At 42.6% G+C, this 72089-nt stretch overlaps 1 protein-coding gene and 1 non-coding gene across 2 annotated transcripts; one reads left to right on the top strand and one right to left on the bottom strand.

The window, feature by feature from the left end:
* The first annotated feature begins 12087 nt into the window (after nt 1–12087).
* On the top strand, nt 12088–66475 carry LOC139406650 (pyruvate dehydrogenase complex component X). The gene is made up of 11 exons (XM_071149496.1): nt 12088–12330; nt 20732–20815; nt 25268–25368; nt 31427–31605; nt 34101–34199; nt 43941–44112; nt 46665–46812; nt 54211–54269; nt 58521–58679; nt 62116–62180; nt 65441–66475. Exons 1-11 carry the CDS (start codon nt 12195–12197, stop codon nt 65694–65696), a joined length of 1458 nt encoding a protein of 485 aa, XP_071005597.1. The 5' UTR covers nt 12088–12194; the 3' UTR covers nt 65697–66475.
* Nucleotides 66476–70306: 3831 nt separating this feature from the next.
* On the bottom strand, nt 70307–70389 carry trnaa-ugc (transfer RNA alanine (anticodon UGC)). The gene has a single exon. It is a non-coding gene; the product is annotated as a tRNA-Ala (tRNA).
* Between the last annotated feature and the right edge of the window lie 1700 nt (nt 70390–72089).

Below are 72089 nucleotides of genomic sequence, written 5' to 3'. Positions count from 1 at the left end.
TTAGTTGAATTCCATTGCATTTCTACAGACAAAGGAATTCTCTGGTTGAAACATTATTGAAGATTTATGATAAAAACATCCTAAAGCTTGATTCTATACTTCGTTTGACATGTTTCTACGAACTGTAATATGAACTTCCACTGGACTTGCCCGCGCCTCGTGAGTTTGGATTGTGTACTAAACGCGCAAACAAAAAGGAGGTATTTGGACATAAATGATGGACATTATCGAACAAATCAAACATTTATTGTGGAACTGGGATTCCTGGGAGTGCATTCTGATGAAGATAAGTGAATATTTATAATGCTATTTCTTCTGCTATGACTTCTGTTGACTCCACAACATGGCGGATATCTGTATGGCTTGTTTTGTTGTCTGAGTGCTGTACTCAGATTATTGCATGGTGTGCTTTTTCGGTAAAGCTTTTTTGAAATCTGATACAGCGGTTGCATTAAGGAGATGTTTATCTAAAGTTCCATGCATAACACTTGTATTTTCACCAACATTTATGATGAGTATTTCTGTAAATTGATGTGGCTCTGCAAAATCACTGGATGTTTTGGAAGCAAAACATTACTGAACGTAACGCGCCAATGTAAACTGAGATTTTTGGATATAAATATGAACTTTATCGAACAAAACACACATGTATTGTGTAACATGAAGTCCTACGAGTGTCATCTGATGAAGATCATCAAAGGTTAGCGATTAAATTTCTGCTTTTTGTGACTCCTCTCTTTGGCTGGAAAAATGGCTGGGTTTTTCTGTGACTAGGTGCAGACCTAACATAATCGTTTGTTGTGCTTTCGTCGTAAAGCCTTTTTGAAATCGGACACAGTGGTGGGATTAACAACAAGTTTATCTTTAAAATGGTGGAAAATACTTGTATGTTTGAGTCATTTTAATTATGAGATTTGTTGTTTTGAATTTGGCGCCCTGCACTTTCACTGGATTTTGTCATATCGATCCCGTTAGCGCGATCTAAGCCATAAGAAGTTTAACAATTTTGTTTGTATTTACAGTTATTCTTATTTCCGTATTTACAAGTTTGTTACTCACACTTACTTCCGGTATAGGTACCAACAACAGGAGACAGCCTACAGGGAGGTGAGGGCACTCGGAGTGTGGTGTCAAGAAAAAAAACTCACTCAACGTCAACAAAACTAGGAAGATGATCGTAGACTTCAGGAAACAGCAGAGGGAGCACCCTCTCATCCACATTGAAGGGACAGCAGTGGAGAAGGTGGAAAGTTTTAAATTCCTCGGCATAGACATCACAGACAAACTGAAATGGTCCACCCACACAGACAGTGTGGTGAAGAAGGCGCAACAGCGCAACGCATCACCGGGGGCAAACTACCTGCCCTCCACAACACCTACAGCACCCGATGTCACAGGAAGGCCAAAAAGATCATCAAGGACATCAACCCCCCGAGCCACTGCCTATTCACACCGCTACCATCCAGAAGGCGAGGTCAGTACAGGTGCATCAAAGCTGGAACCGAGAGACTAACTGAAGGCTTTCAGACTGCTAAACAGCAATCACTAACTCAGAGAGGCTGCTGCCTATATTGAGACACAATCACTGGCCACTTTAATAAATGGATCACTAGTCATTTAAACAATGCGTTAAATTATACCACTTTAATAATGTTTACATATCTTACATTACTCATGTCACATGTATATACTGTATTTTATATCATCTATTGCACCTTGCCTATGCCACTCGGCCATCACTCATATACTGTACTTACATGTACATATTCTCATTTACCCCTTTCGATGTGTATTAGGTAGTTGGGGAATTGTTAGATATTACTGCACTGTCGGAACTAGAAGTACAAGCATTTCGCTACTCTCGCATTAACATCTGCTAATCATGTGTATGTGACAATTAACATTTGACTTGATTAGGAGTTTTTGGTTATATGGGCCGGGCGGCTGCTGCACCAGCATCCTCCTCCTGAATCCTCCTCACGATGGCTGCAGAGGCTGGGATCCTTGGGATATGTTGCCTCCTCTGCATTTGAGGTCTTACCAATGCCTTTCCCAGCTCCTCATGAAAGAGCCTTCTCCTCTGGAGCTTCCCTCTGTTCCCATCTTTGTTCAATACCATCCAGATGACAAAAGTGTTGTACGCCGAGATGTCCAAGATGTTGAAGAATATCACGTGGCCAGCAAAGGCTTCTTCTTTTGCAGCTGTAGCCTGTCACCAGTTTGTCTGAATTGTCCACCCCTCCCATTTTGTTTCATTGTGATTTCTGTTTTTTGATGTTCCTGGCCACAGATTCTCCCATCCCTATGCAGTGTAGCACATTTTTGCCTTTCTTTGGCATGTAGGACACTAGGGATGTGTCGGCCGTGAACACAAAATTAGAAATAATAGGCCTCTTCCATGTATTCAACAGCTGAGGTGGGAGCTCTGGCTTGTTTTTCCATACTGTTCCTACCATCGTCAACTTCCTCTTAAGGAGCTCCTGTTCCAGCTTGTGTGACGTAAAAAGTAATTGCTTGTGATGCTGTGGTCACAGAGTCCCTGTGTCATGTCCAGGACAAATCACATCCCTTGATTCTTCTCAGGGGCTCCTCCATCTGGCTTCCCCTTATACACTTGCAAAATCCACGCATATGATGGAAAACAGCATCACAGGCAGCCCAGATCTTGATTCAACTTTTTGCGGGTATAGACGGTACGTACTGTCTGAAGTGGCAGCGGCCCCTAAATGGCATAAGCTGCTAATCAACAGAAATCTTGGGCCCAGGGTTAGAAAACAGGGGGACGTGGTCCACCCACTTGTCCCACACTGACCTGATTGCAGCCAACTTGTCTCTCTGCCACCGAGCTGGTCTGGTGTCACGGTTAATGAAGGGGATAATCCTGGAAATAATGTGACAGTTTTCCAGAGACATTGTTACACAGAAAAGTTCTGACAGTTTCTGCATCCCACAGGGATGGACTGGATTCCCCATTTGATCTGAAAACACCAGCAAGGACAAGAACCCCAAAGTATACATGTAAATATGTTTGGTCCATCTCCTTCCATCTCTCTACAAAAACAAGCCTTCCCTCCTAATTAGTGCAGTCCACAATTATTTTCTGGATGTTGTCTGGGATGAACAGTTCAAAATAATACTTTATGTCCTGCTTATGAGTAACCGCAATCCGTGTCGGCCCTGGTTGCATCCTTATCACATTGGACGCCATGCTGGGTGGCTCATTCCTTGGGCAAGAAGACCATTCAATTTCATTTTTTTTTTTACATCTATATCTCTTCCTGCAGGCTGCTGATGAGCTGGTTGCTGACGGGCTGGTCCTGGGGCTGGCTGCTGACGGGCTGGTCCTGGGGCTGGCTGCTGACGGGCTGGTCCTGGGGCTGGCTGAGGGTCAATCTCATTCTCTTCTTCCAACTCACTGTCAGACTCGAAATTGACAGAGGCATGATCCTCATATACGGAAAATTCTTCATTTCCAAAGTGGAAGACGCTCCTTCCACACAAGCTTCTCTCTCTGCAAATATGATTTGAGCAGAGATTATTTTTGCCATACTGATTGATTTTGGTAAGGAGCCCCACATACAAAGCTATTTATTTGTTTTGTTCCTCCTCCAATTTGCACCTGGCTGGGGTAGAGTTGGGGAAAATACTGAATTTTTAGCAACGCATCAAAATAATTTATCGAAATAATGTATTTAAATAACATTGTGCAGGTTCCCGCAAGACATTGTGTAGTTTCACACACTACAAAGGGTAAAGAGAGTACGAGAAAAGCAGGACACAGGCAGACAGGCAGGGAGACAGACAGGTTCTTGGTGCTATGTTGAAAAAGCAGACCCAGGGAGGAGGAAGACAGAGTGAAGGCATTCTGCATACCTTTGTTAAATCTTTACTTGTTTTCACTTACACACACACTCTTCCACACTTGTAATACCCTCGGGTTCAGTCAACCCGAACACCACATATTTAATACAAATTATGTGTAGGGGGGTGCATAGTGTGCACTCAATGAAAATGTGTTATTTTACATGTTCCTCACAGAAAATGAGCCAATGAGTCTCAGGTTGAAAAAATAATGTATTATATAATTTTTATTTTAGTAAACATTGAAAATGGGTCCCACAGATCTGAACACCACTCCACCATACCAAGGGTTAAACTGCCAGGCCACACTACCTGGAAGGTAGCCTAGTGGTTAGAGCGTTGGACTAGTAACTGAAATGTTGCAAGATTGAATCCACAAGCTGACAAGGTCAAAATCTGTTGTTCTGCACCTGAACAAGCAGTTAACCCAATGTTCCTAGGCTGTCATTGAAAATAAAAATATGTTTAACTGACTTGCCTAGTTAGATAAATAAAGGTAAATAATACCCCCCTTAATTTATGTTGCTGTAGGCAATCTGCTGCCGGGTGCACGTGTAGAGCGCAAAGGAACAATGCTTATTTGTGAAAATGTGATATTTTGAACTAAAGCTTAACTATTCAAAAATTAGATATTTGGCAAAGGTGGGTGTTTTGGAAACCTCACCTCTTTCTGATACAATATAGTAATGTTACGGTGTCAACACAGCTTGGGGTTCGAACCCAGGCTGTGTCACAACCGGCCATGACCGGGAGTCCCATAGGGCGGTGCACAGCCGGCCCAGCGTCGTCCGGGTTAGGCAGGGGGGGGCTTTACTTGGCTCATTGCGATCCAGCAACTCCTTGTGCCGGGCTGGGTGCCTGAAGGCTGACATCAGTCGTCAGTTGAATTGTGTTTCCTCCGACACATTTGTGCGGCTAGCTTCCGGGTTAAGTGAGCGGGTGTTAAGAAGCGTGGCTTGACGGGTCATGTTTCGTTTGATGCATGACTTGACCTTCGCCTCTCCAGAGCCCGTTGGGGAGTTGCAGCGGTGAGCCAAGATCGTAATTGGATATCAAGAAAAAGTGGGTAAAATATATTTTTTAAATTCTAAATGTCTTACCTGCATGTGACTGTAGGAGTACTTGAAAAAGTCACTTTTTGGCACTCCAGGGATTTGGTCCTCTTAAAACGACTTTTAACACAAATTCTGTTTGTGACAATGAAATTCTAACATCGTGCGTGTGTCAAACTGACTTCCTCTGCACTTCTACCGTTAAGTAGTAATTCAAACCATTTTTAGCAAGACCCATGTGTTATTCAGAAAGTGTCTGGTTTCTGCTAGTTTGTGTACTTAAAGTGATAATTTTCACTGTCTCATGAATGGTATGTTAAAACACCTTCTCATGTGATGGTGTTCAGGATCTGGAATTCAAACAAACACATTTGTATTGATGAAACTGTTACAGGGATACTTTGTTATAATTCAATGTTGAATAACTTTTAGCATATCTGGTTAGATTGACTAGATGGATACCCTATCCACGTTATTTCATTGGAGGCCAGGAATCTCTGACAAAAGGGTACAGTATGCATAACCCATGCAATCACTTATCTGGCTCCTCCTGGTATCCTTTGTCATATTGGAAAGATTAGATCCCAATTTGAATGAGCCGTGCTGGATATTTTTATTTCAAAGCGAAGACATTTATGCAATCAGATAGACTGTGGAGGAAGAATAAGGAAGTGATGACAGAACCACAGGCATAAAGACAAACCAGCAATCAGCAAACTGACACTTTTGTATAGTATATCCTTAGTGGATATATCATACTATCCCAAAAACGCACTGATAATAAGTAGCCTATGACTCCATCTGGAAAGGAGCAATGTGTGTTTGGAAACACTGTCTCCTCTACCGGAAGATACACTTTAACTTTTTGTTACCACAGAAACAAGTGAGAGGTTCCTTTGGATAGCCAGAGTGATAAAATATGTAAGCAACTTTTAACATGTCTAACTATCTTCCTAACACACCATCCAGAGAGGGAAAAACTAAATATAGCTAGCAAGCTTGACAACTTCAGCCAGTTAGCTTAGGTGTTTGACTGCCAGTGAGGGATTTGATTAATACACCGAGGGAATCATGTTAGTGTTGATTGCATTCATTTTGGAACCAGGCCGTCTCCCAGGTTTGGGCCAGGTGTCCTGTTTTGGCCGATGGAGAAGTCGGCTCAAAACAGAAGTGACGTAGGTTAAGCACGTGGCGTAATGAGTAGGATTCTTTCACATGCAAAAGTAATTGCTTTAAAAAGTATATCTATAAAAGGCTTTATCTGCCTTAAAATATATTGAAAAGAGATGTGTGTTTCCAAACGATGCATCTTGCTGCCTTGTGGACAACATGATCGAGCGGCACAGATTACTGTTTGATTTGAGAAAGGCTTCATCCTCATCGCTTTTGCCCATTCATGTTTACCTGTTCAGCCCAGTACACTTAATAACATTTTCTTATTGTGAGATCAGATAAGTTAGCTGGACAGCTGGTGTCCGCTCAGAGTGGTTTGAGAGATACTTTATAAGCTAACACCCCGTGTTAGTGGGCATTACTTGAAATCAAACCCCACCCAATCAAACCCCACCCAGATAACAACAAACATTCTCACAACTTTAGAGAACATTCACTTAAGAGTCTCATTTGGTAATTTCCTAACATTTTCTTAGGAATGTTCCAGTGACATGCCAGGTCTGTTTCCAAGATACCATTTCCTTAATGTCAAACGGAACATAGAAGATTATTCCGTCAACTTCCCACCAAACTTACACAGAACATGGTTGCCATGTTCTCAGAATATAAGATATTAATGTTCTAGACATATTTCATAGGAATGTTGCAAGAACATTCCTGTGTCCAGTTTTCTGAAGGTTAGGAGAATATTCCAGCCCACTGATCCCACTTACACAGAGCTACCTTACGCCTTGACCTCTTGCTCCCCTCTCTGTTCAGATGAAATCCTGCGACTAGCGATGTCCATCCGCCCAACAACCTGCCCACTTGAACCCATCCCCTCCTCCCTTATCTAGACCATCTCTGGAGACCTTCTCCCATTCCTCATCAACTCATCCCTGACCACTGGCTGACTTCAAGAGAACCCAAGCCTTTACTCCTATGATGTCAACTACAGACCGGTATCCTTTCTTTCTTTTCTTTTCAAAACACTTGAGCAGCTGTCTAACCAACTCTCTCAAAATGATCTTCTTGACCCTAACCAGTCAATATTCAAGGAGGCTCACTCAACTGACATTGCGCTCCTCTGTCACAGAGGCTCTCCGCTCTGCCAAAGCAGACTCTCTCTCTCTCTTCTGTCCTCATCCTCCTAGGTCTATCCACTGCCTTTAACAATGTGAACCATCAGATCCTCCTCTCCAACCTTTCAGGGTTGGGCAACTCAGTCTCTGCACACGTCTTGATTCCATCCAACCTAGCAGGTCGCTCCTGAATTGACTAATTGTAAGTTGCTTTGGATAAGAGTGTTTGCTAAATGACCAACATGTAAAAAAAAAAGTCAAGGTATTGGAGTGGCCATCACAAAGGCCTTACCTCAATCCAATAGAAAATGTGTGGGAAGAAATGAAAAAGCGTGTGCGAGCAAGGAGGCCTACACCATCTCTGTCAGAGGAATGGGCCAAAATGCATCCAACTTACAGTGGGAAGCTTGTGGAAGGCTACCTGAAACATTTGACCTAAGTTAAACAATTTAAAGGCAATGCTACCAAATACTAATTGAGTGTATGTAAACTTCTGACCCATTGGGAATGTGATGAAAGAATTAAAAGCTGAAATAAACACTTCTCTACTATTATTCAGACATGTCACATTCTTAAAATAAAGTGGTGATCCTAAATGACCTAAGACACGGAAATTTTACTCTGATTAAATGAAAAACTGAGTTTAAATGTATTTGGCTAAGGTGTATGTAAACTTACGAAATGTTTGCAAATGTATACAAAAATAAAATATCAAATTTACATAAGTTGTGACCCTTTCCTCAGTAATTTGTTGAAGCTCCTTTGGCTGTGATTACAGCCTCGAGAATTCTTGGGTATGACACTACAAGCTTGGCACACCTGTATTTGGGGAGTTTCTCCCATTCTTCTCTGCAGATCCTGTCAAGCTCTGTCAGGTTAGATGGGGAGCTTTGCTGCACAGCTATTTTCAGGTCTCTCGAGTACTGTTGGAAGGTGAACCTTAGCCCCAGTTTGAGGTCATGATCTCTCTGGAGCAGGTTTTCATCAAGGATCCCCCTGTACTTTGCTGCATTCATATTTTCCTTGATCTTGACTAGTCTCCCAGCCCCTGCCACTGAAAAACATCCCGACAGCATGATGCTGCCACCTTCATGCTTCACCGTAGGGATGGTGCCAGGTTTCCTCCAGACGTGACGCTTAGCATTCAGGCCAAAGACTTCAATCTTGATTTCATCAGACCAGAGAAACTTCTTTCTCATGGTCTGAGAGTCTTTAGGTGTATTTTGGCAAACTCCAAGCGGGCTGTCATGTGCCTTTTACTGAGGAGTGGCTTCCGTCTGGCCACTCTACCATGAAGGCCTAATTGGTGGGGTGCTGCAGAGATGTTTGTATGTCTGGAAGGTTCTGACATCTCCGCACAGGAACTCTAGAACTCTGTCAGAGTGACCATCAGGTTCTTTCTTGGTCTCCTCCCTGACCAAGGCCCTTCTTCCCCGATTGTTCAGTCTGTTCGACTAGCTGTAGGAAGAGTCTTGGTGGTTCAAAACTTCTTACATTTAAGAATGATGGAGGCCATTGTGTTGCAGAAATCTTTTACTACCCTTCCCCAGATCTGTGCCTCGACACAATCCTGTCTCGGAGCTCTACAGAAAATTCCTTTGAACTCATGTCTTGGTTTTAGCTATGACATGCACTGTCTACAATGGGCCTTTCCAAATCATGCCCAATCAATTGAATTTACCACAAATGGCCTCCAATCAAGTTGTAAACATTTCTCAAGAATTATTAATGGAAACAAGATGCATCAGAGCTCAGATCTGTCTCATACCAATGAGTCTGAAAACTTGATATTAAACATATATTTATATATTTTTTGTTTTAAATACATTTGCTAATTAAAACAAAAACTTTTCACTTCGCCATTATAGGATATTGTGTAGATTGATGTATGTATTTAATCAATTTTAGAAAAATGCTGTAATGTAACAACATGTAGAAAAATTCAAGTGGTCTGAATACTTTCCAAAGGCACGGTACCAGTCAAAGTTTGGACAACACCTACCTACTCATTCAAGTTAAAAAAAATAAAAATAATTCTACATTGTAATATGATAGCGAAGTCATCAAAACTATGAAATAACACATAATGAAAGATTAGTGGAATCTGTGTGGGTAGCTGGACAGGTAGGATGACTGACAGGGAAGGTGAACAGGTGGTCACGTGTCAGGTGACTGTGGAATGGATGAGACTGAGGCAGGAATTCCTTTAAACAAAAAGGTAGTCTGTGCTGCATCACAAAGGAAACAAATAACATGTATCCGATCAAATTCGTCATCCCAAAGATCATATAACAATCATTCATGATTAACATAATTAGGGAAGTCAACAATCCAGTTCATTAAGAAGTCAATAGTAATCATCCGTGAGTCATTTAGGCTCATAACTATTTATCATAAATCATGAAAGAATACAAACAGTGAATGGTTATTCAATCTATAATCCCCATAAGTTTGGTATCAAAGTCGATCAGTTAGCAAACAATGACGTTTCTCATTTCACCCTTTCAATTGTCTTCATGTGTACATATAATTACTTTCATTACATATTAACCATATCGATTGCATAATTGGCCTATGAGGATCCGTAGGGCCATGATCATTGACAATTTACATTACACAATATGTTTGAAGCGTGCGCTCCAAGCCGCGCTCCGCGGTAATAAGATAAGCAATAACTGATGGTCCACTCCCCCGATCGCCACAGATAGTTCAGATGAAAGGTAACATAGTCGGTGGACGTGGATTCATGGACGCACAGAACTTCTGGATCAGACGGAGTTAAGGAAGAGAAAGCAGTGAGCTCAGGCGTTGGCAATTTCCTTCTTTTATGGAGTTGAGATCTGTCTGACATTTCCATCTGACCTAATTAAAGCGCCCCTGGCCCAGCTGAGTAAGTGGCAATTATTCCACCAACTCCATGGGCCTTTTTTACACATATGGAATCATGTATCAACCAAAAACGTGGTAAACAAAGCTAAATATATTTGAGATTCTTCAAACCTTTTGCCTTGATGACAGCTTTGCACACTCTTGGCATTCCTTCAACTAGCTTCATGAGATAATCACCTGGAATGCATTTCAATTAACAGGTGTGCCTTGTTAAAAGTTAATTTGTGGAATTTCTTTCCTTCTGAATGCGTTAATGCTACAAGGTAGGGGTGTTATACCCTATTAGGAAAAAGACCAAGTCCATATTATGGCAAAAATAGTTCAAATAAGGAAAGAGAAACGACAGTCCGTCATTACTTTAAGACTTGAAGGTCAGTCAATTCAGAAATGCTCAAGAACAAAGTTTTTTCAAGTGCAGTCGCAAAAAACCATCAAGAGCTATGAAACTGGCTCTCATGAGGACCACCACAGGAAAGAAAGACCCAGAGTTACCTCTGCTTCAAAGGATAAGTTCATTGGAGTTACCAGCCTCAGAAATTGCAGCCCAAATAAATACTACACAGAGTTCAAGTAACAGACACATCTCAACATCAACTGTTCAGAGGAGACTGCGTGAATCAGGACTTCATGGTCCAACTGCTGCAAAGAAACAACTACTAAAGGACACAAAGAAGAGAAGAAGAGACAAGCAATGGACATTAGACCGGTGGAAATCTGTCCTTTGGTCTAATGAGTCCAAATTTGAGATTTTTGGTTCCAACCGCTGTGTCGATGAGATGCAGAATAGGTAAATGGAGGGTCTCTGCATGTGTGGTTCCCACTATGAAGCATGGAGGAGGAGGTGTGATGATGCTTTGCCGGTGACACTGTCAGTGATTTATTTAGAATTCAAGGCACACTTAAACAGCATGACTACCACAGCATTCTGCAGTGATACGCCATCCCATCTGGTTTGCACTTAGTGGGACTATCATTTGTTTTTCAACAGGACAATGACCCAACACACATCCAGGTGGGTAAGGGCTATTTGACCAAGAAGGACAGCTGACCTGGCCTCCACAATCACCCAATCTCAACCCAATTGAGGTTTGGGATGAGTTGGACCACAGAGTGAAGGAAAAGCAGTCAACAAGTGCTCAGAATTTGTGGGAACTCCTTCAAGACAGTTGGAAAAGCATTCCAGGTGAAGCTGGTTGAGAGAATGCCAAGCGTGTGCAAAGCTGACATCAAGGCAAAGGGTGGCGACTTTGAAGAATCTCAAATATAAAATATATATCTTGATTTATTTGGTTACTACATGATTCCATATATGTTATTTCATAGTCTGTACTATTATTCTACAATGTAGAAAATAGTAAAAAATATGAAAAACCCTTGAATGAGTAGGTGTGTCCAAACTTTTGACTGGTACTGTGTGTATATATATGAATATATATATCTTTCCAAAATGTGTATATATATGGCGGATTGGAAATGATGCAAAGAATTACATTGCAATATATTTGCAAAATTAAAGCTGATCTTTTTAAATCGAAGATGTGTTTTGTGCTGCATGAGACAAATGGTTGTCACGCCCCTACATTTTCTAGTATCCTGACCACCATATATGTGACCAACAGATACATATCTGTATTCCCAGTCATGTGAAATATGTAGATTAGGGTCAAATTATATTATTTAAAATGACAGATATTCTTATATAAACTGTAACTCAGAAAAATCTTTGAAATTGTTGCATGTTGCATTTATATTTTTGTTCAGTATATAATAAATACATCGTTAAATATAAAACAAGTTTAAAGAAAGAATATATATATTTCAATTGTGCTGTGCTAGCCCTTTAACTGTGAAAAAATACTTGAATTGACATGTTCATCAGGTTGCAGCTGAACTACAAGTTCATGACAGAGGAAGACTACAAAGAAGGACCTCAAAGATCCAAGAAGGACGTCTTTGGCATTTAGTTTTATAGGAGAGTTGCAGTCAAAAAGTAATCTTGATCAATGTATATCTATCTAGTCACATGGCTCATTATACATCGTATATAATATATTCCACGTAATGGCTTTGTGTTGTACCACTTTACGGTTTATTTTCTTTACTCTTATCACCTGTCAGGCATACATTTGGGCAGCTCTTACCGACTGAGGACGAAAACATGGCGGCCTCCTTGCGTTTGGGTCGTCAAGGAATTCTATTTGGCCTGAGATTTGCAAAGCTTAAAAAAAAATCCTGGACTTCATATTCGTTTCAGGACAATGTCAGGCAGTTCTTTCAATCGCCATATTTCTTTGGTAAGCGTTGACACTTCATTTATTGTACTAACGTTCGTTGCGGATGACGGCCGCTAGCAAACTTGCTAGCTAACCTCTTATTTATATTTTACATCCCCCACTTCTAAAAAAAATACGTTTCAGCCGAATGTCACTGCATCTATGGGTTTTATTGAAGTAATATGGGTTTAATGTTTCCTTGGCTTTGCTGGACATTATCAGACGCTCGCTATCCGTTAGCTCTTCTCGTAGATGTTACAGCCGAGCTGTCAAGGTTGCGCAGATTAGGTAGCTAGCCAGTTAGCTAACGCTAGTCATAACAAGTCTTGGTTTTTATTTTTCTAACTAGCCAGTTGGGTCATTCCTACGATTTGCCATAGTTTTGGACCTCAAACATTTATGAATGTTTGTATTATATATTGTTTTGTATTTTATCGGAAAAGGACGTTTGACTTTCAGGAAAACATTTGTTAACCTCAAGCACTTTCATTTTTTTTCTTCATGTTAGTTGCAGGTTGGAAATGTGGAGCCTAAATTAGTCATAGCTCTGTGAGTGAGCATAATTGAGCTAGCATAATGGTTAAGACTTGAACAGGATTTTATCTTCTCTATCAAACATATTTAACATTTTATAAATGTGCTTAATTTTCTCTAGAATTAACCTAATAGGGTAGACATTTATGGGTGGGACATAGACTAACAAGGTAAAATAGATTCAACTGATTGTTTGTTTATTTATTTAGCTTTGTTTCTCACCGAAGACATTACACTTCCTGAATTAGTTATTTTCTGAAATTGATAATTACAACAAACTAACAGGGTGGGTGGAATGTGATTTAATAAAATAGTTATTAAAAATACATTATTGATGAGAGATATTTTAACTAGGACCTGATTTGACCAACCTGAAAATCGTGTTGGTTTTTCTGTATGCTGCTCAGTGTCTCTCTACATAGCTCACTCAGTCTTCCTGCTAAAGCTGACAAAACATAGTAGCTATGTTGTAACTAAGTCAGTGCTACACTGATGTAAGGTTGATCACAGTTACTCTATTTGAACAAATTCACTCATTCTACCTGGACCTTGTGCTAGGTCAGTTGAGTCATGGACACGGGGCCAGCTTTTACAAATGTGGTGTAATTAGATTTGTGTTCAATTCTGCTCCCCACTTCAGATTGTGGCCCTCCTTGCTTTTTTTGTGAAACTTTTTTAAAAACAAAATATCTAGGCCTATGATATTGATATCAAATTATATTCTGCATTTAAAACATGTTAATAAGATAACATGTTATTTGTCACATACACATGTTTAGTAGATGTTATTACGGCTGTAGCGAAATTATTGTGCTTCTAGCACCAACAGTGCAGTACTATCTAACAATTCACAACAATATACACATAACCTAAAAGTAAAAGAATGGAATTAACAAATATAAATATTAGGATGAGCAATGTCAGAGTGACACAGACTAAAATACAGTAGAAAATAAAATATAGTAGAATAGAATACAGTATATACATATGAAATGAGTAAAGCAAAAATATGTAAACATTATTAGTGACTAGTGTTCCATTATTAAAATGGCCAGTGATTTCAAGTATATGGGGCAGCAGCCTTTAAGGTGTAGGGTTACGTAACCAGGTGGAAGCCGCCTGGTGATGGCTATTTAACAGTCTGATGGCCTTGAGATAAAATGTGTTTTTCAGTCTCTGTCCTCATGAGATCCCATGACAATTGAGGGAAATAGGCATACTGCTTTTCAGTTTACTTGAAGTGCACAGAAAACATGATCTATTGGGGGGCAGTATTCTAAGATTACACTTAAGATTCAATTTCTGAAAACTGGCCCCTGGTGATGCTGTCTTTTGCTGGATCATTGCCATCGCTTCTCATAAAAATGCCCCCTGGCCCAACGATTTGGCAATTCACAAAGATTTCCAGCAGAGGGCAGCATTGTACCATTTGTGTGTGTGTGTGTGTGTACAGTATCAGTCAAGTTCGGACACACATTCTCATTCCATGGTTTCTTTATTTTTATTATTTTCTACATTGTAGAATAAGAGTGATGACATCAACTATGAAGTAACAAATTTGGAATCATGTAGTGGGGCTCCCGAGTGGTGCAGCGGTCTAAGGAACTGCATCTCAGTGCTAGCGTTGTCACTACAGACCCTGGTTCAATTCCAAGCTGTATCACAACCAGCTGTGATTGGGAGTTCCATAGGGTGGCTCACAATTGGCCCAGCATCGTACAGGTTAGGTTTTGGTTGGGGTAGGCTGTCATTGTAAAACATAATTGGTTCTTAATTAAAATAGTAACCAACAAAGTGTAAAACAAATCAAAATATATTTGAGATTCTTCAAAGTAGCCACCCTTTGCCTTGATGACAGCTTTGCACACTCTTGACATTCTCTCAACCAGCTTCACCTGGAATGCTTTCCCAACAGTCTTCAAGGAGTTCCCACATATGCTGAGCACTTGTTGGCTGATTTTCCTTCACTCTGTGGTCCAACTCATCCCAAACCATTTCAGTTGGGTTGAGGTCGGGTGATTGTGGAAGCCAGGTCATCTGATGGAGTACTCCATCACTCTCCTTCTTGGCCAAATAGCCCTTACACCGCCTGAAGGTGTGTTGGGTTGTTGTCCTGTTGAAAAACGAATTATAGCCGATACACAAGGGATGTGTATCGCTGCAGAATGCTGTAGTAGCCATGCTGGTAAAGTGTGCCTTGAATAGTAAATAAATCAGTGTCATCAGCAAAGAAATGCTTCACAGTAGGGTTGGTGCCAGGTTTCCTCCAGACGTGACGCTTGGCATTCAGGCCAATGAGTTCAATCTTGTTTTCATCAGACCAGAGAATCTTGTTTCTCATCATCTGAGAGTCTTTAGGTGCCTTTTTGCAAATTCCATGCAGGCTCTCATGTGCCTTTTACTTCTGTCTGACCACTCTACTGTAAAGGCCTGATTGGTGGAGTGCTGCAGAGATCGTTGTCCTTCTGGAAGGTTATCCCATCTGTACAGACAAACTCTGGAGCTCTGTAAGAGTAGCCATCAGGTTCTTGGTCACCTCCCTGACCAAGGCCCTTCTCTCCTGATTACCAAAACATTTCTGCAGTGTTGAAGTGGCCTCCATCATTCTTAAATGTAAGAAGTTTGACCAAGATTCTTCCTAGATCTGGCCAAATTGCGCTATCTGGGGAGAAGGGCCTTGGTCAGGGAGGGGACCAAGAACCCGATGAGCTCTGTAAGAGTGACCCAGAGTTCCTCTGTAGAGATTGGGTAACATTCCAGAAGGACAACCATCTCATAAAAGGCACATGACATTGCGCTTGGAGTTTGCATTAAAGGTACATAAAGGACTCTGACCGTGAGAGACAAGATTCTCTGGTCTGATGAAACCAAAATGGAGCTCTTTGGCTTGAATGCTAAGTGTCTGGAGGAAACCTGGCACCATCCCTATGGTGAAGCATGGTTGTGGCAGCATCATGCTGTGGGGATTTTTCAGCGGCAGGGGCTGGGAGACTAGTCAGGATCTAGGGGAAAAATGAACAGAGCAATTGTACAGAGGTCCTTGATGAAAACCTGCTCCAGAGCTATCATGACCTCAGACTGTGGCAAAGGTTCACCTACCAACAGGACAATGACCCTAAGCACAGCCAAGACAATGCAGGTGTGGCTTCGGGACAAGTCTGAATGTCCGTGAGTGGCCCAGCCAAAGCGCTGGAGAGACCTGAAAATAGTTGTGCAGCGATACTCTGCATCCAACCTGACCGAGTTTGAGAGGATCTGCAGAGAAGAATGGGAGAAACTCCCAAAATAACAGGTTTGCCAAGCTTGAAGCATCATTCTCAAGAAGACTTGAGGCTGTAATCGCTGCCAAAGGTGCTTCAACAAAGTACTGAGTAAAGTGTCTGAATACTTATGAAAATGTAGTATTTCATTTTTTTTTTATACATTTGCTAAAATGTACAAACCTGTTTTTGCTTTGTCATTTTGTGGCATTGTGTATTGATTGAGGGGAAAAACTATACATTTTAGAATAAGGCTGTAACTACAAAATGTAGAAAAATTCAAGTGGTCTACTTTCTGAATGCACTTATATATGTATGTATATACTGTATGAGGAAATCAAGTCACTGTCAAGTTTTTTTTCATTTACTCAATCTTATCTCTACTCACCTCCTTTACAATGCGCATTGGATGAGAAGATCCATGTGATTCAATGCGTTTTGAGAACGAGAAAGTGAGGAATAGAATGAATAAAGAGCCATTGTTCCTGCCTTCCTGGGTGATTTGACCTGCTAAGATTGAATCAGTGTAGACCTATTTGCAGACCTTAATTGGAACTGCCTAATCAGCTGGTTTGTTTCCATGGTCAATTTGAAGTCACAGATACCATCATCTTTGCTCTCAGCTAATGAGTAGTTCAGTGATGTATTTCTATTTTGGGGCCTATTTCATCGTATTTTTTATGAAAATGAGACTTACATAGCCTACACCTAGCCCACTGAATGGGAAACATGGAGGCCTACTGGCTGCTAGGCTCTGCATGCCTCAGTTTTCTCAATGAATTAAGAGAGCAGACCGTTAGCAGTCCTCAGGTCAGTGGTGAGTCAGATGCATGACCCAAAGCATTCTGTAATGGTGAGCATGATGGGGCCTTGGGCTTCAGTCGTGCATGCTGCCCTGAAAATGCTTGACGTAAGAAAGTATTGCATGTAGTTCATTACCTCTCCTCCTCAGGTCTTTGACAGTTTAAATCGGGGTCAGAATACAGAGAGGATGACCAAAAAGGGTCTCGAGAAAGATGCCCTGGAAATGAGGATGATGTGACCTATGTGTCTTGATGGGCCCTTCTGGACATGCGTCCTCTGTCACCTCTGATCCAATACCCCCGCTAACATTACCCCGTCAAAGAAGAAAATCCCCCCCCAAATAAGAAACAAACAGCCTATGCCAGGGGACTCCATCCCTGTTCTTTGAGTGCTTACCCTCCTGTAGGTTGTCGCTCCAACCCAAGTTCTTCTATGATAAAATGGAGCTCTGCAAACAAATTAAAGGTGGATGCCGCCACCTGTGCTGGAGTGTGGTCAATCGCGGTTTACATTCAGTAATTCTGAGAAGAAAAAGAACCCTTCTAACTTCTAATATACCCTCCCCATCCCTCAAGTTCCTTCCCAACCCCCGTCTAACCTCAACGACCCTACACTGCAATATTTCCCTCTCTTCAACATGCTTACAACAATATAACACATTCTCCACCAGTTCATCCACCATACCCTCCAGACACAAACGATTCACATGCTTACCAACCAGATGTAGTGACAAGTAGTGCAATTGAGCAAACACCACTCTTCCTTCCTAATCTGATCTTTGAATCTTGGTCCACTGACCTTTTCTTTGGAGGGCATATAAATGTAGTCGCTGCCAAAGGGATCAGTCCCATCTCCTCTGCCACACATCTATCAAAATGGCTCTTCTCTTACATTTGGCCTCACCTGTACCCAGTGCAACAATAATATTTAAGTATATCTCGTTTTAAAGCTCTTTTGGCTCTGGTCTACAATTTCATTCCCTTCCACACCTCAATAGGCTGGGGTTATCTCACTACTATTCAGTCTCTCAATTCTCCATAGGAACATTTATGCCACCCATAGTAGATCACTCCCATTTAGATTTGCCAAATGGCAAACTATTCAATACAGACAGGGAATCTGAGTGTACTATAGTTCTGACAGGTTGAACAACCCCAGTTGTAATTTATTTTTATTTTTTATAAATTGAACCTTTATTTATCTAGGCAAGTCTGTTTTTAATAACAAATTCTTATTTACAATAACGGCCAAACACGGACGACGCTTGGCCAATTGTGCGCTGCCCTATGGGACTCCCAATCAAGGCCGGATGTGATACAGCCTGGAACGAACATGGTTCAGCTTATCAACCAGCTAATTATTAGAGTCAGGTGTGCTAGATAAGTGTTGGAGTGAACCTACAGGACGGTACAGGAACAAGGTTGGAGAGCCCTGGCCTAAGCCTAGCCAAAATGAAAAAAGAAGCCAGACAAATTGGCTTATAATTAAGGTTAATTTGAACTAGTGATCTTTCTGCTTTGGATCTGATTATGATAATAGGTTTTTTGTAGGGCTGGGATAAAAATCGAGCCTGTGATGAAAAATGATTTCAGTTGACGTTGACAGGCGTGGCAGAGCAATGTTTTACAGACAGGAATTGGTCTGCAAGCTCCTGTCATGGCGGTCACGGCCCTTACATTCTCTATCTCTCTGCCTCTCTCTCTCTCTCTGTGTGTCTCAACAAACGCGCACACTCAATTGCACATTGGCTTCCCCTGCCTGTTCGGATTAAGAGAGCGAGGGTTATGAATGGGAGGTTTCAGCGGGTGTGCTTTCAGGGCATTGTTGTGCAGATATGTGCTCATCCAGGCCTGAGTTCTTCACACATGACATGCAGAGCAGAAGGAGACCTTCGTACATGAACGTCAAAAACAATACATGAACAACAACACGAGCACCAGAACATGAGATTCCCTCTGTTCACACACAGCCATGGCTCATCACCATGTATCATTCGGGCCTTGCAAGCCCTTTTTAATCCGCAGGTTCTATCTAAAGGTCTGTATTCTAGCATTTGTCATTCTAAGGCAGCAAAACATTGTAATACTCAGTATTACAAGGAGGTGACTTAGTTGGGCATTAGCATGGCCAGCCCAATGCCTACATGACCCTGAGCCAGCTGAACTGTTGTCTTCTGAGTGGCTCTAGCTGCTGTGGATGGCTAGGTCCCAGGCTGTGGTGGCCCAGTGGGTGACAGGGCTACCAGCCCGAGGCAAGTATGTCAGCCGCCATCGCAGCCTACTGTTGATCTGCCTGCACTGCTCTCTCTTCTGTCGCCAGTGTGCTGTCCACTTCCTGTGGCCTGGTGGCTTTCATATCTCCCTGTCAGTGGATGAGTGCTGAGGCACGAGCCCCACAGCTCTCACCCCCTCTCCTATTGCCTCTTACTGTACCACTTCTGTCTTCTTCGTAAGCGCCTATGCATTTCCTTGCTCCTAACTTTCTGCTCCTCTTCCATCTCAAAAGACTGACTGAATATAGCCTAGCTTGCCTTTTTAATGGACTTATTTGATGTCACACAGACCCAATCAGAATAGGATATACACTACGTGACCAACAGTATGTGGACACCTGCTCTTAGAACCCCCCCCCACCCTCCCTTTTGCTGTTACAACAGCCTCCACTCCTTTCCACTAGATGTTGGAACATTGCTGCAGGGACTTGCTTCCATTCAGCGACGAGCAATAGTGAGGTTGGGCACTGATGTTGGGCGAATAGGCCTGGCTCACAGTCGGCATTCCAATTAATCTCATGGGGTTGAGGTCAGGGCTCCATGCAGGCCAGTCAAGTTCTTCCACTCCGATCTTGACAAACAATCTCCGCATGGACCTTGCTTTGTGCACAGGGTATTGTCATGCTGAAACTCATTGTATGCTGTTGCGTTAAGATTTCTCTTCACTGGAACTAAGGGCCCTAGCCCGAACCATGAAAAACAGCCCCAGACCATTATTCCTCCTCCACCAAACTTTACAGTTGGCACTATGCATTGGGCCAGATAGTGTTCTCCTGGCATCCGCCAAATCCAGATTTGTCTGTCGGACTGCCAGATGATGTAGCATGATTCTTCACTCCAGAGAACGTGTTTCCAGTGCTCCAGAGTTCAATGGCGGCGAGCTTTACACCACTCCAACCGAGACTTGGCATTGTTCATGGTGAGATTAGGCTTGTGTGTGGCTGCTCGGCCATGGAAACCCATTTCATGAAGCTCACGATGAACAGTTCTTGTGCTGATGTTTCCAGAGGCAGTTTGGAACTCTGTATTGTGTGTGTTGCGACCGAGGACAAACTATTTTATTACTCGGGGGTCCCGTTCTGTGAGCTTGTGTGGCCCTGCCACTTCGCAGCTGAGCCGTTGTTGCTCCTAGACATTTCCACTTCACAATAACAGCACTTACAGTTGACAGGAGAAGCTCTAGCAGGTCCGAAATTTGACGTACTGACTTGTTGGGAAGGTGGCATCCCTTGACGGTGCCTCGTTGACAGTCACTAAGCTCTTCAGTAAGGCCATTCTACTGCAAATGTTTGTCTTTGGAGATTGCATGGCTGTTTGCTTGATTTTTTTATATATCTGTCAGCAATGGGTGTGGCTGAAATAGCCAAATCCACTAATTTGAAGGGGTGTCCACATACTTTTGTGTATATATGGTGTTGCATAGGCCTATTAATGCATTTATGTTCAATAGACTTCTAGTTATGTAGACTAGGGTGAAAATGTTCCTCCTGTTTATAGATGAGCATGTATTGCTACTTCTGACTGGTGTTGATGTGTTCTCTCTTTCCTCTAGGTGCTGCACCAGTCAAAGTGGAGATGCCTGCTCTCTCTCCCACCATGGAGGAGGGAAACATCGTCAAATGGTTGAAGAAAGAAGGTAAGAGAGCCGTGCCTCCATTTGCCAATGTTCACAACATACTCAGCTTTTCTGTTGCATGCAGACTACAATGCTACATAATATAATCGAGCCTACGAAACAAATCCAATATGGTTGATTTTAATTTTATCTCCATCCATATACCTTCATAAAGACACACATCACCCTACACACACTCTACATTTTGAGATGTTAATAATGACTGGATATTCCATGGTGCAGTTTAGTGTTTGTCAGATTAGCCAGCTCTCCTAATTTATTAAGGAGGAGAAAAGCAGTGGCCGGTTTCTCCCTTTCTCCACCCCGGAGTGATAGGGGGCCATTGTTAATGTTTGACCATGTGACATCACATCCTTCTACACAGCAGTCAGAGCCCAGGCATGCTGAGAAAGTAAGGCACCTGAGGACTGCTGCCAGTTAATTGGCCCAGAGAAAGTTGGCGCTGTCTATGTCACCAGGTTGCAACGCTGTTCCCCCCCTTGCCGCCATAGCCACATAGCCTTGGGTCTTTGGCCTGGTTTGCTATCTAACTTTTTGAGTGCAGTGTATAAAGCAACTGCCTGTCACCACAGGCCATTCCGATTAATCAGTCGACCTCTACCGTGAACCTTACATGGTACAGACAACATCTTGGTGTCATTATACTACATTATGTTCTAAAATATGGAGTACCTCTATATCGGTATCGGCGTTGAAAAATCATAATCGGTCGACCTCTAGTTCACGGATCAAAGGGTCTTACAGGAATAATGTCTAGGTCTAAAAAAGGGCGTAAAAGGGCCACTTTCCTCATGATTTTCCCAAACAAATGTGTCATACAAATGTAAAAAAGCATGTTAAATGTCCTTCCTCGCAATAAATTTGTGAGTTGCAGAACAATATGTGATACCAAAAGTTTTGGGAATCGCCCACTTGGCTTTGTCAATGGATATCCAGCTTTTCCTCTGACCCCATCCCATCCCCATTGGTGTAGTGCTATATTTTTTTAGTTGAGGGAGCACCATTTTTGTTTTTTTTGTGACGTCATATATTCTTAAAGTTTGTACAGAGTACCGACAGATGTAGCCTATTGAATATCATTGTAGGATAGGTCTATGCATAAACTACATCCTTCAATTGCCACATCTGCCTATGTCCACCCATATTGTTTTAAGGCATACCTCATTTCAAAATAGGCCATAATCGCTGTCAATCGTGAATGATAATTTTTTACATGTTACGGGTGAATGTCCAAACTGCATGTCATGGGAATATGCATTAAGATCTTGAATTAGTGCTTTGTGAGTGAATTAAAGCAGATGGTGTTAACAAACTGGCCTTTCTTGTCGACCTATTTTGTTTTAATCAAAGCATACAGTGTGTTCCTTGATTTTTTTCCACATTTTGTTACATTAAAGCTTTATTCTAAAATTGATTAAATAAATAAAAATCCTCATCAATCTACATGCAATACCCCATAATGACAAAGCAGAACGTTTAAAAAAAATATTTAGCAAATTTATACAAATAGTAAATTGAACTATTACATTTACATAAGTATTCAGACCATTTACTCAGTACTTTGTTGAAGCACCTTTTGGCAATTACAGCCTCATCGTCTTGGGTATGGCACTACAACCTTGGCACACCTGTATTTGGAGTTTCTAACATTTTTCTCTGCAGATCCTCAAGTGTCAAAGCCCCTCCTGCTTTGTCTTTTTCTGTGTGCTATGGTCGTTGTCTTGTTGAAAGGTGAACCTTTGCCCCAGTCTGAGGTCCTTAAGGATTGCTCTGTACATTGCGCCGTTCATCTTTCCCTCAATCCTGACTAGTCTCCCAGTCCCTGCTGCTGAAAAACATTCCCACAGCATGATGCTGCCACCATGGTTTACCTTCGGGATGGTGCCAGGTTTCCTCCAAACGTGATGCTTGCATTCAGGCCAAAGAGTTCAATCTTGGTTTCATCAGGCCAGAGAATATTTTTTCTCATGGTCTGAGTCCTTTAGGGGCCTTTTGGCAAACACCAAGCGGCTATAATGTGCCTTTTACAGAGGAGTGGCTTCCGCCTGGCCACTCTACCATAAAGGCCTGATTGGTGGAGTGCTGCAGAGATGGGTGTCCTTCTGTTAGGTTCTCCCGTCTCCACAGAGGAACTCTGGAGCTCTGTCAGAGTGACCATCGGTTTCTTGGTCACCTACCTTACCATGGCCCTTCCCCGATTGCTCAGTTTGGCCAGCTCTAGGAAGAGTCTTGGTGGTTCCAAAATTCTTCCATTTGACAATGATTCTTCTTTTTTCGGCTGTAAAGTAACAAAATTTGGAAAATGTCATGGGGTCTGAATACTTTCCGATGGCACTATTTTCCTATTCAGCTTCGAATATTAAATGACTAAGTTGTTTTTGTTGTGACATATTATAGGCCTACTATGCTATAAGATATGCTATTAAATTCCAATCAATGTTTAAGTGATCTTGCGAGACATTGATTAAGCTTTGATCTAACTTCACTAAATGAGCTCCATGGTGAGAAGTGATTATCTTCTATTTGTAATAAGTACTGATTAGGCAACAGATCTTGATGAGGGTTATTTTAAGCGATTTGAAGGCCCTTCGAATCGTTTTGCTGAAAGGACAGCACTATAAACGTAAGTGGCCACACATCGTTCTGTGTTCCACTGCGCAAGAGCGGGTCCAAGGCAGACGTGGTGAATTTGGATCCTAGATCTCATCGGTGTGATAAGGTTCGTGTGGTGGATCAGTTTGTCTGCATACGCAATCGAGGTGGTACGTTTCTGTAAGCTAAGCACTCGGACAGTAGGTCGACTTCAGGTGCGTCGTACATGAGCCCTTAGTCCATAACAAACTGGAGGACAGCCGTTTTAGCAACCCCTGGTAAAGTTTTATGTCTGTTACTGTTCACGTCAGATTTGGCCCGCTCGAAGTGGTCAGGCCTCCGGCCGACGTGCCTCTGCACACACGCCAACAGTTACTAATTATTTGCACGACTGCCAGAAAGAGAGAAGACGGGGAAGAAACCATAATTTAACTTACCTACCTATAAGCTTTAGCCTACATATTTGTTTTGTTTTTCATTCTAACGTTTTCATGGAATGTTAGTGGTCATTTAAATCAAATTTATTTAGAACAACTTTTCCAGAAATATTTTTGCCAGCTCTGTGTATTCTCAAATTGAAAAAAGTGAGGGAGCCTGCTCACCTGTGGAACAGCAGCACTACATCCCTGCCCATCCCCTTGTATTGTACGTTTGTGTCACCGTGTAGCTTAATCCTATTGCCATTCCAGTGGAGAAGAGTTGAAAGGGGCAGGTGGTTGACTGTTTAACTTTTAATATCGCTCATCACTGGCTAACCCCTTGGGTCATCTGGTGTTAACCACACACACACACATCCAATCTAGTCCTCCCTTCTCCCGGCTCTCTGGAGCTTCTGAGGTCAATACTCACTCCCACCCCTGCCCACTTCTTCCCTCACATCCTCTATGATCCTCCCACTACCCTCTCTCCCACAATTCTCCCTTTCGCTCATCCTAAAAGTTGAGGTGATCTTTTACTAGGCAGGATATTGAAGCTGAGGATGGTGTTTTCCTGTATGGATGTGTACCTTCTCTCTCCCTGTGTTATTGTGCTGACCTGAAGTGACCTTCCCGCCCTAGGATCACCTGTTGAAAATAAAGACTGACTCAATGTGACCCCTGCCCAATAGGCCCCAGCATCCATCTTCCTCTTCTGCCTTGTCTTCACTCAATTACAAATGGCCTCTTTTTAATAAAACATCTTGAATCACCCCTCCCCTCTCCTGTTTTAGACTTGCTTCCCTAGCCCCATAGGGAAATGTAGATGCATGAGAAATATCATGAAGAACATATAAATCCACCAGAACCCCTTCCTTTACACCCAGTACTGCTACTGTTTGAATTGAAGGGCAGTCCATAAGCGCAGATGAAGGATATCAAGGATATGGAAAGATTCTGTATGGAGGAATGATCTTCTCCAATCTCATAAAACATTTGAGAAAAAGTCTGTGTCGTTATCCTTGCAAGGGCAGGGTGCTGGAGAACTGAAAACGGGTGCCAATAATTTTGACCCATATCTTTTTGAGATTTTGTTTTTATTACTTTTTAAACTAAATATATTTTCTCTGAGCAATTGTATTACTATATACTGTATAATAATAATAAATTGTCCCACTTTTTCTCATACAGTATACAGTAGCTCAGTTGTATATTTGTACACTATTTTTTTGCTCATCTTTATCAAGGGTGACTTTATGTACCCCACTGTATAGCCTAATGATCAGAGTGTTACCACCATAGCAGTTCTATATCTATGGTTTCATCATCCCTTAGAAATGGACTTTCTACACTCTCGCCAATTTTTTTTCATGTAACTTTTTCCTTTTCCCAATTATTGGTCTTTGACATTCTAAGCGGTCTGACTGTTGCTGGTGTCCTGCAGGTGATGCGGTAGCGGCTGGCGATGCGCTCTGTGAGATCGAGACGGACAAGGCCGTGGTTACCCTGGAGTCCAGTGATGACGGCGTCCTGGCCAAGATACTGGTGAGTGAACTGTGTTGTGTGTGTCAGTTCTTAGGGCTTCCCTCTTCTCCTTAATTGGCGGAACATCAGTGATGAGGTGTGCTTCGTGACCTCTGTGTGTTGTGTGAATATTAATGACTCTGCCAAAGACAGACCGATCACTTGTCTTTCATCAACACTGCACCACATGTTTGTCCCTCAGAACAGAGGGATGAAAGCAGTTTATCCTCCGCTGTCAGATCGATCTGGCAATGGGAGAAAGCCTCCAATTACGTCCTAACGAGAGAGAGTGAGAGGATATTGATGGAAACTCTGTGGTACAGCTTTGCCTGTAAACCATCCTTTCCTCCGTCCTCTTAATTATAAATGATCCAGCAGTCATAATGACATACTTTTGTATATTTTGCCCTGCTAGAGCTTCCTCGGTCAACTGTAAGTGCTGTTATTGTGAGGTGGAAACGTCTAGGAGCAACAACTGCTCAGCTGTGAAGTGGTAGCCTAGGCCACACAAGCTCACAGAACGGGACCACTGAAGCACGTAGCGTGTAAAAATATTCTGTCCTCAGTTGCAATACTCACTACCGAGTTCAAAACTGCCTCTGGAAACAACGTCAGCACAATAACTGTTCGTTGGGAGCTTCATGAAATGGATTTCCATGGCCGAGCAGCCACACACAAGCCTAAGATCACCATGCGCATTGCCAACCGTCTGCTGGAGTGGTGTAAAGCTCGCCGCCATTGAACTCTGGAGCACTGGAAACACGTTCTCTGGAGTGATGAATCACGCTTCACCATCTGGCAGTCCGACAGACGAATCTGGTTTTGGCGGATGCCAGGAGAACACTATCTGGCCCAATGCATAGTGCCAACTGTAAAGTTTGGTGGAGGAGGAATAATGGTCTGGGGCTGTTTTTTTTCATGGTTCGGGCTTGGCCCCTTAGTTCCAGTGAAGGGAAATCTTAACGCTACAGCATACAATGACATTATAGACAATTCTGTGCTTCCAACTTTGTGGCAACAGTTTGGGGAAAACCCTTTTCCTGTTTCAGCATGACATGACAGCACAAAGTGAGGTCCATACAGAAATGGTTTGTCGAAATTGGTGTGGAAGAACTTAACTGGCCTGCTCCGAGCCCTGAGATCAACCCCATCGAACATCTTTGGGGTGAATTGAAAGTGCCCGACCTCGCTAATGTTCTCGTGGCTGAATGGAAGCAAGTCCTCGCAGCAATGGTACAACATCGAGTAGAAAGCCTTCCCAGAAGAGGAGAGGCTGTTATAGCAGCAAAGGTGGGACCAACTCTATATTAATGCCCATGATTCTGGATCCACATACTTTCGGTCATGAAATGTGTTTTTCGTATTTATTTTCAACCCAACATTCATTAACTAGCTAAGTGACACACACACACACACACAGACCCTTGCCTGTCCCACAGCTGATGCCATGGTTCCCTCCAGTCAGTCATCCGATCAGTGAGTGTCACATCGTTCAGAACAGTGTCCTAGTGGCAATTAGCCGTGTAAACCAGGCCACATAGCATAGTTCAGCGAAGCATACCCATGTTGTTCAAGTGCTGTGGTTCAGGTGGTGTCTGAGTGTACCCTGAATAAAGAGCTGATATGGAGTAATTACTTAGACAGATAGCAACACGTGTGCATAAACAAGAGTGTTGCTCTGGAAATATAACATTTCTATGAGATCACTATCAGCAGGCGAAGTGTCTCTCTCATTGTTATGTGTTTTCAATTATTATAATTTCTCTCTGCCTTTTTTAGCCCTTGCTCTATTCTCACTCTTCTTCATGTTTTCTTTCTCTTCCTCTTTCTCTTCCCTCTCCCTCCTTCCAATCCATGTCTCGGCTGCCATGGGGATACAGTAGTTTCCATGGCAACTGCCCAGGAGTTGGAGGAAGGGGCTTAGGAAGGCTTGGAGCTGGCAGAAAGAGGGAGAGCGATAATCCCCCCCAGGTTCAGCTAGCATCCAGACCAACACCCCCATCCCTGAATACGCCAGACCCAGTCTCTACTGGGGGTATTAGAGAGGAAGCGTGCCAGTCTCTGTGTGGATGTGTGTCTGCCTCCTGGTGTGTATCATGTGTGGTGTTACTAGTATGAGCGATGTTTTTCCTGGCTGTGTGTGGAAGGGGCTTGATGGCCTCTGCTCTCTGTAGATCACAGCACAGATTAGCCCACAGTGGTGTAGTAGTGGTGCTGTCTAAGCATGTACCCACTAGGATTCTAGTTTAGCAGCCAGTGTTACATCCGTGAACACACAAAAGGCTGATATGGCACATGTAGAGATCCCCCACACATTGATGGATCGGTGGGTGTGCAGGGATTTTCGAGATGGATTGATACGGTGGACAGAATGTATGTCAACATTTAACGGTCGAGATAACTAGTGGCAAGATGGATGGATGTTTAGATGGATGGAAGAAGGAAAGGCTAGATGAAGATGGTCTGACATGGTCCACAGTGCTAACCTGACAGCATTTATCATGTCATTTATCACTCTGCTTCCCTCCCTCCATTCCTACATACTTTCTCATCAGGGTGCTGTCATTTTAGAATAGATTAATCTTCCAACGGGTTTGTTGTCAGTTGAGCAGAGACACAGCCATCTTCCCTGCACTACAACTAGCCAAACCATGACTGTAAAAATAACGGACAAAGCCATCCATCACGTGACATCATTAATTTCTATGTGAAGCCTCAATAGATCATTGAAGTCAAATGAAGTGAGTTAAGATGGCGTCTCATGGAGGCATAACGTGTAGTTAGAGCTACTCGAGGAAGTGACGTTACAGGCTAGCTCGGTGCTGCCCCCTCAAATTCAGTAATGCTGCGTTTATCTGGTACGAGTTAGAAGTCAATCCGGATGTCATTGTTGTCAATGAGAGCTCAACGGTAAATGCTGTTGAAGCTGGCAGTGAATGCCGTCAGCCACCATGGTAGATGGGACTTGCCGCCAGAGTTCAAATATTTCAACTTTTGCTGTCTGCCGTAGCTATGTTTTCTACCGGATGTTGATTTGCTCTGAAATCACTATAGCAACGCATCCCATCATGCTGGCTTGCTTTTGCCATCACCGTCTTTCTTGCTTTCTTTCCCGCAATGTCGACTGGTATGCCGGTTTTTGCATCCCTTGTCTAAACGCAGCATAACTCAAGTTGATGGCCGGCCGGAATATTGCATACTGCCATTAGCAACTCAATTAGCAACTCAACTTCTCTGTACGATTTTAAAATGATTGGTTCAAGGACATACATCTGGTGTATCAGAAGCAATTATTGGTACCATGATTGTCTTCGAAAGTGTTTATTTACATGAAGATTGCCCATGAAGATTGCCATTTCCCCATTCACTATAATGGAGGATCATGCTTTCTGCCAATAATACCTGCAGGAGCGGTGGGCCTTCTGTGGCATTAATGAGAAGGGCCAGTCGTTCTCCCCTGGGCCGGACGCCTTATGAAGAGAAGAACAGAAAGGCCCTCACGTTGAATATGCTCCCAATTTACCACCTTTTATAGGCAACATTTCAATCCAACACAGATCTTTGTCTGGTCTTTGAAATTATACAAAATGCATAGGTTAACCTCATAAATGGTGTTTCGTTATATAATTTATGAACTAGTTGATATATTCAGGATAGACCCCGTAGGAACACTATACTCACTGATCTCCCTCGTGTGCTTTAATTTATCAGATTGAGAATGCAGACAAATCAAAAGCCCTGGGAGAGAGAGGGCTGCTGGGGAAAAGCCCTCCTCTGGACTCTAATTAGACTAGTCTGCCCAGTAACAAGTTGCAGGATATAGGATTCAATCATATCGCCTCAAATCCCTCTTTCTGTCTCTCTCTCCTGGCAGATCAATACACTCACACGGAGGCACACACACACACACACACACACACCAAATCAATACAGGATATTTTTATTGCAAGAGTCTCCAAATAAGCCACCCTCTTCCTTTCTCTTTGATCTGGAGGCGAGGGACTAATTGTGTACTGTTTACAAGTCACAGGTGTCAAGCCTATCCTTGTTGAGGGTGCAAGTCTGGGTGTGTGAGTCTTGAATTGTGTCAGCGATCACAAGAGTAAGAGTAATTTTCTGAAATCCATGCATAGCCCGCTAAAAATGGTGTCCTCTTCATCCACCTCTTGACTTATTGTTCCTTACTGAAACCAGCCAGGTCTTCTAATATGTGTCAGTCAGGTTGAACCTGTGCCATTTCACTGTCTGCTGAGGTCGGAGGTGCTGCTCAGGTATTTGGCTAAGTGCCTGTGTTTGCTATGATGTGGCGGAATGGTTCAGGACCGGCACTGTCCTTTTGCAACCAGATGGCAGTGTTGAGCCCCACACTAGCAGTGTGTTACACTCTTCTCCCTTTTCTCTCTCTGTGTGCCGATGTGCTCTTGCGTCTTTGATGGAGACATCCACATAAGACGGCACCCCATCTGTGAATAAGTGGAAAGAAAGGGACGATGATGATGTGTGCGTGTGTAAAGGCTGTGAATGCAGCTTCTTCGAGAGCTGTGTTAAACGTCTATAAATACCTGCTTGTCTAACTGGTGTTTATAGAGCTTAATGGTAGGGAGAGAGCATCGCTGATCTCTCTCTCTCACTCACTCACTCTCAAACACACCATTTCTAAAGCCATGAGGCCCTGCCATTTATTGATCACCTCACACTGGGCCAGAGGTGCCATGAAGACACACACACACACACACTACCTGTAGCACCTAGCATATGGACAGGAAGCCACATATATATATATATATATATATATATATATATATATATATATATATATAGTCACACAACAAACAGACCGGGTAGTCTTGGTAGTTTAATGCGTCAGGGATGTTGTGCAGCTATTTTGTAGTAAACAAAACCGTTTTTTTCCTTCTTCTCACTGCCAAAGCAGTCACATCTTCCCTAGCTACCTACTATCCAATGGACAATAGAAATTAGCCTACCTTTTTGCTTTTAGGAATCCCTTGCCTTTACTCAGTGAGACATGGTAGTAAAGTGTTTTTGACTGTTGTACTGAGGGGAATATCCTGGGTGAAACTGGAGGTGTGCCTGGCCTGCTGGCTGGCCTGGGAGCTCAGGTGGTCTTATCCTGCTGTTGTTTCTGGTTAGGTGGAGTCAGTGGTCTTATTGTAGCACATCTATTGTTTAGATGCCACTGGGGAGAAGGTGACTGGGTGAACTCCTTGATTCAAAGCTATCTGACATTCAGCCAGTTACAAGGGCTTGTGTTCTGATCTAATGCAGAAACCAATTGCCTGATCAATTTCATTGTCGCCATGATTGAATGGGACTGCTTTCCCTGTCGGCAACAGCGGTTGTTATTTGTGTTGTTTTTCTCTTCTTTTCTGGCGAGCAGAGCTACGCCCTTTAGCAGGAATGACAGCTCCGTAAGTGGATACCATTTGGAAATAGATGGAGTGTTACAGCCCTGCCTCATCCATTGTGCCTGGCCTTTCATTTAGAACTAATCAATATTGACTGGGGAAAAACACCTTGCTGACTATGAGGGGGTGGAGACATCCACGCTGTGCCTTAATGACGCTGTTAGAGACCGAGATGAAGAGAAAGATGGATATTGAGAGCGAATCGATGTGCGACCGGGGGGGGGGGGGTGAAGGAACAGTAAGCATTCATTCCCGCCTCCATTAGAGTCCTTGGCCTTGTGTGTTTTGTCAGAACAGAGGTGAGGGGAAATGAAGTGAATTGAGTAGGCAGTGTGGACAGACACACAGTGGATGGAAATGTCTGCCTATGGTCCCTCTGGTAGCAGTAACATATTATGTCAAGAGGTAATGATCTTTTGAACATCCTCCTCCTGGTGGTTCTTTCCATTCCTATCATTTGTTCTCTCCCTCTCTAGTTCCTCTCTTCTTCTCCCTTCCTTCTTCCCCCAAATGCTCTTTCTTTCTCGTTCTTATGTGCTTTCTTCCCCTCTCTATTTCTCCACCTCTCCTCAGTCTTCTTGCGCATTCTGAGTCAAATTCAAATGCAGCTTGATAGTGATTATTATTATAAAAGTGTCTCTGCGTGTCCTCAGATGGAGGAGGGCAGTCGTGCCGTGCGTCTGGGGACTCTCATTGCCCTCATGGTGGAGGAAGGGGAGGACTGGAAGACAGTGGAGATCCCGCCACCTGTGGCAGCCACCCAAGCAACTCCTGCTCCGGCAGCCCCCACTGCACCCCCACCACATCCCCCCAGAGCAGCCTCCACAGGACCGTGAGTCTCACCTCTCTCCTCTTCTTCCTCTCTCCCACTATTACATCACTCTACTGTCATGCTCTACTCTGCCATTCTAATCAACTAATCATTAAATTAATCAGTAAATCAATTGGTATTTGTGTAGTGCTTTTCACAAATACACAAACATTTGTCAAAAGTGCTTGATAACAACCTTGGCATGACCCTGTAAAGAGCAAATAGATGCTTCAGTAGTAAGAAAGAAACTCCCAAGGAAGGAAGAAACTAGACTACAGCTGAAGCCCATCCTCTTTTGCCTGGTCAGATAAACGTTCAGAGTACATACAACTCCTTTTCCCATTCTTAGGGTCTCCACCATCACACAACGTGCTAAGTAAGACAACTGTCCCTTTCCACACCCATGTTAAAACGCAAGAGATACTCTCCTGCCTTATTGACAAACATAGGACAGGAGCTGGAACTAAACATCAAATCAGGGCCTATTCAGAAAAATGTGTTTTTCCACTGTCCACTTGTATTCCCATTTTCCCCCAAAGCTTGTTCAAATGAAGCAGGGTTAAAGGTTATTTGCATTTGGGAAAGAACAGGCGTCTTGTTTAATTGGTGTTAGTTCCGAATGAGACAGGAAAAATGGACTAGAGGTCGACCGATTAATCGGAATGGCCGATTTAATTAGGGCCTATTTCAAGTTTTCATAACAATCGGAAATCTGTATTTTTTTATTTTTGTAATTTTTTTATAGCTTTATTTAACTTGGCAAGTCAGTTAAGAACACATTCTTATTTTCAATGACGGCCTAGGAACGGTGGGTTAACTTCCTCGTTCAGGGGCAGAACGACAGATTTTCACCTTGTCAGCTCGGGTTATTTTATCTTGCAACCTTACAGTTAACTAGTCCATCACAATAACGACCTGCCTCTCTCTCGTTGCACTCCACAAGGAGACTGCCTGTTACGCGAATGCAGTAAGCCAAGGTAAATTGCTAGCTAGCATTAAACTTATCTTATAAAAAACAATCAATCATAATCACTAGTTAACTACACATGGTTGATGATATTACTAGATATTATCTAGCGTGTCCTGCGTTGCATATAATCTGCATACAAGTATCTAAGTATCTGACTGATCGGTGGTAGGCAGAAGCAGGCGCATAAACATTCATTCAAACAGCACTTTCTTGCATTTTGCCAGCAGCTCTTCGTTGTGCGTCAAGCATTGCGCTGTTTATGACTTCAAGCCTATCAACTCCCGAGATGAGGCTGGTATAACCGAAGTGAAATGGCTAGCTAGTTAGCGCGCTAATAGCGTTTCAAACGTCACTTGCTCTGAGCCTTCTAGTAGTTGTTCCCCTTGCTCTGCATGGGTAACGCTACTTTGATGGTGGCTGTTGTCATTGTGTTGCTGGTTCGAGCCCAGGGAGGAGCGAGGAGAGGGACGGAAGCCTTACTGTTACACTGGCAATACTAAAGTGCCTATAAGAACATCCAATAATCAAAGGTTAATGAAAAACAAATGGTATAGAGGGAAATAGTCCTATAATTCCCATAATAACTACAACCTAAAACTTCGTACCTGGGAATATTGAAGACTCATGTTAAAAGGAACCACCAGCTTTCATATGTTCTCATGTTCTGAGCAAGGAACTGAAACGTTAGCTTTCTGACATAGCACATATTGGACTTTTACTTTCTTCTCCAACACTTTGTTTTTGCATTATTTAAACCAAAATGAAAATGTTTCATTATTTACTTGAGGCTAAATTGATTTTATTGATGTATTATATTAAGTTACAACAATACTGAATGAACACTTATTTTAATTGTCATTATTACAAATACATTTGTTTTTTTTAAATCAGCCGATTAATCGGTATCGTCTTTTTTGGTCCTCCAATAATCGGTATCGGCGTTGAAAAATCATAATCGGTTGACCTCTAAAATGGACCCTGAAAGTCACTTGACTTCAATAAGTGTTTGCTAATTTGAGCAGTACCACTGTCATTATCCTCTGTCTAAATTGAGAAAGCGTGAGAGCAGTGTCATGTCAATGTTTTTAAGATTGAAGTGGGTGTTAAGGCCCAACGGCAGAGACATTAAATCGGTCCTTTAGAACAGTTTAATTGCTCCTCTATTAAAATGTCACAGGGCGAAGCATTTACGCTCATAGCTGCTTTTTTTTTTGTTGCCTTTTTAGGTGAAAGTGAATCTAATCAAATAAAATTGTATTTGTCACATACTTCGTAAAACAACTAGTGTAAACTAACAGTGAAATGCTTACTTACGGTAGTGAATGGTAATGCAGGTGCATGTTCTGAACTGTCTAGAATGTACACAAGCTGAGTGCATTGACAGCTTAATGGGCTGAAGCCTATATGGTCTACATAAGCTGAACATTTAATGTTGACTATTCATGTTCTCTGACCAATCAGGACATGCTTATGGTCAGATTAATTGTGTGTCTGTGTGTCTCTCTGTCCCTATCTCTGTGTGTCCTGTCCTTTCCTCTCCCCCCAGGTTGCGGTTGAGCCCGGCAGCCAGACACATCCTGGACACACACGGTCTGGACCCCCAGCTGGCCACCCCCACCGGACACAGGGGCATCATCACCAAGGAGTGAGTTCACGTACGAGATGTGTTCAGCGTGGTGAAGTGCAATGAATAGGGCGGACATGATTCCCCTCTTCTAATCTAGCTATAGACTGTCAAGTGTTTTGTGACTTTAGACTCAGAGTGTGGGTACTGGGTGGTTTATGTGTGTTATACACTACTGAGCAAGTTAAAATAGTGCAAATCTCTCTGAGGAAGAAATTACAATCTAACTGACAAAAACAAGTGCGAGAGATGTTGTGAATGAAAGGGGAGAGAGGAGAGTACGGTGTAAAGTGACAGAAATTCACTGAGTGCAAAAGTTATCAAGTTGCCAGGTGCTCTAACCCTGGTATGCGGGTGTGCTCACACCAGAGGAAGCTGTGAAACTGTGAGCGCAAACAACACACACACACACACAACTTTAATGGCCACCTGTTGTCACGCAGGGTTTGATGGAACGTTCTAGTTACCCAACTCGCACCCTGCTGGGGAATCTCATTAAGACACAGCTGTCTCCATGGCAACCCAGTCTCCAGGGCCGACTGATGGCCATAGAAACACAGGCCGTATGTTTTAGGAGACGTATCTGTCTATGTTCCCGTGTGTCTGTTTGTTATTCACACAAGTTTGTGGACGTGTATGTCTGTTAAAGAGCGAGTGTAAGGGGACGTAAGGAACCACACTCGACACAGGAAGATCACCTAAAGGCCTTGGATTCAGTCTTTTGCGATTATTATATGTCACATTGTGTGATGTTACCAAATTTAAAATCTTAATATCAACATGGCCAGATTGTATGATTTGCTTCAGTTCTGTCGTCACATTCTGCAATTGTCTTGTGAGGCTTCGTCAGCCGATGTAGGGTATGTCAACTGCAGCGGTGTATTTGGTCTGTGCATGTTCCAGCAGCGCAAGACTTCCTCTATGTTTATGCGCGAGTAAAGGGAGTTTGGAAGAACTGAAAGTATGCATCTTAGAAATAGTTTTCACATGCTTTTAGTCATGTTGCGTACAAAGTTATATGTGGACACCTGCTCATCGAAAATCATGGGCATTAATATGGAGTTTGACCCCCCCCCCCCCCTTTGCTGCTATCACAGCCTTTCCTCTCCTGGGAAGGCTTTCCACTTGATGTTGGAGCATTGCTGAGGGGACTTCCATTCAGCCACGAGCATTCGTGAGGTTGGGCGATTTAGACCTTGATCGTAGTCGGTGTTCCAATTCATCCCAAAGGTGTAAGATGGAGTTTAGGTCAGGGCTCTACAGGCCAGGCAAATTCTTCCACACTGAACTTGACAAACCATTTCTGTATGGACCTTGCTTTTTGCACGGGGGCATTGTCATTCTGAAACAGGAAAGGGCCTTCCCCAAACTGTTGCCACAGTTGGAAGCACAGAATGTTGTAGTTCCAGTGAATGGAAATCTTACTGCTAAGGGGCCTGAACCATGAAAAACAGCCCCAGACCATTATTCCTCCTCCACCAAACTCTACAGTTGGCACTATGCTTTGGGGCAGGTATCGTTCTCCTGGCATCCGCCAAACCCAGATTTGTCTGTCGGACTGTCACATGTGGAAGCGTGATTCATCACAGAGGCAGGTTGGAACATGGTCGTTGTGGTAAAACAATGCACAGAAAGTGGTAGGCGATTTTAAGCATTTTTCAAAATCCCATCAGGTAGCCTGATTTCAGATGTCATGTAAACACGATTATTAGGGAAGTCGTTCTTCTTCCAAACCATGAACATGTTTAAATTGAACTATTATATTAATCTGACTATTCACAATAATAATTTGACCCTATTGTGTGCATGCTCAGTTCCGGCCATGTTCCTGTTAGTCATCGGGATCTGCTCGTAACACCAGCCACACTACACAATAAAGGCTCCAGATTTCTGACACTGCCAGAACTTTGTTGGAGTCTACGATCGCACGAAGTGGTACTTAATCGGCAGACTTAGACCTGAATGAGGCAAGGCGTCCGGCAATTGTTTACTACCTGAAGATTTGCCCATGGCCATGAGGTGTACATTTTGTCTGGGATGACAAAGTTGTGGCATCAGAAGGCTAAAATTGTACAGTCTGTGCGGACCTTACTGTAGACATTGCAGAAAAGTATGTACACTTCTTTGGTGAGGGTAGATTGCCAGCAATGTTTCCCCTATATGCATTTTACTGCAGCGCACTCAGATAGCATAAGAACAAGGCTTAAGCTACGTAAACATGTGTAGAATTTTTCTCTCTGCCCTGGCGCAAAATGAGTAGAATTGCAGAAAATGTGCTTTAAAACAGCAACATTTTGTCTCTTCCGGCCAAGAGGAGTGGCCTCTTGTGTGGGTCCACTATAGAACAACAACACAGAACAAAACATATAGCCCATTGATGAGATCATAGTGGTAACGCAAATCCACAGGAAGGGTTCATTTAGGAGTGGAAGGGGATGAGGATGTTGGGTTTTTGTATCACTGGTTATTCAGTGCTTGATTTATCATACCAATAGCCCTCATACACAATGGCGCATGGAAGTAGAAAAAAAAATGAGGCCACTCCCACTTTAGTGTAGCCAACTGCTCATCTATTTTCTGGTGCATCAGTGAGTTTCCTAACTAATGTCAACACATGTTACGTGGTACGGTGATATGACAGCTCTGACACCAAAACAAACTAACTCCACTGTCTCTCAAATCATTAGTCTTTATCTCTCTCTCTCTTCCTCTATTCATTGTCTGTTGATGTTGAAAAGGAGGCCCTGTGTTTCTGGAGAACATTGTGTACTGTTAACTCCACAGAGGAGAGAATTGGGGGATATGGGGGATTCAACACATTGTCAAATAACAATGGCAGGCATGTGGCTGTCCTCTTTCCTTCTCTGTCTCTAAGGCCTGCAGCTACAGCATGTACAGAGAACACACATGACTGGCTAGCTACAGATAGATAAAGCACCACTACCTATCTCTACCATGCTTCACTTCACCTCAATGGCTTAGAAAACACTTTCTCATTTGCTGGATGTGTTCCAACAAAATATATGGTTAATATAATTGATTTATACAATTATCATGCATGCCTTGTAAGGATCTGACGGCGAGTGGGTAATCTGTCTCTACCATCAGTCAACCTATAATCATTGGATAACAAAATAGACGAGCTACGATCACGAATATCCTACCAACGGGACATTAAAAAACTGTAATATTTTATGTTTCACCAAGTCGTGGCTAAACGACGACACAGATAACATACAGCTGGCGGGGTTCACGCTGCATCGGCAAGATCGAACAGCTGCCTCCGGTAAGACAAGGGCTGGTGGTCTGTGTATGTTTGTAAACAATAGCTGGTGCACGAAATCTAATATTAAGGAAGTCTCAAGGTTTTGCTCGCCTGAGGTAGAGTACACTATTTACCAAGAGTTTATATTTTTCGTAGCAGTCTATTTACCAAGACCGCACTCAATGAGCTGTAAGCCATAAGCAAACAGGAAAACGCTCATCCAGAGGCAGCGCTCCTAGTGGCCGGGGACTTTAATGCAGGGAAACTTAAATCCACTTTACCTCCTGACCACCTTTACTCCACACACAGACGTGTGCAAAGCTCTCCCCCGCTCTTAATTTGGCAAATCTGACCATAATTCTATCCTCCTGATTCCCGCTTACAAGCAAAAACTAAAGCAGAAAGCACCAGTGACTCGGTCAATAAAGAAGTGGTCAGATGACGCAGATGCTCAGCTACAGGACTGTTTTGCTAGCACAGATTGGAATATGTTCCGGGATTCTTCTGATGGCATTGAGGAGTACACCACATTAGTCACTGGCTTCAACAATAAGTGCATCGATGATGTCGTCCCAACAGTGACCGTAACCCGGAAGCTTACAAGAACTCCCGCTATGGCCTCCGATGAACCATCAAACAGGCAAAGCGTCAATACAGGACTACGATTGAATTGTACTATACCTGTTCCGATGCTCGTCTAGTGTGGCAGGGCTTGCTAACTTCACTGACATTTTCAACCTGTCCCTGACTGAGTCTAATACCAACATGTTTCAAGCAGACCTCCATAGTCCCTGTGCCCAAGAACACTAAAGTAACCTAAATGACTACCGACCTGTAGCACTCATATCTGTAGACATGAACTGCTTTGAAAGGCTGGTAATGGCTCACATCAACGCCATTATCCCGGAAACCCTAGACCCACTCCAATTTGCATACAGCCCCCAACAGATCCCCAGATGATGCAATCTCTATTGCACTCCACACTGCCCTTTCCCACAAAAGGAACACCTATGTGAGAGTGCTGTTCATTGACTACAGCTCAGCATTTAACACCATAGTGCCCTCAAATCTCATCACTAAGCTAAGGACCCTGGGACTAAACACCGCCCTATGCAACTGGATCCTGGACTTCCTGAAGGGCCGCCCCCAGATGGTAAGGGTAGGTAACAACACATCTGGCACGCTGATCCTCAACACGGGGTGCCCCTCAGGGGTGCGTGCTCAGTCCCCTCCTGTACTCCCTGTTCACCCATGATTGCATGGCCAGGCACGATTCCAACACCATCATTAAGTTTACAAAGAAACACAGACAGGAGGAAGGGGAATGAAAAAAGATGGCTAATTAAAATCATACTTTATTTTTATAATATCTGTAGTAATGCGTATTTCCCAAAGTCTGTGAATTAGATACTTGGGCATTTACCCTCTATTATGTCAGGGCATGTCTTGTATAAGCTTCCAGTAATTGAACAAAGTTACAGGAATCTTCAGTAATTTTGGTAATGAACTTAATCAATGGCAATCTATCGTAGCTCTGGTAATTTATACTTAAATAACTTTTAATACATTAAGAATATATATTCATATATTTTATCTGTGTCCATGAGTTTCTAGTAGAGGGAAAAGGGATACCTACTCAGTTGCACAATTGAATGCAATCAACCAACGTGTCTTCCGCAATTAACCCAAACCCTCTGAATCAGAGCAGGGCTGCCTTAATCAACATTGCCTGGGGAGCAGTTGTTGTTTGGAGATAACTGCCTCGCTCAGACCATATGGTTCAAGAGGAAAATGGTATAATTCATGAAAAAAAGCATCTAATCAACAATGGCATTATTCTCAATTTAACTCTGCAACTCTTCCAACTATTTACTTTTTTCACAACTGCCACCAGTTTGTCGACAAAACATTTTCAACAAATGCATATTGACATAGCAAAATAAATATGTTTGTAAAGTCTCAACCTTTTCCCAACCTTTATTGGTTTCTGTACAACCAAGTATATTTTTCTCTTCCCAGATTATCATTGGAAGTAACCCATCTGCATTTTACCAGTAGGCCTATGGGCTCATGAGTTTTCTCAAGTACCCCGTGTGGATAGGCCATGTACCTCCAGGGCTCCTACTACCTCTGGTTGGGTAACACTGGTTTACGGTATACCTTCACAGTATTCTTTAATAGCTAGAATCTGCAAGAGATCAGGCCAAAAATCGAACCCAGCTGCACCAGGTTTCTGGACTATGGTAGATATTGTATTTTATGTTGAGAGACTCAGATCTTTCCCTCTGTGGCAATATAAGGCTTTTCTCCACTGGAGTGAAGGGGTTTTCATGACCATCATTCCCTCTGTCGTGTCCCAGGTGGCAGTGTAGAGTCTGGGTTTCACTCAGACAGTCAGGGGGAGGTGTGTGTGTGTCTGTTTTATCTGTGGTGTTTGTGTGTGTGTCTGTGTCTGTGTATGCATCTTTAATATTCCAGTCACCTCTTCACAGGCTTTGAGGCTCTTTGGCCTTGTCTGTCAGTGGGTGTAAATGGCCTGTGTGAAAAGCAGATGTCTTGTGTGAGGAAGGATCAGCCAGCCAGGCAGCCAGTGAGCCAGCTAGCAGCACACGCAGTAGCCTATTAGTGAATGATGTCATCGCCACACACTGGGGGCTCTGGGCTGACGATGTATGAGCTAAATTGATGTGCTCTTCATCGTATAGAAAGGACACTCTTCATGTTGCATTGGGATTCATGGATAATGTGTAACACACTCCATACAAAGAAATAGGATGAATGTTGTACATGGTACATATATTGTGGTGTTATTTTTCAAGTTGTAATGTGAAGCTCTACATGCAGCCCCCCCATCCCTTTTGAAAGAAACTGACAGGGAGGTAATGACATCGTCAATGTTTAATCTAAATCTCACATCCTCCTCTTGTTCACTGGCTGGGTTCTTTTGTTCTCTGAGCAGGAGTAGGAGCAGTCATGCAAATTCAGATGCACATGTACAGTTGAAGTCGGATGTTTACATACACCTTAGCCAAATAGATTTAAACTCAGTTTTTCACAATTCCTGACATTTAATCCAAGTAAAAATTCCCTGTTTTAGGTCAGTTAGGATAACCACTTTATTTTAAGAATGTGAAATGTCAGAATAATAGTGTAGAAAGTGATTTATTTCAGCTTTTATTTCTTTCATCACATTCTCAGTGGGTTAGAAATGTACATACACTCAATTAGTATTTGGTAACTTTGCTTTTAAAATGTTTAACTTGGGTCAAAAGTTTCAGTTAGCCTTCCACAAGCTTCCCACAATAAGTTGGATGAGAGAGCTGGTGAAACTGAGTCAGGTTTGCGCACAAATGTTCTATTTGATAGAGGTCAGGGCTTTGTGATGGCCACTCCAATACCTTGACTTTGTTGTCCTTAAGCCATTTTGCCACAACTTTGGAAGTATGCTTGGGGTCATTGTCCATTTGGAGGACCCATTTGCAAACAAGCTTTAACTTCCTGACTGATGTCTTAAGATCTTGCTTCAATATTTCCAGATAATTTTCCTTTCCTCATGATGTACGATATTTGTCCCCATGTGCAGTTGCAAACCGTAGTCTGACTTTTTTATGGTGGTTTTGGAGCGTCGGTTTCCTCCAGCATCTTCACAAGGTCCATTGCTTTTGTTCTGGGATTGATTTGAACTTTTCGTACCAAAGTAAGTTAATCTCTAGGCGACAGAACGCGTCTCTTTCTTGAGCGGTATGACAGCTGCATGGTCCCATGGTATTTTATACTTGCGTACTATTGTTTGTACAGATGAACGTGGTACCTTCAGGCATTTGGAAATTGCTCCCAAGGATGAACCAGACTTGTTGAGGTCTTTGCTGATTTTATTTAGATTTTCCCATGATGTCGATCAAAGAGGCACTGAGTTTGAAGGTAGGACTTGAAATACAGAAGCTTCTAAAGCCATCACATCATTTTCTGGAATTGTACATGCTCTTTAAAGGCACATTGAACTTCTGACCCCCTGGAATTGTACATGCTCTTTAAAGGCACATTGAACTTCTGACCCCCTGGAATTGTGATACAATGAATTATAATTGAAATAATCTATCTGTAAACGATTGTTGGAAAAATGACTCGTCATGCACTAAGTAGATGTCCTAACCGACTTGCCAAAACTATAGTTTGTTAACAATACATTTGTGGAGTGGTTGAAAAATTAGTTTTAATGACTCCAACCTGTGTATGTAAACTTCAGACTTCAACTGTATCAGCAGAACGGGTAGGAAGAGTGGAGTAGTGATTGGGCCACCCATGCAAAGGGGCTCAGGTCTTTCAGAGGGCATGTAGCTTCCTGTCACTAACCTAACCTGGAGGAACCAGCCTCTTCTGCCTGTATGCTTGCCTACCTACACTGCTCTTCAATTATATATATGTGTGTGTGTGTGTGTGTGCCTGCAAATTGGTTTGTGTGTCTTTAAGTGTGGGTGGGGGAATTCCAACATGCCAAGGACCCCAAAAACAACAACCAAGAACAATGAGAGGAAGGAAGTGAGGGATTGCGAGAGAGACTGCATGGAAATGGAGAGTCAGGGACCCAGTCTTGTCCCTGCTGTATGGACGAGGGCAGCAGGAGTAGCTGGTTCAGACAAAGATGTGGGGTAGGAAGGCCTCAGTGCACTGTTGTGGAACCAGGGTGCTGGAGCAGATACCCAAAAAGGTAATACCAGTCGCCTTAAATTATTTTAACTCAATGTACTAACTCTTACTGTAGATTGCAGCTGCCAATAATGTAAGCCGTGGAAAAAGTATCTTCAGTGTGATGCGGAAGCAACGTACAACAATGTGTCATGACTAACGACAAAGCCATGCAGGTGTTAATATTTATACCAAAATAACATTTCTGATCCTTATATTTGCCTGTGCTCTGGGCTGGAGGAAGGGCGAGGCTGTTACCTGAAAGCACTTTACTGCTCTGTTCTGTTTGATGAGCAGAGAATTCAGCCCACATCAAAGATGGCTGCCACCTTTGAACTGCTGATCCAGGTGCCTGCCTGACAAACCACATTAATTACGCTTCAGGGACACTTGATGAAACAGTCAGGTTTTGTTTTTTTGTTTTCCTAGGCGGTTATCATATAGATAATGATTTGTAGAGCGATGTTTTGTTGATGTGATTTATTGCTCATAGTAGTTTTGTTGGCCTTTTAGTTCCCTGCATCTCCTGACTTGTTCAGCCTGCCCAGTGTGCCCATGCGATATGCATGCTCCGTTTGTCCGATGAGAGAGTGAATGCATCTGACACCTGATCCTGGCTTCCATTGTGGCGAGGTATTTGTTTGTGAATGGTGAGCGCTTCTCTTCTCACATCACCGTCCCTGTGCTAGCCCTGGAAGGATTTAATAAGAGTTAGCTCTGTCTCTCTCTCTCTTGCACTCTCGCTCGCTTGATCACTCGCTTGATCACTGTCTTTCTCCCCTTTCCCTCTTTCTCCTCCTCCTCTTTCTATACCTGGCCCTCCACTTTTTGTTCTCTCACACTCTCTGTCTCTCTGCCTGTGACATTACACACGAAATGAGCAATGGGGTCACTTTCAGTCAGTCTCCTCCAGCCTTGGGTCACACAGTGGAAAGGGTGGTGGCAGTCGTAGTGCTTGACCTGACTACACCAAGCCCTCTCCTGGTTGGAGCAAACTTCTCCAGCTAGATAGACATTCTATTCCTGTCTGCCTGCCTTGGAATTTCCATTGAAAAGCTTTCAGCTAAACAAACGCTCTCCTCTGAAGATGGTGAGAGGATTAATTAGCTTGCATAAATGTTTATGCGAGTAGTGAGTACTAGGCCAGCCTCTACCTAACCTGGGTTTTGAAAGCATGTTTCTTATCCCTGGGAAATATTTACATTCCCCAGGTGTTGGGGACATTTTTTCTCAAATGTTTATTTTTGATCATATTGGGCAACGTTGGAGTAGGGGATGTGTCGACTCTGGTTGAGATGAGTGTTTTTCCTCTCCGAACCAAGCAGGGTCAATATCAATAGGCCTGTTCACTGACAGAAGGCCAGAAATTGGATGTTTGCGCTTGGATCGAAAGTACATCATGTATGCTTTCCTCAGGCTTTCAATAACATGACACCGATAAATGGCTTCCTAGTGCCTAGCTACCTACCTACACACTGGTGTTCCCGTATCTGCTGCAATACTCCGTACAGGTGTGTGTGAAAGCAGTTTTTATTTGCATTATTAGTTTGCCCATATTCATGTTGGGACGGTCAGGGTGTCAGAGGAGTGGCCCAGTGTTAAGTATTTTCATACGGTTTCAAAGCCCTGGTCTCAGATCCACCCTCCCTGAGTCGTACTGTAGGCATAGTGTACATTTGCTTGGTCTTGTTGAAATGGTAGGCTACTTGTTTGTATTGATCTGTGTAATAGTGGTGGAGATTGTCCTTTTTACCTCCTGCTTTTTGCTTAATCTATTCTCAACCACCTTGTGCCATTATTTTCCTCTACAGAGATGCCCTTAATCTCCTGAAAAAGTTCCCTGATTCCAAGACAACTCCAGTTACAGCAGCCCCAGTGGCAGCAGCCCCCAGTCCAGTCGCCACCCCAGCAGCTGCCCCACTTCCCCCAGGCAGCAGGCCCATGTACCCCCCTCAATCCATACCTGGCAAGCCTGGAGCTCCGGTGAGTACACACACACACACAAACACACTATCAGTAAACACATTAAAATGTCAAAATTGAGAGCAACACCAAGTGCTCAAGGGGCTTGAAGCATTTTCAGAAAGTGTATGGCTTAATGACTCATGCACCTCAACACAGTGGATTATATCATAAGGAAAGCAAGTCGTGGTTAGGGAAGTATAGATTTAACTCTTAGCTCACTGGTGTGTGAAGAGATGGAGTGAGGCAGGGACCACCTAGACGTTGGTATGAGTCACTATGGCTGCCACCAACCCTCCCCCACTTTCTATACAGACTCACACTCTCTCTCTCGCTCTCTCTCTACCTCACCTTCTCTCAGTGCTGCTATTCACTAAAGGTGATGGGCACAACACACAATTTATCAAGATCTATAAATAGTGGAGTTGAGGGCACGTTTTCACGGATTTAATTTTCTCATGACTTCACATTAATAATTTGCCTGTAAGTGTTGGAGCCTCGTTCTAGCCTTATGTAACATCTTATAACATTATAAAGGGCAGGAACAGCATTTTCCAGTAGATAATTCCCTCATTCAGAAAGCCAAGTTTATGCTAATATATACTACTACTATCGGTAGTTGAATGGTGTGACTTTCATGTTCTTCATTTCCTCCTGTTTGTTCCTGTTGTGCAAGTCTGTGAGATCGGTGATTGGACACAGTTAGCTTGATTTCCAGCAGGGTTTGGAAGAACTTCTGAGAAAGTATTGAAACAACACTCTGCTCCAAAGCGTATGAAAAGCTTCTAAGCAGACATTAGCAGTATCTTAATAGTCTCTGGAGGCCCCCATGCTATGGAACAGATCCCGATCGTTGTTTGCACACAGCCCCTATGCTCCCATGCAAAAGGAGCATGACGACATATCGTCTTACTCCCTCTCCCGCACAGATTGATCCATCAAACAGACAGAGGCCTGGGGTTGTGCAGGGGGTAACCAGACTTTATCATCTGGTCAGTGGAAACCCTGTAGAGAGCTGAGGACATGGGTCTTGACTTGACAGTTAATGCAGTTTTAGTATTATGATCATGGAATTCCGAGCACATCATGTGTGTACACTTACATTTCTAAGGGGCCAGATTCCCTTTGTCTGCGCTATATTCAAATGCCTGTATGCATTCTATAAACGGTAAAATAGACTAAATGTGATAGCCACTACCACCAAGTTGTTGTTGTGTAGCCTGATTGTGTCCAGACTGAGGAGAAATTAGCACACAGTGCATCGCTGACCACCTCCTGATGTGGTCAGCCAGATCTGAACACAATGTGACTTTTGTCTTTTCAATGTGATCTTCGTATTCTCACAGCAAAGTTGCACGTAAGTGTAGACACAGCCACTTTCTCTCTCTGAAAACACCCCTGCTGATCAGTGACTACTGGGACTCCAAATGAGACATCAGTATCACCTCTGTTTCCACTGACAGACGACTGGTGGGGAGGCAGGAAGGCTCCTGGTTCTCTTGAGGAGTCACGGTAATTGTGTCAGGGTGCCGAGCATCGCTCAGCGGAACAAAAGGCCACCTCCAGTGACAACACTTTATCCTATTTCTTAGTAGTGAGGTGATGAGGTAATTTGTTTGCTGTATTCTGATATGAGGGAATAGCATTCTGTGGTATGATGACACACACACTTCTCTGGCTTTTCAGTCTGTAACGACCAAAAAAACAGCACCTTGACTTTCTCTTACGTTTTGTATGATCACAATCATTGCTGTTTGATGTATTTTGTACTTTTTATTTGATAGCTTTTTTCTTTCTTTTTTAGCTTGACTTGATGCCCTTGTAAAGAGTATTGTGTTTATTGGACAACTCTATACTGTTGGTTGAATAGAAGGCTCCTCCTGTCCTGAGATAGAGCCCAGACCCTGGTCAAGCTTTAGAGCCAGGCCTGTCCAAACACTCCAAACAGCAGCCTCGTAAAGACGACCCAGACTGGTTGGGGTAGTCTGCTTTCCATCCCTGCCTCTTTTTCACTGTAATGGGGATTTTGACTGTTAAATACTAATTCTAGCATTACTGCCAAAGTGTTTACAGCAATTAAGATCTACACAAGAGGTTACTATTCTTATATATATATATATATATATGTATGTGTGTGTGTGTGTGTGTGTGTTTAGGCATGGTGGATTTAGTTGTAATGGCAAAAATGTCCTCATCTTGTTTGCCATATTGGAGTTTATTGGGTTTGAACTACCTAGTATAGTGTCTAGCATGTCAATAACTTAAGTGCTAATTGTATTTTCAAGACGATTACGTCGCCTGGTCACAATAAATGACCCAATATACCACCTTAGAGTTGGTCCTATTTTTAATTGAACAAAATCGATCCCAATCAATCTTTTGTAACGAGCTTGTCAACAGCATTGCCATGGGTTCTGTAGCCTCATCAAAGCCTCTAACTTTAGGTGAAAGTGAATACGTCTGCAATGGCGTTATTGATGGGAGCAGAGTCATAAAGTCGTCCAGAAATATAAATCTGCACAGTGACTGACCGTTCTCTGTTCTGTCCTCTCTTTCCTCCTCTCCTGTCTCAGGGCACCTTCACAGAGGTCCCGGCCTCTAATGTGCGGCGTGTCATCGCCCAGAGGCTGACGCAGTCCAAGACCACCATCCCTCATGCCTACGCCACCATCGACTGTGACCTGGGCGCTGTCATGCAGCTCCGCAAGGAGATGGCCAAAGGTGAGGCCACATCACATCAGAACATAACAGGGCACAACACATCACATTAGAACACAGCATAACAGGGCACAACACATCACATCAGAACATAACAGGGCACAACACATCACATTAGAACACAGCATAACAGGGCACAACACATCACATCAGAACATAACAGGGCACAACACATCACATTAGAACACAGCATAACAGGGCACAACACATCACATCAGAACATAACAGGGCACAACACATCACATTAGAACACAGCATAACAGGGCACAACACATCACATCAGAACATAACAGGGCACAACACATCACATTAGAACACAGCATAACAGGGCACAACACATCACATCAGAACTAGAGGTCGACTGATTATGATTTTAACGCCAATACCGATTTTTGGAGGACCAAAAAAGCCGATACCGATTTAATCAGCAGATTTTTTTTATTTAATTTATTTCTAATAATGACAATTACAACAATACTGAATGAACACTTATTTGAACTTAATATAATACATCAATAAAAATCAATTTAGCCTCAAATAAATAATGAAACATGTTCAATTTGGTTTAAATAATGCAAAAACAAAGTGTTGGAGAAGAAAGTTATAGTGCAATATGTGCCATGTAAAAAAGCTCAAGTTTCAGTTCCTTGCTCAGAACATGAGAACATATGAAAGCTGGTGGTTCCTTTTAATGAGACTTCAATATTCCAAGGCAAGAGGTTTTAGGTTGTAGTTAATATAGTATTTATCGGACTATTTCTCTTTATACCATTTGTATTCTATATACGTTTGACTATTGGATGTTCTTATAGGCACTTTAGTATTGCCAGTGTAACAGTATAGCTTCCGTCCCTCTCCTCGCTCCTACCTGGTCTCGAACCAGGAACACATCGACAACAGCCACCCTCGAAGCAGCATTACCCATGCAGAGCAAGAGCAACTACTCCAAGTCTCAGAGCGAGTGACGTTTGAAACGCTATTAGCGCGCACCCCGCTAACTAGCTAGCCATTTCACATCGGTTACACAAGCCTAATCTCGGGAGTTGATAGGCTTGAAGTCATAAACAGCGCAATGCTTGAAGCACAACGAAGAGCTGCTGGCAAAACGCACAAAAGTGCTGTTTGAATGAATGCTTATGAGTCTGCTGCTGCCTATCATCACTCAGTCAGACTGCTCTATAAAATATCAAATCATAGACTTATTTTTAACATAATAACACACAGAAATACGAGCCTTTGATCATTAATATGGTCGAATCCGGAAACTATAATTTAGAAAAAAAGAATTTATTATTATCGCGTATACCCTGACTCTGCGTGCAATGAACGCAAGAGAAGTGACACAATTTCACCTGGTTAATATTGCCTGCTAACCTGGATTTCTTTTAGCCAAATATGCAGGATTAAAAATATATACTTCTGTGTATTGATTTTAAGAAAGGCATTGATGTTTATGGTTAGGTACACGTTGGAGCAACGACAGTCCTTTTTCCGCGAATGCGCACTGTATCGCTTGTATGCAACGCAGGAAACGCTAGATAAACTAGTAATATCATCAACCATGTGTAGTTAACTAGTGATTATGATTTATTGATTGTTTTTTTATAAGATAAGTTTAATGCTAGCTAGCAACTTACCTTGGCTTCTTGCTGTATTCGTGTAACAGGTAGGCTCCTCGTGGAGTGCAATGAGAGGCAGGTGATTAGAGCATTGGACTAGTTAACTGTAAGGTTGCAAGATTGAATCACTGAGCTGACAAGATAAAAATCTGTCGTTCTGCCCCTGAACAAGGCAGTTAACCCACCGTTCCTAGGCCGTCATTGAAAATAAGAACGTGTTCTTAACCGACTTGCCTAGTTAAATAAAGATGTAAAAAAATATATATATATTTTTTTTTAACCGATTTTCAAATTGTTATGAAAACTTAATCGGCCCTAATTAATCGGCCATTCCGATTTAATCGGTCAACCTCTAATCAGAACACAACATAACAGGGCACAACACATCAGAACACAACATAACATGCACAGCACAACACAAAGCTGGTCAAAGATGAAGGCTGTTTGTGTTCAAGTAAACAGTAGCGCGACATCACACAACCCAGCTGAACACTGAGGTACCATTAAACACCCCCCCCCCAAAAAAAAGCTAACCTCCCGTTATGGTATTGAGTGGTAAGCATGTTTTTTGTAGGCATCTCAATCATCATTATTCACGATTAAGTTAGAAGTGCTCAGAAACATCTTATCTACTCACTTAGAAAGAAAATGATTCACCATTCAGTTACTATTGTGCAGAACATAACCCAAAACAAACAGCAAATGCATCTGAGTTTGTAGTCACAAGCTTGATGTAGTCTTTGCGTGCAAGGAATATGGGACCAAATACTACACTTTTGACTACTTTTTTAAAATTTTATGTCCACGCCCCTGTGGAAATGTAATTAGCATAATAAAGAAATCTGCTTAAAAATGTTATTTTTTTAATTGGATGCCGCCGATGTCGCACTTCCGCATCTGCGGTGAAAGGTGACAGCTAGAACGGTGTTTGTCAGACCATGAGACAAATGTCTAAAAACCTTTGTCATTATGCTTTGTTGTGTGTAGATTGATTAGGAAAAAACTATTTCATCCATTTTAGAATATGGCTGTAATGTAACAAAATGTGAATGGGTCTAAATACTTCCCGAATGCACTGTATGTACTGTGTACCCTGCATGGCATTGTCATGTCATTTACGCAAAGTCCCATGGGGGGGTATTCGGTGGCCATTTCCTTTTTAAATTAGGGTAAGATACATATATTGTTGGGTGTCTTCATTTGAAGTGTTCCACAGGCAAAGGATAGACTTTTATTTGCAGGACACTCCAAACTCAAACGTCTCCAGTCAGCCAGGATAATCATGTATTCCGGGTTCAAAGCATGTCACATTGATGTGCCCTGTGATTATAACATCGCAGCAGGGAAAAGGTGTCTGCTAAACGCCTAAGAAAGGGAGTGATGGGGGAGAGATGGAGAGAAGAAAAGGAGGAGGGTGAAGGAAAGGGGGAGGGAGAGCGAGAGAAACTGAAGGGATATGGAGAGAGAGGAGGGCTGGTGTTTCTTTAGTGATATGACATGAAGTGATTAGGCAGGGCTGGCAGTGCCTAACCCATTCAGTCCTGCAGGGGATTCCTTGCATGTTCTCCTTTCACTCCCTCACCTCTTCTCTCATCCCATTTCTCTCCACCAATCAAATTAGCCAAGGCATTGTACACAACATATGTTCCATGTTTCTTCTGTGGCTTCTCAGTGAAGGGAGGTACAGGTAGACTACTCTACAAGAAGAGAGAGAAAGATAAAGAACATTGTTTACACGTGTCATAACTACCACCCAATGGTGTTTTTTTATTTTTATACTTGGACCCGAGCCAGTCCAGAAACTCCATGGTGTTTTGGTGGGGTGGCACCAGGGCCCAGAGTTGTTCCTTCTCATTTTACATGGTCAGGAAAAACTCCTGGTCCAGCTCATTATTCCTTTTAAGAGATGAGAGATGAATGCAATGCAACGCGGCCTTATTAAATCTATACCTGACAGTTAAACCCAACTTTATTTATATGCTCTTCAAGATGACCGTGACAATACATGTAATACATTTCCATTTCCAAGGAATGAAATAATGATTCCTATCATTTTATCAACGCAGAGTGAGTGGCCATTCCAGGCTTATTAGCTTCAGTGTTGTGTGTGTTGAGGTATTCTCTGTCCGTCCGGTTGTTTTCCCTTGTTCTCTTTGTTCAGGAGCACAGCGAATTTCACAGTTAGCTCATTAGTGATACTGCTAACAGCATTCATAACCGTCTGCCGCTAATGGGCACTCTTAAACAGCCCAGCACTAACGCCAGGCCCTGCCCTATCCACCCCGGGTACTGTATTGAGGACAGGAGAGACAGTGAGGTATATAGGCGAGAAAGAAAGCGAGACAGAGGGAACCTGGAGGACAGAGAATGAGACGGATGGTAGAGGCAGGACAGAAGGTCAGGGATGTATAAAACATTTGCCTGTTGTTGCTAGAACCTTCCCAGAACACCTTTTAAAGGTCCCCAGAATGTTTAAATAAGTTGTGGGAACAGTCTAGTGCAAACATTGTGAGGACATCACAATAGATATGTTCGCAAAACACAAGCTGTCCAGTTGTGCGGATTATTATACAATGTTTATTTTAGGGTGCAAAATGAATTCATCTGATGTTACAAGAATGTTCCCAGAACACATTTTTTATGTTCTTTAAAAGTGTTTTTATTCTCCCCAATTTCATGGTATCCAATTAATCTCGTCTCATCGCTGTAACTCCTGTACGGACTCGGGCGAGGTCGAGAGCCGTGCGTCACAACCAAACCAATCCGCACACACTATGCCAGAAGCCAGCCGCACCAATGTGTCGGAGGAAACACAGCACACCTGGCGACCGTCTCAGCTGGCCCGCCACAGGAGTCGCTAGTGCGCGATAGGACAAGGACATCCCTGCCGGCCAAACCCTCCTCTAACCCGGACGACACTGGGCCAATTGTGCACCGCCCCATGGGCCTCCCGGTCGTGGCCGGCTGCGACAGAGCCTGGACTCGAACCCAGAATATCTTGTGGCATAGCTAGCGCTGTGATGCAGTGCCTTAGACCACTGCGCCACTCAGGAGGTCCCCCAAACACATTTCTTTAGGTTGTGGTAACATTGTGGGGATATGATGAGAGATGTTCCCAAAACACTAAAGCTGTCAAGTTGTGCTGACATTCAGATAATGTATGTATTAGGGTGCACAAAACATTCCTTTGACGTTGCAAGAATTTTGACATAACAGCCTTTGAGTTTTGTAAAGGTTCCCAGAACATTTAATGCGTTTATGGGAACAGTGTGGATACATTACAAGAGAGGTTCCCAGAACACACAATATGCTCAATTGTGATAACATTTATGCAATGTCTAAGTTAGGTAGCACAGGACATCCCTTTAATGTTGCAAGAATGTTGACAGAGCACTTGGTCTAAGTTCTTTATTAAAGGTTCCCAGAACATTGAATTAAGTTATAGGAGTTGTCTGGGATGTTGCAAGAGTATTCTTGTGATATTCACATAGGTTACACAGAACATTCCCACAACGTTCCATTATTTCCCAAAAACTGTGTTTTTATGACGTTCATAGCATATTTGTTTTAGGTTTAACATATTTAATTCTTTTAAACCTTTTAAAGAACAGACAATGTGTTCTAGGAATGTTCTTGTTCCATCAGGGGGATGTCTTTTCACCCTAAAATAAACATTGTAGAATCAATTGCCCATCTGAACAGTTTTTGTTTTTTGGGAACATATATTTTGGGACGTCCCCACAATGTTCTCACCAGACTGTTCCCACAACGTAATCATACATTCTTGGAACCTTTTTAAAGAGTGGTTTAATGTTGTTCTAGGAACATTCAACAAAATGTTTTATAATGTACGAACACTCTATAATCATCATCACGACCGGACATTTTGTGTCATGAGAACATTTGCCGCGACCTAACGAATGTTCTGGTAATTTTAGCTGAACCTATTTTGGTTTGCTGGGAGGCCTCTATTTGTCCTAAACACACATGATTAGTAAGTATGATTCTTCACATCATCCTATAGCTTGCATACCAGGTGTCACCTGCCATGGTCTTTGGAGCAGTTGGTATTTGGATACAGTGCCTCGCGAAAGTATTCGGCCCCCTGGAACTTTGCGACCTTTTGCCACATTTCAGGCTTCAAACATAAAGATATAAAACTGTATTTTTTTGTGAAGAATCAACAACAAGTGGGACACAATCATGAAGTGGAATGACATTTATTGGATATTTCAAACTTTTTTAACAAATCAAAAACTGAAAAATTGTCTGTGCAAAATTATTCAGCCCCCTTAAGTTAATACTTTGTAGCGCCACCTTTTGCTGCGATTACAGCTGTAAGTCGCTTGGGGTATGTCTCTATCAGTTTTGCACATCGAGAGACTGAAATTTTTTCCCATTCCTCCTTGCAAAACAGCTCGAGCTCAGTGAGGTTGGATGGAGAGCATTTGTCAACAGCAGTTTTCAGTTCTTTCCACAGATTCTCGATTGGATTCAGGTCTGGACTTTGACTTGGCCATTCTAACACCTGGATATGTTTATTTTTGAACCATTCCATTGTAGATTTTGCTTTATGTTTTGGATCATTGTCTTGTTGGAAGACAAATCTCCGTCCCAGTCTCAGGTCTTTTGCAGACTCCATCAGGTTTTCTTCCAGAATGGTCCTGTATTTGGCTCCATCCATCTTCCCATCAATTTGAACCATCTTCCCTGTCCCTGCTGAAGAAAAGCAGGCCCAAACCATGATGCTGCCACCACCATGTTTGACAGTGGGGATGGTGTGTTCAGCTGTGCTGCTTTTACGCCAAACATAACGTTTTGCATTGTTGCCAAAAAGTTCAATTTTGGTTTCATCTGACCAGAACACCTTCTTCCACATGTTTGGTGTGTCTCCCAGGTGGCTTGTGGCAAAATTTAAACGACACTTTTTATGGATATCTTTAAGAAATGGCTTTCTTCTTGCCACTCTTCCATAAAGGCCAGATTTGTGCAATATACGACTGATTGTTGTCCTATGGACAGAGTCTCCCACCTCAGCTGTAGATCTCTGCAGTTCATCCAGAGTGATCATGGGCCTCTTGGCTGCATCTCTGATCAGTCTTCTCCTTGTATGAGCTGAAAGTTTAGAGGGACGGCCAGGTCTTGGTAGATTTGCAGTGGTCTGATACTCCTTCCATTTCAATATTATCGCTTGCACAGTGCTCCTTGGGATGTTTAAAGCTTGGGAAATCTTTTTGTATCCAAATCCGGCTTTAAACTTCTTCGCAACACTATCTCGGACCTGCCTGGTGTGTTCCTTGTTCTTCATGATGCTCTCTGCGCTTTTGACGGACCTCTGAGACTATCACAGTGCAGGTGCATTTATACGGAGACTTGATTACACACAGGTGGATTGTATTTATCATCATTAGTCATTTAGGTCAACATTGGATCATTCAGAGATCCTCACTGAACTTCTGGAGAGAGTTTGCTGCACTGAAAGTAAAGGGGCTGAATAATTTTGCACGCCCAATTTTTCAGTTTTTGATTTGTTAAAAAAAATGTAAATATCCAATAAATGTCGTTCCACTTCATGATTGTGTCCCACTTGTTGTTGATTCTTCACAAAAAAATACAGTTTTATATCTTTATGTTTGAAGCCTGAAATGTGGCAAAGGGTCGCAAAGTTCAAGGGGGCCGAATACTTTGGCAAGGCACTGTAATTAACTTACCTGACTAGCAGCTCTTGAATTATAGATCTGGAGTGTTTGACAACTGTTGTCTTTTTTTCTTTTTTTCCCAGCGGAAATCAAAGTGTCCGTCAATGATTTTATCATCAAGGCCGCTGCTGCTACGCTTAGAGTAAGTACCATGCCTGTTTCAGTCATTCTGTCAATGTTCATTTCCATATGAATGATTTTGATATATCAACAGTGCCCATAGAAAGTACACAGCCCTTTGCAAAATGTGTGTTGCTTCACAGCCTGGAATTTATTCGGTTTTAGTTTCCTGAGCAACAAAGCCACATCAACTTCACCATTGCAGATCCCCTGAAGCCGTTCCTCCCCATCTGTCCCTAGTTCAAACAACCCCATTTATATTTATCGACTGACTGGTGGTAGGCTAAGGCAGGCACAGAGCTTACTATTGTCTGGCTGATGGGCAGACTTATAAATAGACACCAATTCCCAGTTAATTCTAGCACATGTTTCGGCCAGTTGATGGGGATTCTGAGAGGTGAATACTCCTTTCTGGAAAGTTTTTCTAAATTAATTTAGTACATTTTTCATGGCAAGGAAAGCGAGAGAAGGAAAACATTTCTGTAGTAGGGAAAACGTCTAGATTTTCTATTCCTGCGCTCTGTCTGAAGACAACAAAATCTGTAGGATTTAGCTAGTACAATTTGGGGAGAGAATAAGCTTTGATTTTCATAATGTCCATTTTGAATATGAATATAGCTCCTTTGTGTGACTGACTGTATCCATGGAGACAGGGACAGAGGTGAATAACAGATGAGAACGTGGCTCACCACTTTATGACCTCAAATGTCAAATTGTCTGAATGTCCTTTGGGTGGTGGACCATTCTTGATACACAGAGTAAACTGTTGAGCATAGAAAACCCAGCAGCGTTGCAGTTCTTGACGCAAACCGGTGCGCCTGGCAGCTACAACCATACCCTGTTCAAAGTCATTTAAATCTTTTGTCTTTCCCATTCACCCTCTGAATGGCACTCATACACAATCCATGTCTCAATTATCTTAAAGCTTAAACATCCTTCTTTAAACTGTCTCCTCCCCTTCATCTACACTGATTTTGAAGTGGATTTAACTATCTGTGCTCACTAAAGATCCCATGGTATTTATTGTAAGAGTAGAGGTCTTAAACCTGGTGTCCTGTCTACATTTCCAATCTGGCCCTTATACCATCATGGCCACCTAATCATCCCCAACTTCCAATTGACTCATTCACCCCCCCCCCCCCCCTCCTTCTCCTATGTAACTATTCGCCAGGTCATTGCTGTAAATAAGAATACCGTCTCAGTTAAATTACTTGGTAAAATAAGGGTTAAAAATAAATAAATACAAATAAAAATGTCATGCCAAGAGCTGTTAATGTTTCAGTGTATTTTTCCCCACAATTGAGTGTGTTCAAATTTTCCTATTCATGACGAGACAAAATTAACAGTTGCATTCATGAGACAAATGTCAATAACAAAACCTGATACAAACAAATTTATGTGAGTGCTGTAAGTACAGAAATTGTTAGCTCAGTGGGAAATGAATATCCAACTAGTCAGTGACAACTGTTTTGGAGTTTGTGAAAGCAGCAATGCAAGCTTATTACGGTATTATAGACACTATGTCCTTTCTATTCCTATGATCTTCTATGTAGAAAAACCCCCTTACATTCTAACGACTCTTGTGTAGCTTGTTAGTCTCAGCTTTTTATATATTGCATTTAATAGTTTGCAGTTCAAACCATTCCGACTCCACAGACATTTCGGGTAGCCTTCCACAAGCTTCCCACAATAAGTTGGGTGAATTTTGGCCCATTCCTCCTGACAGAGCTGGTGTAACTGAGTCATGTTTGTAGGCCTCCTTGCTCACCCATGCTTTTTCAGTTCTGCCCACACATTTTCTATAGGATTGAGGTCAGGGCTTTGTGATGGCCACTCCAATACCTTAACTTTGTTGTCCTTAAGCCACAACTTTGGAAGTATGCTTAGGGTCATTGTCCATTTGGAAGACCCATTTGCGACCAAGCTTTAACTTCCTGACTGATGTCTTGAGATGTTGCTTCAATACATCCACATAATTTTCCTGCCTCATGATGCCATCTATTTTGTGAAGTGCACCAGTCCCTCCTGCAGCAAAGCACCCCCACAACATGATGCTGCCACCCCCGTGCTTCACAGTTGGGGTGGTGTTTCTCCAAAAAGTGAGATATTTTTCCCCATCTGCAGTTGCAAACCGGAGTCTAGCTTTTGTATGGTGGTTTTGGAGCAGTGGCTTCTTCCTTGCTCAGCAGCCTTTCAGGTTATGTTGATACAGGACTTGTTTTTACCTTGGATATAGATAGTTTTGTTCCTGTTTTATCCAGCATCTTCACAAGGTCCTTTGCTGTTGTTCTGGGATTGATTTGCACCAAAGTACGTTCATCTCTAGGAGTAAGAACGCATCTCTTTCCTGAGCGGTATGACGGTCCCATGGCGTTTATGCTGGCCTACTATTGTTTGTACAGATGAACGTGGTACCTTCAGGCGTTTGGAAATTGCTCCCAAGGATGAACCAGACTTGTGGAGGTCTACACATTTTTTTTCTGAGGTCTTGACTGATTTATTTAGATTTTCCCATTATGTCAAGCGAGTTTGAAGGTAGGCCTTGAAATACATCCACAGGTACACCTCCAATTGACTCAAACGATGTCAATTAGCTTATCAGAAGCTTCTAAAGCCATGACATCATTTTCTGGAATTTTCCAAGCTGTTTAAAGGCACCGTCAAGTTAGTGTATGTGAGCTTCTGACCCCCTGGAGTTGTGGTACAGTGAATTATAAGTGAAATAATCTGTCTGTAAACAATTGTTGGAAAAATTACTTGTGTCATGCACAAAGTAGATGTCCTAACTGACTTGCCAAAACTATAGTTTGTTAACAAGAAATTTGTGGAGTGGTTGAAAAACTAGTTTTAATGACTCCAACGTCCGAATTCAACTGTTATGTAAGTAAAGTATTTGTCATTATGGGGTAATGTGTGTAGATTGAGGATTTGTGTGTGTATATATATATATATATAATCCATTTTAGAATAAAGTTGTAACGTATCAAAATGTGGATAAGTCAAGGGGTCTGAATACTTTCCGAATGCAGTGGGAAACCCTTTGGGTAAGGGGGAAATATCCTCATTGGCAACCTGGCTGTTATCAAATGTTGAAATCAGATGTCAATTATGTATATGGAGGCTTTTACATTTACATTTTAGTCATTTGAAGTGAAGTCACTTTCTTCAGCAAAGTCAGTGCTAGCAGAAAAAAGTCAAGTGTAAGAGTTATTTCACTGTGCAGTTGTGATTTCACCTCCAGAAAAGGGCCTTCAGAGCTCTAGGAATAGTACATATATTCATCTTCTGAGGAAGTTTGTAAAGATCGTCAGAATAAAATGGATAGAAATATTAGATCAATATGTCTATAGACTGCAAAAGCATGAACATCATGAGCACGCACACACACTCACATAGGATAAGGTATCTGGGGTGAGATTTCCTAAGCCTGTCTTTGCTTTGTCATTATGGGGTTGTGTGTGTGTTTATCTGCTTATATTGATATATCCCACTGTAAATTGTACAGGTAACAGCCCAAATAATGGAAACATTTGAGAAAATGAGCACTACAATGTACTCTATATGGAAAATAGGTGCTTCCAAAAAGGTGTGGTTCTTGTGTTAATTAATCAATTAACATTCCGTCGTGCTTAGGGTCATGTCTAAAAATGCTGGGAAGGCCATCATTTTGGCTACCATGGGATGACAATGCCCCCATCCACAGGGCACAAGTGGTCACTGAATGGGTTAATGAGCATGAAAAAGATGTAAAGCATATGCCATGGCTGTCTCGGTCACCAAATCTCAACACAAATAAACACTTATGGGAGATTCCAGAGCGGCGCCTGAGACAGTGTTTTCTACCACCATCAACAAAGCACCAATTTATGGAATTTCTTGTGGAAGAATGGTACCTCCAATAGAGTACCAGACACTTGTAGCGTCTATGCCAAGGTGCATTGAAGCTGTGGCCCTATTGTTGGCGTTTCCTTTATTTTGTCAGGTACCTGTATTTTCCCACTGTAATCAGCCTATACTCCAGAGTTTTATGTTTACTGTTCTGTTATTGTCTATGTGGACTGTGCATTTTGTTTGTATTGTCCATTGCTGGCAGCACCGTCTCACTAAGGCAAGTTCTGGGTATGTGTAAATGTAGGTGATTCTGAGAGTCATTGAGTCGGTCTTCCTTTATCCCCTTCTCTTCCACCCTTCCACTCTCTCTCCCCCTCAGTCCTCTTCTCGTCCTCAGTGTCTAATCTCCTCTGACAAAATCTGACCTGACCTTTGCCTTCAGGAGCTGCCGGAGGTCAACGTGACCTGGTCGGGGGAGGGGCCTCAGGCGCTGGACTCCATTAGCATCTCCATCGCTGTGGCGACCCCAAAGGGCCTCATCACCCCCATCATCACAAACGCTGCTGACAAGGGGGTGCAGGAGATCTCAGCTAATGCCAAGGTAGGGTTGAACACCGCTCTACCGATACCCGGGCACTGTTGAGCTCACAGTTCAGAATGGTGGCCTTATGTACTGTTGGAGAAATGCATGCCAGTGAGCTGCTAACTATCCTGGCCGGAGGGGATTACAATCATTAAATGTTATAGTATCTGAAATGGAATTAGCTGTCTCCATTATTTAATAGTAGTTACAAAACACTCAAATTAAAGTTCCACTAAAATGAGTGTAGGACTGTACTATCACCAGCAGCCCTTTGCTCTGAAACTGACTGAGACTGCATTCCTCAGGAGCTTTCTTTAGAAAGGTCAGGCTGGGTAATGACTTGTAGTGTGGAGGCTCATTCTGAATCACTCTCTAGGTAAACACATTAGCAGGGTTCGTGGCATTTACCTTCTTGGACCAGGGAGTATTGCAGATCTGGGTTCAAATACATGTGTATTTGTTATTTAAATACAAGTCATTATTTTCTGTGTATTTCAGTGTATTTAAGTAATGTGGCCCGAATCAACTGCTTCTATTGGAAGTATTTGAAAGTATTTTCAAATAAGGTCCTATAAATAGCCTACGATTTGAAAATATTTTTAAATCCCTGGGTTAAATGCATTGGAGTGTATTTGAGTCCGTGTGTTGGACTATTTTCATGCACCTGCTGTTATTGACAAATAGATACAGACCGCCACCCCTTGTCTTACCGGAGGCAGCTGGTTTATCTTGTCGATGCAGCATAAACCCCGCCAGCTGTATGTTATCCATGTTGTCGTTCAGCCACGACTTGGTGATATTACAGTTTTGAATGTCCTGTTGATAGGATAGTCTTGATTGGGGCTCATCCAGTTTTTATTATCCTATGATTGCACGTTGACTAATAGGATGGATGGTAGAGGCAGGTTACCCACTCGCTGTCGGATTCTTATAATGCATCCTCAACCTACGGCCCTATATCTCCCTCTCTTCTTCATGCGAATTACAGTGATTGGGGCCTTGTTCAGTGTCTGAAGTAAAACCTTTGCGTCCGATTCATCAAATAAAAAATATTTGTGCAAGATTTAAGAACTGCAAAGAATAATGCAGATAATGCTGTGGTAGAGGCCTGAAGTACAACCCTCCAGACCTGGGTTCACCTGTTTTTTTATTTATTTTTTACTTTAGTTTATTTTAGTAAATACTTCCTTAACACTTATTTTTCTTCACTGCATTGTTGGTAAGACTTTCACTGTAAGGTCTACCTACACCTGTTGTATTTGGCGCATGTGACAAATATAATGTGATTTTTGATTTGTCTGAGTTATTGGACATTTTAAGACTCAAGTTCCCTCCATCTCCATTTCAGCATCCAGCTATCAACTGAACGTGCCATAATTATACATGAATATACATACAGATATGATGAGAAAAGATCACCATGCTAGATCAGTAGAAGGTATATAAAGAGGTTTATAGTGGGGGTAGGTTTACATAGGCCTCAGCTGCCATAGGCCACTAATGGAGTCTACAGAACCACGAGTCAGTCCTTACCCTCAGGTGACTCCCTGCAGCTGGGTAGAGCGGGAGGGAGGGAGAGCTCAAACACACTTGTACATGCACATTCATTCTTGCTCGCTCTCACACACACAACACACCGGTGTGCCAGCTTAAGAAATAGACTTCTGTCTCAAGAGGCTAGTGATTAGGCTGTGTCACCAGCAGTGACAATGTAAATCCCCTCAAATGATGCGGTGGACATGTGCTCCCGATTTTGTGGCCCGCCACAACTCATTACTGTTCTCTAATATTGACTCTCCCCAGAGTGCACACAATCGCTAACAAGACACACACACAACCATGTGTATATACACTCAGACTGTTCTCTTTCTCATGCACATTTACTACACATTAAATGTGAGTCAGAAGCCTGGTTTGAGTTAGGGCAGAATGTAAACCCCTTATCAGCAGCTAATTGAATACAACATGTGGTCTGGAAAATACACAGAGCGCTCACTGGCTACCATGCCTGAATCCACTGAAAACATGATTGCTACTCCTTTCAGTGCTTTTATCGCAAATGGATCCCCATGTGTTCTATTGCGCCTCTGGGTCTTTTGACATAGTGTTTTAGATAAAAGCAGCTTCACTGCAATATCTATAAAGCATATTTACATTTGAATGAGCATGAGAGCTGTATGTAGGATTATGATACGTCATATAGATTTTTTTTGACTTTTGATTGAAGAAGGGAATGTGTGTTTTCATGTTATTGTTTGTAAAGCACCATTACATTCTGTCTTCTCTGCTCACTGAGTCATGTCAACTCCCTTTCTCAGTCTAGTCGATTCAGGTCAATAGGGAGGATGACACACTTAATACATTTGGTGAAGCAGCAACTTGGGCTCTCACTCCACTGTAGCCAATAAAGGGAAAATGTATAGTATACAAAAGTACTACTGTGTTTGAAGTTTACCCAGGACTTGTAATCAACAATGGTGTCAACTGGGGTTAAACATAGATGATAGACTACAGGACATGCATTCAGAGCTGTAAATCAAGATGAGTCGATTGTTTACACACAAGGTTCATTTCCCAATGTTAATTTAGCAGAATATTGTTGTCATTAGTCTAGTGCTGTCACATTTCACCCCAGATGGCCTGCTTAGGCTCCTTCTAAAGACTAATAGCTGATTTATGCTCGATCCTGCAATGCTGTCCCGAGGCTCCGTATGGAGGGTGTGACGCAATTGCGGCGCCTGCGGAGGCCAAATCAAGCTCCATATGGCGATGCCATGCACCTCCTAATTTTTTTAACAATGCAGAGTTCCGCAAAGCATAAGTAGTATGAATGACTTGACTTCTACAGAGGCGGTATCGCAGTAAATGCTGTATGGCCACTGCAAATGACAGATTGACCTTGCAGAGCCTTTAACTCTAAATTAGTGGGATTTTTCATTAAAAGCAATAGCCTGCAGTCTTTCCTCCCGCTCAGCCAATTTAGCTCTCATTGTGCTAATGAAAAAGCAATGTGTTGACTTCGATGGTGTTCAACAGAGTAGTATTGAACAGCACTCTGCTCTAGCTCTGTGTGTGTTGATGCCTAGGTTTATTTAAGTGATGCTAACAGAAGCTCTGGTGTGAAGCCCTTTTAGTAAAGCAGTTGGGGTGTTGACAGTATGAACTCTTGAGTGAGGATTGCCTTTAGAATGTTAACCATGTCATGTTGGAGGGAGGTTGTCAGCATTTCAACATTACAGTATGGACTTCATGGTTCAACGATATCACTGGAACTGCTAGAAACCTGATTTGATAGATATGATTGAACCAGCATCACCTCTAGACAGTAGATCATTGATTTGAGTTAGGGCAGAATGTAAACCAGTTTATCCCTGACAATCTCATTTTAGAGTAAGTCCAGAGGATCATCTGACTACATTAGATGACTGACTAAATGCTGATCTCTTCTCTCCAGGCACTGGCCCAGAAGGCTCGAAATGGGAAGCTGCTTCCTCATGAGTACCAGGGAGGCTCCTTCAGGTAAACACAACACGCCCTTGCTATTAGGGCTAGGAATTGCCAGGGGCATCACGGTACGATGATATCGTGATATTTAGGTGGCGATACGAAATGTATTGCGATTCTCACGATTCTATATGTATTGCGATGGGATACTGTGATTTTTATAGTGACTTGACATTCCAAACATATTGCTCACAATACATTGCCTTCATAAAGTATTCATACCCCTTGCTTAGTCCACATTTTGTTGTTGCAGCCTTAATTCAAAATTGATTAAGTAATTTTTTTTCTTCAACCATTTACACACAATGCCCCATAATGAAAACATGTTTTTAGACATGTTTGCAAATGTATTGAAAGTGAAATACAGATATCTAATTTACCACCAAGACTCTTTCTAGAGCTGGCCGGGGGAGAAGGGCCTTCGTCAGGGAGATGACCAAGAACCCAATGGTCACTCTGACAGAGCTCCAGAGTTCCTCTGTGGAGATGGTTGTCCTTCTGGAAGGTTCTCCCATCTCTGCAGCACTCCACCAATCAGGCCTTTATGGTAGAGGGGCCAGACGGAAGCCACTCTTCAGTAAAAGGCACATGACAGCCCGCTTATAGTTGCCAAAAGTCAACTAAAGGACTCTGACCACGAGAAACAAATTTCTCTGGCCTGATAAACCACAATTGAACTCTTTGGCCTGAATGCCTTGCATCATGTTAGGAGGAAACCTGGCACCATCCTTTCGATGAAGCATGTTGGTGGCATCATCATGCTGTGGGGATGTTATCCAGCGGCAGGGACTGGGAGAGGCCTCAGCTGCTATAGGCCACTAATACAACCCTACAGACCTGGGTTCACATGTTTTATTTATTTTTTACTTCAGTTTATTTTAGTAAATACTTTCTTAGCACACTAGTCAGGATATAGGGAAAGATGAGCGGAGCAAAGTACAGAGAGATACTTGATGGAAACCTGCTCCAGAGCGCTCAGGACCTCAGACTGGGGCGAAGCTTCACCTTCCAACAGGACAACTCTAAGCAAACAGCCAAGGCAATGCAGGAGTGGCTTCGGGACAGGTCTCTGAATGTCCTTGAGTGGCCCAGCCAGAGCCCGGACTTGAACCCGATTGAACATCTATGGAGTTACCTGAAAGTAGCTGCACAGCGACGCTCCATCCAACCTGACAGAGCTTGAGAGGATCTGCAGAGAAGAATGGGCGAAACTCCCCAAATACAGGTGTGCCAAGCTTGTAGCGTCATACCCAAGAAGACTTGAGACTGTAATCGCTGCCAAAGGTGCTTCAACAAAGTACTGAGTAAAGGGTCTGAATACTTATGTAAATGTGATACTTCAGGGTATTCTTCTCACTATGTCATTATGGGGTGTGTGTGTGTGTGTGTGTGTGTGTGTGTGTGTGTGTATTTCATCCATTTTAGAATAAGGCTTTAACAAAATGTAGAACAAGTCAAGGGGTCTGAACTCTTTCCGAATGCACTTTATAAGCACTTTATTTCTCTCCTGAACTTATTTACACTTGCCATAACAAAGGGGTTGAATATTTATTGACTGAAGACATCTTTTCGTATTTTGTTAATTTTAAAAACATAATTCCACTTTGACATTATAGGGTATAATGTCTAGGCCAGTGACGCATCTGAATTTAACACATTTTTAAGTCAGGCGGTTACATAACAAAATGTGGAAAAAGTCAGGGGGTGTGAATTCTTTCTGAAGGCACTACGTCTGCTACAGAGGAACAAGATAGAGCCATGACAAAAAAAAGTTTTGTTGGCTCCATATTTCAAAATATGGAGAACAAGCTATGAAGAAAGTTTCGGTGCAGGTACAGCCAACAAGCACCAATATAATATTGCGATGCAGTGCCCTAGACCACTGCGCCACCCGGGAGGCCCCCGAGGTGTACAGTTTTAACTTGTTTGTATAGCGAGTTAAATTAACAAATATGGATTGTCAATCAAAATTGGCAAACGCAAAAAATCTCTCCTCACATCAACCCTCAACACTTTGACGCACAGTCTGGGTATTTATATGCTGACCTCGAGCATCTTGTTATTGGTCAATACTCCTGTCCACCGTTGATTGGCAGATGTGTGAAGTAAATGTGCGTGCCCACGGAACAGTTTTTCGAGATGGAGGGAGAGACATCCGCACGAGCTCAGTCATCCACATAAAGGGATGCACGTGCAATTATTGAACTGGGAACATTTTCACGCAGGGAGACATTTTACAGCATGATGTCACAATTAGAACGATTGGGAACTATTTCACGGGGGAAGATTTGTACAAGGCATGAGGTAATAATTCCTGTATAGTTCAGTGGTCTGCTGATAAAGAAGCAGTCCTAAATGTCCTGCTATTAGTTATAACCCAGACCCATAAAATAGCTCGTCCATATATTATGCATATTCTACATTATCACATGCAGGCATGAAGAGAATATGTGGCCAGACGACAAGAGCCATCAATTACATGGCCATCCATTCCAGTGGAGGGAGGGCGGGCTGTTTTAATGCATTCAAATTAATGGGGTCTTTTAGACATAAATGGGGTTTTTGTCTCGGAGAGGAGGATAATTAATTCCTATAGAGGATGTGAGCTCTTTCTATCTCTCCTTGAAGATATACTCAGCAAATAAAGAAACGTCCCTTTTTCAGGACCCTGTCTTTCAAAGATAATTCGTAAAAATCCAATTAACTTCACATTAACCAGCACCTGTGGAACTGTCGTTAAGACACCAACTTTATCCATTCGTCCATCCATCCCCAAGGCCTGTATGTCATTAAGCCACACAGCAAATTGCCTATGGATGTTATTGCTTACCAGACACAGAGCTAGGATGGTCTCTCTCTGTGTTCACCTCTGTTGTTGCAAGTGGCACATTGTCTTTGTCTGTTGAGGAAATGTTCCCTCTGGTGTCCTCTTGTATTCAGTTTTAATTCACCTCTCACCCTTCTTTACGATGTGAGTGAATGCTGTATTGAATTTATTAGTAACAGGAAATCTGTAGTAAAAAGGCCCCGTTATCTCTGACTGTAATCTCCCCTTGGTTAATTGTCTGCATGTTTTCCCTGGCTGAGCCATATTTATAATGGGATATCCATTGTCTCCTATTTCTCTCCCTTCTCTCACCACCCTTCTTTCTTTCTCGCACTCCTTCATACCTCCCCCTCATTCTCCTATCTCTCCTTCCCCTATTTATTCCTCACAAATCAAATGAGCTTTATTGGCATGAAAGATTAAATCTCTCTCTCGCTCTCTCTGACAGTATTTCTAACCTGGGAATGTTTGGCATCAGTGAGTTCAGTGCGGTGATCAACCCTCCCCAGGCGTGTATCCTGGCTGTGGGAACATCAAGGGCTGTGCTGCATCTGACCGAGGAGACCGGTGCCCTGAGCACCCAGCAGCTGATGACCGTCACCCTGTCCAGCGATGGGCGCCTTGTGGACGACGAGCTGGCATCACGCTTCCTGGACAAGTTCCGTGCCAACCTGGAGCGGCCACAGCGCATGACACTGAACTGAGAGGGGGATGAAGAGGAAGTGAAGGAGAGCAAGGGAAACACTTCCATCATGAAGCCTATTTCATGCTTGTAAGAGAAGCGGTCAGACAGTTAATTTAAGTTAATTTTAACTAAATGACCATTGTCAATGCACATTTCAATGTTAGGTGTGCTATTGGCCTGTACATAGTATATAGTCGTTTTGACTGTTTATGACCTATGCTATGTCCGGATCATCACTCCTAAGGCTTTGGGATGGAGGTGTGTAAGTGTACTATTGCTGCAGAGGTCTATGTTCTGTAGTGGAGCCCCAGACAAATGTTACCATAACAGGGTACGTCTCAGTTAACCTGAGGGAGGTTGGAGCTGCATGGGAGCTATTCTAACACACCATGTTGGTATCTAAAGTGGCTATTCCAGTCCCATATATCAAGTCCCAATGCAACAACCCATGTCACAATTAGTTCTCATTCTTTCACCTGGATAATTCTAACATGTTTTTGTACATTTCTTTTGTGTTTATTATGGGCCATCAAAGCACTGCATTTCTTCTGTGCAACTCATTCTACCCCTGACAGAGTGAGTGGCACTTTGAAATTCCTCTGAACATTCTGACTGTTGTGATTTTTGGGTGTCCTGATAGGTTGAGGAAAGCAAACAAGTCCACTGATATCTCTCACGATTGTGCGTATGAAAGGTTTTAACTTATTTAAATACAAATGTAGTCTATCATAACCATCCCCAAAACAGATATATATATTGACAAAGCAAACCAATAAATTGCATTCAACTCACAAAAGGCCTACTGTTCTGTGTTTTATTTACCAATGTCTCCTCCATCCTGTCTTATATAATCCTCTCCAGATGTGTCTGGGTCTGTGTGTGCTTAATTGGAATCTGAAGCCAGAGATTTGCATCATGGCTATTGCATAGAAACCAATTAGAATAATTTGCTGGCTAGATAGGGTTGTTAAGCCTCCGGCGACAGATGGATTTGCGCTCTAAGTATGTTTAGAACAGCTGTTTACATGTGTGTGTCAGCACTAGTGGGGCACTGTATCCTCCATAAACACACAGACACTATAACATTTCCAGTCTGTCCAATGACATCAGTATCCCACTCCCTTTACCCCAACAGAGCTCATCTTTGTTAAATCAGAGGTGCTCAATATAAGTTTGACTTGGAGATCTGAGGCGTTCCCGGATTCATCTTATCCCCCTTGTGAGAGAACACATGGCCTGGAGGATGACCCTGGGACCTGCTCCGTTGACACACAATGTGAGAAGCGCTTTTAAACAGGTCGTACATACGTGCACTTGTCCAATGAGAATGAAATCAAATGTATTTATATAGCCCTTCGAACATCAGCTGATATCTCAAAGTGCTGTACAGAAACCCAGCCTGAAACCCCAAACAGCAAGCAATGCAGGTGTAGAAGCACGGTGGCTAGGAAAAACTCCCTAGAAAGGCCAAAACCTAGGAAGAAACCTAGAGAGGAACCAGGCTATGTGGGGTGGCCAGTCCTCTTCTGGCTATGCCGGGTGGAGATTGTAACAGAACATGGCCAAGATGTTCAAATGTTCATAAATGACCAGCATGGTCAAATAATCACAGGCAGAACAGTTGATACTGGAGCAGCAGCACGGCCAGGTGGACTGGGGACAGAATGGAGTCATCATGTCAGGTAGTCCTGAGGCATGGTCCTAGGGCTCAGGTCCTTAGAGAGAGAGAGAGAGTATACTTAAATTCACACAGGACACCGGATAGGACAGGAGAAGTACTCCAGATATAACAAACTGACCCTAGCCCCCCGACACAAACTACTGCAGCATAAATACTAGAGGCTGAGACAGGAGGGGTCAGGAGACACTGTGGCTCCATCCAAGGACACCCCCGGACAGGGCCAAACAAAGGATATAACCCCACCCACTTTGCCAAAGCACAGCCCCCACACCACTAGAGGGATAACTTCAATCACCAACTTAGCATCCTGAGACAAGGCCGAGTATAGCCCACAAAGTTCTCCGACACGGCACAACCCAAGGGGGGGCGCCAACCCACTTTTATTATTATTTATTATATACTTTTCGTTACAGCACCCATACTCTCAAACATTCCTTTACACGCTATCTATCCCTAAACACGCTACCTATCAATCAAATTGATTTATAAAGGCCTTTTTACATCAGCATATGTAATGTACATTATATTTTGCCGTCTGAACAGCCTCAATGCATTGGGGAATGGACTCTTCAAGGTGTCGGAAGCGGTTCACAGGGATGCTGGCCCGTGTTGACTCCAATGCTTACCACAGTTGTCAAGTTGGCTGGATGTCCTTTGGGTGGTGGACCATTCTTGATACACACGGGAAACTGTTGAGCGTGACAAATGCACTCAAATCGTGTGCCTGGCACATACTACCATAACCTGTTCAAAGGCACTTAAATATTTTGTCTTGCCCAGTAACCCTCTCTCTGAATGGCACACTTACACAATCCATTTCTCATGGCTTAAAAATAATTTAACTCCCCTTCATCTTCACTGATTTGATGTGGATTTAACAAGTGACATCAGTAAGGGATCATAGTTTTCACCTGGATTCACCTATGTCATGGAAAGAGCAGGTTCGTAATGTTTGTGTACTCAGTGTATATGTCATTGTCTTTCAGGAAATTGCTGATTCTATCTACTGTAGGCACAGGAAATTCAGACACTTGCTATATTCAGAAAGGCTATGGTATTCCATGTGTTTCAAAGGAGAAATGGGCACACCAATGAAACATGAAATCCACTAAAATTATACTGGTTACAATTACCAGGACCCAATTAAGAGTCCCCTCCTAAAAGGCAATGCAACCAATGCATAACCCAGGGTCCTTCCCACTATTTCACCGGTGACAGTGCTGTTTCCATCGCTCACACTGCATACAACCACACTACAATGACCGTGGTGAGAGAACATTTTGTTCTTCCTTTGAGGTTGGCTGGAGCCGTTGCTTTGGAAGCAGGGAAAGATGTGTGCATTCTGTGTTGAGGGGAGGGGGAGTGGGGGAGATAGACAAGCGGGGGTTCAGGGGGCACACAGGCAATTGGCACCACACAGCTGCTTTCTACAGTGTGCCTACTGTTCTTCCACCCATTTCCACACACACCCAGCCACTGTCTCCTAGTTACCACGGTGATGGAAGGTGCGCTAAAGAAAGAGAAAAGAACAAACACCTCTGAACATTTCAGCTGGAGTTATAACAACCTCGCTACAATATAGGGAAAATACTCCTGTTACAGAATGACAGCTATTCTGTTCCCACTGTCCCTATCTCACACACAACCTTGAAAGGCCAGCTTAATATTTTGTGGTGTTCAGCTATTGTTTTTGACAGTGCCGTACCATGTGATATTTTATGTATACAGAATATGTGCAAGACGTTCTATGTGGTATAGCTTTGCTTTTTACACAGGATGAAATATGCTATTACCCTAAATCCCCCAATAGCCGCACCAGCCAAGATAATCTCCTTCCTCATCTCTGCCAATTGAAAATTGAATCCATGAATTCCATAGTAATGGTCTCATATCCCCTCCATTGTGCAGGCTGCTGCATAGTATATATGGATGCAGGGGAGGCAGCAGCTGTTGCATGCATGTACAGTAGGTTTGAGTCCACCTATGACAACCATCGGCCCATAGATTAGATTTGGCCAAAGGTCTGATTCGACAACCAGGCTGTGGAGGGGGTCCATCAAAGACTCTGTGTCATACCAGGGAGATTCACAGGATGGAGAGGGGGTGGTCATTGCTCCTAAATTATGAGTTTATACATCCTTTCACAAGCATTGTTTGGATGCCATATGAGGAAGGCACCTACCACAGAACCTTGGCACTAGACAGGTGGAAGTGTTGGTAACGTGGATACATTCACATAGCCATTAGGAACTAATGTAGCAACAGTATACTAATCACAACCTTAATAGGTCTATTGACAAACAGCGGTGCTGTCTTTTATTGGGAAGTCAGAAGTGTTCCGGAATGGTGTTGGACATTTCATCCACAGGCACAAAGTCTATGTCATAAAAATTAATGAAAACAAAAACGTGCTCTTTGGTCTTAATTTTAGGTTAGGGTTAGGCATCATGTTAGCAGTGTGGGTAAGATTAGGGTTAGGTTTAAAATCTAATTTTAAGAAGATAAATGGTAGAAATAGGCAAGGTTTATGACTTTGTGACTGTGGTAACTACCCAGCTAGCATATTTAGTTCCTTGGAAGTTGTGGGAACGTACATTTTTGGTTTCCCATTGGTTCTGGGTTTGAACCCATCAGTTTCCAAAACGGTAAAATGGAAAGTTTTAAACATTCTCAGAACGGATGGGAAAATGTCACTTGTTCTGGGAACATACATTTTTAGGTTGCAGGAGGTTTCTGAGAACGTTTTAAGGTTATTTTGAGTTATATCCTTAAATCTTTCACTAAGATTTCCAGCTTATTTTGGGTTAACTGTTTTGAACACCAAGCACAGATAGGACAGACACATGGAAGTTCATTTGCTTAGTCATTAATTACATTTTACTCATTTATCAGACACTCTTGTCCAGAGTGGCTTACTGTAGTGATTGCATACATTTTCATACTTTTTTTTCCTGTACTCGTCCCCCATGGAAATTGAACCCACAACCCTGGCGTTGCAAGCACCATGCTCTACCAACTGAGCCACACAGGACTATTAATCATGCTAACACATACATGTTTATTTTGGCACAACGTCAGTGGGATTCAACCCTGTCATCTTCTGTTCTCTAGCCATGGAATTAGTCCACTACGCCACCAAGATAAAGCAAGCATGCTATGTATTTTATTTTATTCCTCGTACAAGCTGTTCATTTTAGGCTATTCAAACAGACCCCACTTCAAAGGAATCAAACCTTCATCAAGATCAGGTGTGGCCAATTATTGAGCGCAGCCAACACACTTTAACATCATAGAGCAGTGGTTCTCAATCCTGTTTCCTTTTTTCCCTTTTTCCTTTTTTCCTTTTTTCCCTTGCCCTAGCACTACACACCTGTATATAGACTATTTTTTTTCTACTGTGTTATTGACTTGTAATTGTTTACTCCATGTGTAACTCTGTGTTGTCTGTTCACACTGCTATGCTTTATCTTGGCCAGGTCGCAGTTGCAAATGAGAACTTGTTCTCAACTAGCCTACCTGGTTAAATAAAGGTGAAATAAAAAATAAAAAAATTAATTTAAAAAATAATAATAAAAGTCTGATGGTGAGTTGATGATTTGGATCAGGTGTGTAGTCCTAGGGCAAAAACAAAAATGAGATAGAGGAACTAGAGATTTTTGTTGTTGACAACGGATGTATATGTTTTAAATAACATTCTTAGAACATTCTTTGAATGTTACTAATGTCGTCTTGTGGTTTATGTGCTGAAGTACTGAAATTCCCACTAGAAATTATGTTTCTGAACGTTCTGAGAACATGCCTTTAAATAGAAGCATGAAGAAACCTGTAGAAAAAAACCTGTAGAAAATGCTGAAGTACTGAAATTCCCACAGAGGAACATCATAACATTCCCAATACCAAATCAGTTGGAGAATTTTGGAGAATTTTCCTAGAACATTACCAAAATTGAAATTAAATGTAACCACGTTTGAACTTGTAGGAAACATTCTGTTAAAGTAACCTAGAAAACAATGCTTTTTTTGTAAAGTTGGTTAAATGTGCTGAGAATTATCCAAAGCCAAGTAAACATCCTTCCCCAGAAAGTAGTGGGAAGGTTGGATGCAAAATAACCATAAGACAACCATGCTATAAGAAACATATGGCTCTTAGAACATTATGTGCTAGCTGGGTAGTTATGACCAAAGAATTTTGACATTTTGCCAGCCTCCTGCCACAGTGACATTTCCTTCCCTGAGCAGAGGCTGCCTGTCTCTGTCATTACATTGTTGTAGATGCTCTTATCCAGAGCAACTTAAGGTAGTGAGTGCTTACATTTTCATACTGGCACCCCCATGGGAATCAAACCCACAACCCTGCAAGCACAATGCTCTACCAACTGAGCTACATGGAGCATACAGCCCAATACCCAGAACATCTAGAGTCAGGCACCGCTCGCTGTAGAGGAACACGTCCGATTGGCTGGTTTTAAAAGATACATGGTTTTGATGAAATGAGGGCTGAGTCTTAAGGAAGGAGAGCATGGTGTAGTGTCTGGGGTGTAGGGCTGGAGGTCAGACTTACAAACACACAGCATGGCGAGTCACATGACATCAGTAATACCACGGACAGTTGCCATGGAGACAGAAGAGGGCCAATACTGTCATGAAGAGGGCCAATACTGTCATGGTGTGATGGTTTGGCTATTATACTAGTGTCCAGATGTCCGTCAGATCCAACTTATGATGGGTGTGT

The sequence above is a fragment of the Oncorhynchus clarkii genome, chromosome 1 (genome assembly GCF_045791955.1).
Source record: "Oncorhynchus clarkii lewisi isolate Uvic-CL-2024 chromosome 1, UVic_Ocla_1.0, whole genome shotgun sequence".
NCBI classification, from domain to species: domain Eukaryota; kingdom Metazoa; phylum Chordata; class Actinopteri; order Salmoniformes; family Salmonidae; genus Oncorhynchus; species Oncorhynchus clarkii.
Note: the sequence above shows the minus strand (reverse complement) of the source record. Positions and strands in the feature narration are given on the sequence as shown.

Excerpts from the sequence above, each read along its gene's own strand:
- LOC139406650 (XM_071149496.1), top strand. The coding sequence starts at position 12,195 with ATGGCGGCCTCCTTGCGTTTGGGTCGTCAAGGAATTCTATTTGGCCTG. Across the intron at positions 12,331-20,731 it reads TCAATCGCCATATTTCTTTG|GTGCTGCACCAGTCAAAGTG; the intron begins GTAAGCGTTGAC and ends TCTTTCCTCTAG. Across the intron at positions 62,181-65,440 it reads TACCAGGGAGGCTCCTTCAG|TATTTCTAACCTGGGAATGT; the intron begins GTAAACACAACA and ends TCTCTCTGACAG.